The sequence below is a fragment of the Nansenia antarctica genome (assembly GCF_963989245.1).
Source record: "Nansenia antarctica genome assembly, chromosome: 4".
Classification (NCBI taxonomy): domain Eukaryota; kingdom Metazoa; phylum Chordata; class Actinopteri; order Argentiniformes; family Microstomatidae; genus Nansenia; species Nansenia antarctica.
Genome location: NC_137689.1, coordinates 25,619,276 through 25,691,364, shown reverse-complemented (window position 1 = coordinate 25,691,364; position 72,089 = coordinate 25,619,276). Strand labels below are relative to the sequence as shown.

Here is a 72,089-nt window from a genome sequence, read left to right as displayed (position 1 = left end):
AATATTTCTCATGTACTGTATATAGCTACACGTAAATGTCTATTTTTGTTACTGATGCTGGTCTTTGACTTTGACATGATCTTTTTGGCACTCGCTCACAAAATAAATCAGATTCTATCATGAAAGAGACACCAGTAAATGCAAATGTTCTTTGCTACTGTATCGGCCTATGGTCTGTGATCAGCATGGCTTTGGAAAATCAAAAACATAGTCATACGTAGTTACCCCCTACTTCAATTAAGTCAGAATGTAATTACACAGTTCAAAATGATCAACCCCAGGCCCAATGATTGGATTTCACTAGATAGTGGATACTATTATTTGGGGATTCACGTGAGGAGACACAAAGGAAATTAGAGAGTTAGAGAATTCAAAAAATGGGTTAAAGGCAAAGGCAAGGTCTTTTTACTTTGGTTGTCCTTTTTTGGGATCCCAAATATCTCTTTTTTTTTTATTGGAAATGTTTCTCAGAAAGTGTATAACAATGCATGTGCTTCCTGTAAGAAAGGTGTGATCCTGCTGGCCCGTCAGATCTCATCTGGGAACAATATCTCCATTTCATACAGTATCTTCATACAGTAGTTTCTGTATTGCAGGGGGAGCATTGGAACTGAGCTCTAGTAGAACAGTGATTTACACAGTTGAGAAAAAACACTACAGGCTGGTTTCCCATACACGGACTAAACCTTGTTCTGGATGAACTAACGTGATCAATAGAAAACCTCCATTGAAGATTCATTTTAGTCTAGGATTAGTCTTTTTAATCTGTGTCCCGGAAACCAGCCCTTACATGTCAGGTGGTAAAATCCATCTTTGGATATGCCAAAAATCTTTGAAACTTTGCAGGTACCATAGGCCGGCCTACAGTTGTTTGAGGATACAGTACGTATCTGATATTGACCACACATAGCATTGCTTATGTCGGAGTATGCTTCAATCACCTCTAATGCAGCATGGCATGATAGAGTAGTCACACAAGTTTAACATGATCATTTTATATGATGTGATATTTCTACCGATCAAATACATTCAGCTTAAGTGCCTTTTTGAAAGGGCACAACAGTTTCACTCACATGAAGCTTAAACCAGAAAACATCTGACCCACACAAATCGATTTTTCTCATCACCAGGGCCCAGTTGTTCAAAACGTTTAATCTGGATCAGAATGATCCTGATTCTTTTTTGCTATCCAGGATCAGATCTATCGGGCTGATTTTGAGTTATATAGGGGAACGTTTTGAACAACTGGGCCCAGGTCACTAGTGTCACTTTTATCGTGTGATATTTCGATTTTGGTTTGCCATTTTGTTTCATTATTTAGTTCCCTACATAGATATCTGGATACCAGGACACAGTGCAGGAGTTCTGTAGTAGTTCTGACACATTTTTCCAGTATTAGAAGGCTTGGGATCAAAATAATTATGTGCAATTGAATGTTTGTACAGCACCTGTGTTGAGTCCACTTTCATAAACGTGTTTGTGATTCCGTTTCTTGATCTGCCAAAAAATGACAGATGACAACAACAACACATTACCGTATACTTCCAGACAGCCAAGTTGCTAGGTTGTTCTGATATACTAATGCTTGACAACAGACTGTAACAAACAATACAGAGTTATTCTGTATAATTATTCTGTTATCACAGTAGCCAGATGGATTGAGGACAAATCTTGATGTACTTGTTACATTATTATGCTATTGATGTCAGCTGTTACACAGGTGAGCTTTTTCACTGTTGAGTTTTCACAATGTTAAAGGTCGACTCAGCAAAATGACATGATTAACATCCAACTGACATCTTACCGTTTTCCTGTGTTTGATTCTTGGCTGAGCAAATGACAACAGGTGTCCGAATCACCCCTTTCTCACAATTGGTTGTCAACTGATTGGATTCTGTCGGTTATGAAGACTATCATAGATTGAAGGCTCTAGCTGGAGTGGGACTAGAAAATATTTTTATTTATTTATTTATTGAAGCATATAAGGCAACTTAAACTTAATTTGTATTCCTTGCACCTTTTGAAGTTTATCCCTTGGCTGGTGAACATGTTTTGCAGATTCCATAGCTGTCCCAGGCATACCAAGGCTGCACCTGGGAAGGTTTAAATACAATGCGCTGCTTGGCCAGTGTACTTGTCACTTTGCGTGAATCCTATCTTGCATATTGCATTATTTGTTGTAATGCTATGCTGTATTGTGCTGATAGTAAGTCATGTATATTTTATGTTTTTTATAACAAGGTACAAATACAGTTTGCCTTAGTCTGTATGAAATAATCTGTCTCAGTTGTCATTTTTCCTTTTCTGGGCTTGAGTAATGTCAGTATTGATTGCATACAATGTTTATACAATGCATACATGCCTATTGTTGAGTCAGATAGGACAACTGCTTGAAATGGGCTACTTCTATCATCAACAAGAGCTCTATTCCATCAGAACACAAGTCTGCAAAACAACAAATGAACCACGGTTCAAAACCACGGGCCAAAATTATCAGTTTCTCTGATTTTACTATCTATAGGCATAGTTACGTCCATATATATTTGGACTCAAAATGTTAACCAAAACACATACAAGTTACAGTTACAGAATAAGGGCTTGAAGAGCAGCCTCTCAGCTTTAATTTAAGGGTATTCACATACAAATTGGAGGGTTTAGGAATTACAGCTCTATGTAGTCCCCTTTTTTTCAAGGGACCACAAGTAATTGGACAATTGACTCAAAAGCTGTTTCATGGACAGGTGTGAGCTATTCCTTTGTTTTTTCTTTATCAATTAAGCAGGTACAAGGTCTGAGTTGATTCCAAGTCTGCGTTTGTATTTGGAAGCTGTTGTTGTGAACACACAACATGCTCTCAAAGGAGCTCTCAAAGCAAGTGAAACAGACTGCAAATGCTATGCTGCAAAAACAAAGCAAATCCATCAGAGAGATAGCGGGAACATTAGGAGTGGCCAGATCCACAGAAGACAACTGTGGTGGATGATCTCAGGGTTAGGGTTTACATGGTAAAGAAAAACCCTTCACAACATCCAGCCCAGTGAAGAACAGTCTACAGGAGGTAGGCACAATCCTCTGAGTTGGGGAACATTGTCACAGCAGAAGTTTTCTTCCAACCTCGTATGTGGCTTGATTCCTGCGTCCTTCACAGAGGGCAAATCTGCCTGATTCCAGTCTTGAATCACCCCCAGATCATCACCGATCCTCCAACAAATTCACAGTGGGTGCGAGACACTGGCTTGTAGGCCTCTCCAGGTCTCCATCTAACCATTAGACGACCAGGTGTTGGGCAATGCTGAAGAATCTACTCATCAGAGAAGAACTGGAGACCTTACTCCAATCCTCTACGGTTCAATCCTTATGGTCTTTTGCAAACCTCAGCCTGGCTCTTCTTTGCTTCTCATTGATGAAGGGCTTTTTTCTAGCTTTGCAAGACTTCAGCCCTGCCACTAGGAGCCTGTTTTGAACCATCCTTGCCATGCACTTCACCTCAGCTGCCATTTGCTATTCTTTTTGTAGGTCACTTGATCATGGTCACCTGATGTCATCCTACACACACCCAGCCATCACCTTGTCTTGAGATGTCTTAAGATGTCTTAATTAACCAAAATAAGACATTTTGTCTGTCAAGATGTCTTAAGTCGTCTTAAGACCTAACCTGAAGACATGCACTCATGCACTCACTTAAGACATGGAGCATAAGAGCCATATTTTCTGTGTCTTGAAGACACAGAACATCTTGAGATGTCTTAAGACAGTCAGGCGATCTTGTTCCAATTGGAATAATTCAAGTATAATAATGAATTATCCTATTATATATTTTACATTATGAATTAGTTAATAATAATTCAATTGGTGTGTCCCAGGACAAAAAATGCATGTCATGTGGATAAAAGGTATTAACTGTGAAGTTTAAGTGTTTTCAACACGATGAGCATAAACAACGAGTGACATCTCTGGGAAGTTGATAAAACATTTAATACAGTACAATTAAATAGAAAAGTACAAAATAGTTTAATACAAGTAAATACAGTGTATTAAATATGAAAACAAGTAAATAGTATAATACATATTAATTAAATAAATAAATATATATCAAATATATTATATTATTAAATATATTAAATTATTATATACAATTTCATTTTTATCTTTTTAAATATGTAACAAATCATTAAATATTAAAACAAGTAAATAGTATAATAAATATTAATTAAATAAATAGAATAAATATATAACAAATATATTATATTATTAAATATATTAAATTATTACGGTATATACAATTTCATTTTTATAAAATATGGGAGGGAACGGGAGGGAACTGAACGAGTCATGCCACAGCATGACAGCCGTTTATGTAACAAATAATAAAAAAACTGTACAAAAATCTAAGTAAAATCATAAATCATTGTCTTTAACAGCGTTAACTGCTGCGGTCTGTGCATCTTTATCACTTTGCACTGCCTTGTGCCACGCCAACAGAAAAACGTCTGTCATGCTGTGGCACGACTCATTCAGTTCCCTCCCGTTCCCTCCCACATGCTTGAAAGCAAGCTTGGTGGCTCTCTGAACCAAATTTTTCACTTCAGCCTCTGTGGAGGTTGGCAGGATCTTCCTCTCGGCCCGTTTCTTGAGAGCATTGAACATGCTGTATCTGCAATCGAAAAAATACAGATATTAATGACTTGAATGTTTCCTCAAAGTGGTGTGAAACGGTGTGCAATGGGCTTTGAAGTAGATTTTCTCTTGTTTGGTGAGACTATAGTGCGGAGGCTACTCTGCCCTCGCAGTTAAAAGACGGCTTCACCCATTTTCAACCAGCTTTCTATCATTACATTTTAGGTTTTAAATGGGTAATAATAATAATGTTATACACACTAGCTGTGCTCTGGTCCAATCAGAGTGGCCTGTGGGTGCTCTGCTCTGGTCCAATAAGAGGCATGGGGAGTGGCCTTGGAAAGCATTCTGGGTGTTGTATTTTTTTTTGTATTTTTTCTGCCATTTCTGTAAAAGGGCATTTTGCCACGCTTTTACTCTGATATCTGGTCAGGCTGAGGCATACGATAACATTTCCGATTCCATTTTGTTATCGGTTCTCAACTGGAACTGGTTCTCGATTTCCATCCCTATCCAGGGGTATGGTACTTTTCTTTTGTTCTTGTAAGACTCACACAGTATCTCAGATGCCCCAGATACATTTTTAAAATGTAAATTAAGTAATACAACAAGTGCCATCAACGTGTGTTGGCTCCCCACAAACTTTGTGGGGAACCAAAACACATAAAGTATACCTGTAATTTATGAACCATTTGTTCACTGTCCTCATCTGCACTCCCTCCACAAGCAACTGTCTCTTTTCTTCAATTGAGGGATAGCGTCTCTTCAGGAAAAGAGCTTTGCTCTTTTTAAGAGCCCTCTTCTGGCCCCCTTCACTGCTGGAGCCTAGAAAAAGAAAAAAAACAAGACAGTCTAATAAACGTCATGGCATATCCCAGACAAAGTCAAGAGAAAATGTATTCTAATAGTATTGTTTAATTATTTGTTTTACTTGTCATCCTGCTTGATGTCCCTTGGTGCCGGTGGCATGAGCATGTACATGCCTGGCAAGGACAGCAGGCCCCATCTCTCTCTCCAACTGATGACCCTGTAGTATGAAATACATAAATCTGGAGCACTGTCCCACATGGATCTCCTCATGTACTGGATTTTCTATAACATTTATTCAACAACCTTATTTTACACAACAAACTACATTAACACAGATGGAGTAAACACTACAATAGTAGAAATTGTAGAATTTAGTCCGACACAAAGGACCAGGTTTGCGTTCACAAAATGCTCTTCTCCACCTTTGTATATATTTTTATCACACACCTCTGACGATTCTCCCTCTGCTCTGGCCGAATCTGCTCATGTTTGGAACAAGGAGTCGTCCTCTCCTCTCGTCCTCTCTCCTCTCCTCTCCAGAAACATCTGCTTCTGTATGACACAGTGACAGGTGAGTTTTTAATTATAAGGGTAAGGGAGAAAGCTTAGTTCTGTATGATGCTTCATTTATTACAGCAAAACGATGCCTGTCTAGCTAGTTGTAGATTAGGCTAATTTAGCTAACAAGCTAGTTAGTAAGCTAGCTTGTACTAACCTTGACTGCCGCTGCTGCTCAAATTTCCGTAGCGTCGCGGCATCTTCTCCTCAGACTGTTGTTCTCTTATTCTTAGGGGGGGAGTGTTGTCCGAGCGATCCGAACGAGTCCGACGCATTATATAGGCTACAAATGTTATATTTATCTAGAGCAAAACTATCTCTATGGTGCTGCACCGAAGCTCGGATAATGTATCACAAAAACTAAATAAACAGGAACAGAGTTGCGCGCGAGCTAATCTGAGTAATTCCCGCCTCTCGCTGGTGCGCGACCTATGAGCGAGCCTGCACTGATTATCAACAGCTGTTGACGTCACCAGTTCCCATAACCAACAACTGTTGAGGGTGAGTTATTATTGATATCATTATTATATATATTATTTTTCTTACAGGATTTTGCATCAAAACAGTGTGGTTTGATTAGATATTAATTCATATTAACATATTAACTCATATTAACACCATTTAGCAGAAGTAAGTACATTTTGGTATCATATTTTCTTTAAGATATGGAAAGCAGATGTTGCAAACCGTGCCAACATTCATTGTGGCTATCACACTGGAGAGCAAACAGATGTGCTGGGCCACCCCATGATTGGAGACTGCAACCGCTTTGAACGATACCACCACAGGGTCAAGGACATGGTTAAATGTAACTACACATACAGTATTTAATTTGCAAGGCCATATAGGTGCTTAAAGCTAATTGTTTTATATGAATGTTGTACTTCAGTCATCACTCACAAGAATGGTGTTAGTATGGAGAAGACCATGGTCAAGAGGATTGCAGTCTTTGATTCCATCACCCCATTGTCAGCACCCAATCATGTGGCAGACAATACACCTGTACACGGGCTGCCAGGCTATGCCCCTGTATACAGAGCATCTGGTTCAGTCGCATTAGTGTCGGCCACTGATCTTCGGCAAAGACGAGGGCTTGGTAGGAACATCTACTTCAAAATGTGTTTATTTACTTAAGTAACTGTATTATCTGTATTTATCATGTACAGTATTATTTCCTGCATGTCAGTTATACCAAAGATATCTAGAATGTTGGTACCAAAATATAACTCGTTCCAAAACAGGCTTAAGGCAGCATGGAAACGAGGTGTTGCCAGAGCTGTCAAAACTACAGGTGTCAAAAAATATGCGGCAACCTGATCTAATGGAGAGGATGGAGAATAGAATCCTGACACAGGAACAGGTCTTCCTCGGACCAAAGGTATGGTAGGGTGGGGTTGATCATAAATGTATTAATTATTTCAATACAATATTTAATACAATTAATTATCAAATAAGTCACCATTAACTTCTTGTAAGAGAGCATTCTTTGAATCATATGCATGCTGTTTTATTTCCTAGGTTTGGAAAAGGGGAAAGCCTGTCATCCAAAATATCGACAACCCTCTTGCTGGGCAAGCAGCACAGAGACACACTAAATATCAGAATGCAACATTGTCCCCTGAAACATACAAGTATATTATATCAATGTGTTTCTATGCAGTATCAATAGCATCTAATTTAGATTTTTTTTATTTTAGTTGTTTATCTAAAGAAAATAATATTTTAAAATAATGAATTATCTAAAATAATAAATTAAAAACAATCTAAATGATATGCTATTATCAATAGCATACCCCTTTTATAATTAGCATACTGAATTTCATTCTCAGATTTGATATAAAGAGGCGGTCATCCCAATCAGTGGAGAGGTTGTTTTCGCTCTCTGCTGGTCTGTAGCTTTGTTGTCCCCAATGTCTGCTGCTTGACCGTTCTTATGAACCGCCATCTTTGAGATTTTAAGGATGGAAGCAACCTGACGCTCACTGTATCCATCTACCAGTAAAGCCAGAATTGAACCGTTCTTTTCCTCACTCAAAACGTTTCTTTCCAACTCATTGGCATGGTCAGTAGTTAGGTACGATTAGCACTGTTTTTGCCTTACAGATGGTTCTATTGCAAGAGGATAGTGATGACCACAACACTGGTTTTTATACTTTTCCTTGTTAAATAAGATTCGGTTCAGGTGATCACCTAGTTAGTACCTCGCAAGGTATTCATTCCCTTTCACTTTGTCCACATTTTGTTGTGGTTTAGCCTCAATTTAAAATGGATGAAATTTAAATAATTTGCCATCAATCCACACACAATACCCCAGAATGACAAAGCGAAACCACTTTCTTTGAAAGTTTTTTCGAAACCTCAAACTGACCCTAACCTTAACCCTAAACATAACCAAACCGTTAACCTGGAAATTCTCTATCGGTTTGCTGGTAAGCCAGGTCCCCCTTAGTTTTAATGTGTCCCCTTCCCTCCACTGCATGAACTGTTTTGAGTAAACAGTGCCTTACCTGCATTAAAGGGACTCAGACAATAACAAAGTGTTCTCCCTCCCACTTTTTGGGGGGTAAACAGGTTAGGGACATGTCTGGAGAAATGGAACCACTTTAAATGTCATAGACAGAGCTATAGACCAAACATGAGATCAAAGACTTTTTATTATTTTATTTTTTTTCAGAAACGCAAAATACAATTACACATTCACACCATATTAAAGGGAGTGCAGGGTCTGGATCGCTGCCTAGTTCACACCCTCCATAGCTCCCACACCCAAACCCACCACAGAGTGTATTTTGTGTAAGCAACTAAGTGTTTGTGTGTTCCAACAAAACAAGATAAACCAACCAACTAGACAAAAACAAAACAAACAAGAAACCCACAAACGTCAAGCCCACACGGACAAAGACCCCAACAATCACAGGAACAATTTCAGTCATATCATGGCAATAGATTCTATTAACAAATAAAAATAAAACCCAATTATTTTGCCCTAGAAGCCCTGAACTCTATAAGAGGCTGTCAAATGTTGTTGAAGTCCTCAGGTTTACCTTTGATGTCATAACAGATGTTAACTAATGGTATTTTACTTATTTCCTTTGACCAAAAATATAATATCTGGTTGTTTGATTTCCAGTTTATTTCTATACATTGTATTGCCACTGTTAAGACCATATCAATATATCTTTTCTATTTTCATGAAATGTTTTGAAGCTATAGTCCTCCTCTATACTTAATTATTCTCTTGGAATCATTTATTCTATCTAATTTTATACTGTTTATGTTGGACTTTCACCATGTTCACCTTGCCCCAACACTGCGTTTTGATGTTTGGTCTTGTAATCTGTCTCTAGAGAAGAACACTATTATTACTAGGCTACTATTATATTATTATTATTATTATTATTATTATTATTATTATTATTATTAGTAGTAGTAGTAGTAGTAGTAGTAGTAGTAGTAGTATTATTATAATATACTGTAATACAATAAATACAGTTGAATCACTGACTTCCTCTCAAATATTTAACTTAACTTCAATTTGTGAAAAATAAATACATATATATATATATGCTGTCATGACCGCCACATCAAACAATTATACATATAATATATTATACTACTATAACAATTATATTACTAGTAAGAGAGTTGTATTGCATGTCATTACCAAACAAGCTGTAGTTTGATAATGTTTATAAAGAATACATATACATATTAAATATAACATAGTTATAGGTATATTCTATATAATATAGAGTCAATGGCTATATATCATTAATTCAGTAAAACAATTGATGTACCAATCTCAGATTGCCCCTTTAAGCAGGTAAATCAAGGAGTAAATGGGGGTCAGATTAATAATAAATGCAGGTAAAGATTGTGTGGCAGTTCTCTCTGTAAACGGGGTTCATGAAAAGCCCACGTGCAGAATGAACACTCGGTACTACATTATATCTAGTGAACAACAAACAATGATGATCAGTGATCAACAATACACAACGTGTATGTGTACTTTCAACAAAGTACACTAGATGTATTAACGTTAAATAGCACACTCGCACCGCCAGAGGCGCACTGTTAGCTCTCCCAAGCTCCACCCCTCGACTAGTGAGCCTCTCCTGATCTCTCCCCTCAGATCTGCCTCAGACAGACACACAGAGCCGCTGCAGAGCCAGAGGCCGGAGTCCGTGTTGTCACAGGAGGAACCCCGAGGCACGTCCTTGACTTGAAGACACTCCGGAAAAGGTGGGAATACAACTTTGTAAAGTAATGTTCATGTTTGGTTTTAATGCTTGTCCAAGTAAGCTAACAAGCAATACCGTACATTCATTTTAGACCGAAAATACCCCGATTTTAGTAGCAAGCTAGCCCCAATTGGTCCAGTCGTATTGTTCACATAGTTATCAGTATGAGATTGAGAACTACTATAATGTGAATATTAACAAGTTGGCCTAAGTAGCTAGCTACATTTTCCAGCTAACTAGTTAAATTCCCGTGGTTAACACGAAAGTATGTTCACGTTGTTTAGCTAATTAGATATTTAAGCAACCGTTATGTATTAGCCAGTTAGCTATAGTAGCTGCCAACCACCTTTGAACAGAAATGATTTATTGCTTTTAACGCGCTCTCGTGCTCCACGGTGTCGTTCCTCGAGGGAGGAGGGTTTCATTGATCTGCATGAAGCGCGAGCGCCTTGCACTGTTATTGTTGACGTCATGGGTTGTCAGATACCTGTCTGCCAGATACGCTCACTGACCACTTTATTAGGAACACCTGTACACCTTCTCATTCATGGATGTGGTGTAATGATGGTGTGGAGAATGTTTTCTTTCTGCACACTTTGGGTGATGGGTTCAGTGTTCTTCAGTGGCCTTCCCAGTCACCGAATCTGACTCCAATAGAATTCCTTCTGGGATGGGTGGTAGAACGGGAGATTCACAGCTTGAAAGTGCACCTGCAAAATCTCATTTTCTCTCAATCATGTCATCATGGAGCAAAGGGACACCCTACCCAGTATTAGAATAGTGTTCCTAATAAAGTGTTCTGTGAGTGTATCTTCAGGTTGTGTTTAAGCCACTATTGTGTGTTTAAGCCTTCTAAATGCTAGAAGGAAAATTCATTGTAAAGCCACAGGTGAATTGTTTCCTAGTCTCACCAAGTCAGACTCTCAATTGTTTCCCTACTTTGAAGGACATGAAATAGTCATGAAGTCATGGCTAATGTACAAGCTGTCCTTCCACATTGTCCACTGATGGAGATGCCTGTTGGTGCAGGTTAATCATGGTAGCAGATTAATTCATGATCCTGTCTTCAGAAACTGCTGGCTGCTCAAAAGCAAATAATCCAGCACTTTGAGGCATCACTCATCCTTGGTTAGTGAATCACACGTTTATGGCAGGTTTCCAAACTAAGGTTTTCCCCACCAGCACATGATTTGGTCGCACCAAGATTGTCACGCAACGGAAAAAGTAATTGTGTGCAAATCATCGTAGAAATTAAGTTGTCATTGCATTCAGTTAGAGAGGCCGGCTAGCAATCGGAAGGTCGCTGGTTTGATCCCCGCCTCAGGAGGGAGCTGCATGTGCCCTTGAGCAAGGCACTTAACCCCTATTGCTCCAGGGACGCCGACTATGGCTGACCCTGTGCCTAGAGCAAAAAACACCAAATTCCATTACACTATCCCCTCTGTTCAGGAGAGCGTGCCCTCTCACTTCACTATACCAAGTCCCTTACTTGCCTCTCCGTTAACCTCACGGGAATCATCCCACTTCTGACACCAATGTAGTGAACAGCGGGGTGGGGTAGCTTGCCCTAAGTGGGTATCGAACTCACAACCTTCCACTTACAAACCAGCTTCGTTAGCGACACCAAGAGTGTTAGCTAACAAGCCTTATACAGGGGTTGTTACAATCATTTTGGAACAGCAGCGATTCTGAATGTGACTTGTCAGGGTAATGAGCAACACTGTTTTGGCTGTAGTCTAGTAGACAGTTGAATGTATAATATATTATGCGTAGGATCAGTCCTATAAGGTTGCTATTAGAACGTAATGACACCGATAGGGCTGAATGGAGAGTTGTGTTATAAAAACATTATGTAGACCAGCCTGCACCTGCTGGGACTTAAATTTTCTTTACACTGCTAGCCAAGATAAAATGGTTACAAAAAGGAGCCCTGCAGTGCATCATAGCCTATATGTATTATGGTAATGTAACAATATGCATGAATCAATATGGTAAAAGAAAGCAAATCATTTTAATGGTGTATATGTGCCATTTTAGCCACCAAAACTATGTATCTAGTTGATAGTGTACTTCTACTGGTAGAAGTAGACTGACAAGTCAACATTTGCCAACAACACCCAACAGAGATGTGTCTAACCTCTGAGTGACCTCCTCTGAGTCATGTCCTCCACAGTCACGGTCAGAGGTGGGAAACACTGACCAGTCCTGTTACTGTTACTGTTACCGTCAGTGACAGCACGCTGAAATATTAATGCTTTTCATGGCTCTGCTTCCTGCTGTGGAGATGGGTCTTATTACCAACCCAATAATATGCTGATTATCAATGGGTTCCACACACACACACACACTGTAAAGGATTCAGGCACAGCGGGAGGTCGGAACTCAGTCACACACACACACACACACACACACACACACACACACACACACACACACACACACACACACACACACACACACACACACCCCACCGGAAGGCTTCAGCGTTATTTTCATGCTGGTAGCGATGAAGACGTTGAACGTTGTCTTCCACGACCACCGGAAGACTTGGGTTTGATTTGCCAAGGAGGATTGGAGAACTTCTTTGTCTTCAGATTTGACGGTTGTGGTCCTCTGTCTGTAGAGCATGGCGCTAACAACGCTTAAGTTGTGGGTTCAATTCTCGCGGGGACCATATGAAAAATGTATGCACTCACTGCATTGTAAGTCGCTTTGGATAAAAGCGTCAGTTAAATGGCATATAATACAGTATATAATACAGCATATAATAATACAGTATATAATACAGCATATAATAATACAGTATATAATACAGCATATAATAATACAGTATATAATACAGCATATAATAATACAGTATATAATACAGCATATAATAATACAGTATATAATACAGCATATAATAATACAGTATATAATACAGTATATAATAATACAGTATATAATACAGCATATAATAATACAGTATATAATACAGCATATAATAATACAGTATATAATACAGCATATAATAATACAGTATATAATACAGTATATAATAATACAGTATATAATACAGCATATAATAATACAGTATATAATACAGCATATAATAATACAGTATATAATACAGTATATAATAATACAGTATATAATACAGCATATAATAATACAGTATATAATACAGCATATAATAATACAGTATATAATACAGCATATAATAATACAGTATATAATACAGTATATAATAATACAGTATATAATACAGCATATAATAATACAGTATATAATACAGCATATAATAATACAGTATATAATACAGCATATAATAATACAGTATATAATACAGCATATAATAATACAGTATATAATACAGCATATAATAATACAGTATATAATACAGCATATAATAATAATACAGTATATAATACAGTATAAAGTCAGATGTTTGTGGAGATAAATCCTGCTTCCTCACACAGTTCCAGTTTCCACAGCCCATTAAAAAGTAGTAAATGCCGAAGCCTATCCAACTCTGATATTGAGCAGTTTTTAATAGTGATTGATTACTGGTACGACCAGTTACTGGTCCGCTTTAGTGAGAGATTGGAGAGAAAAGAGAGGGTAGGCGCACATTGAAGTCTGTGCTCCTGCTGGCCCCTAAAGTTACATTCCTCTTGTCATTGCTGTGAACAACAACATGTGATGTCATCTTTTCCATGCCAGCCAGCTCTCTGCCGAGTCTCCAAGCCAGTGCGATGAGTCAACGGACAGAGCGCCGCGGAATCCACGTGGACCAGTCGGAGTTGCTGTGCACCAAGGGCTGCGGTTACTATGGCAACGCAGCCTGGCAGGGCCTATGCTCCAAGTGCTGGAGGGAGGAGTACCAGCGCGCCCGGCAGAAGCAGATCCAGGAAGACTGGGCCTTGGCTGAGAAGTAAGGACGACTGACTTCTGTTACCTAGCTTGTTTCATGTGTAAACGCTGTGTAGTAGACTATCCGTTGGGTCACAATGTGTCACACATAATAGATTTGATTTAAAAGTGCCTTTCTCAAACTCAAGGACACTGTACAGAAAGAAAAAGAAGAGAAGCAGGACAATAAACACAAAAAACACAAAAAACTAAAAACAAGAATAGAGAAACACAAGATAAAATCATATTCAGAAAGGAAAGTGAAGAGCTCCAGCAGCTATGGAGGGTAGTGTTAGTCCAGACCCCTGCCATGGAGGGTAGTGTTAGTCCAGACCCCTGCCATGGAGGGTAGTGTTAGTCCAGACCGCTGCTATGGAGGGTAGTGTTAGTCCAGACCGCTGCTATGGAGGGTAGTGTTAGTCCAGACCGCTGCTATGGAGGGTAGTGTTAGTCCAGTCCCCTGTTATGGAGGGTAGTGTTAGTCCAGACCCCGGCCATGCTGCACCTTCACAACAACGTTCAGCCTTCTGCCCCTAGCATTGGCTAGTTGACGTCGGTGCTCCATACACACATGTACACATGGGACTTTTGTTTGTTCTACAGTTCACACATGGCCTGAAACAAAACAGGAAAACAAGCAGTTTGTCGGTTTGTTTTGAATAATGTTGTTTTATGTAAAGAAAAAAATGAAGAAAAAAATAATTGAAAACAGTGAAATTACTAATTGTTCCTCCAGGGGATCAGTAAGAGAGATCAGAAGAGAACATATTTTGAAATGTAGGCGCTTACGCGAATGTGTCCGATTAGAACGTTCTTGTTTTTTCTTCTGTGAACAGTTCTAATATGTTGTGCTCTACTTCAACACTTCCTGTCCATCTCAGGCTGCAGAGGGAGGAGGAGGCGGCCTACGCCAGCAGCCAGGGGGCCCAGGCCCCCCCCAGCCAGGCCCAGCCCCCCCCGCCCAGCCACGCCTCCCTGGCACCCTTCTCCAAGTTTGAGGAGAAGAAGACCAACGAGAAGACCCGCAAGGTGACCACCGTCAAGAAGTTCTTCAGCCCGTCTTCACGGACGGCCCCCAAGAAAGGTACGGACTAACTGAAACAAACAAACAAGGTTGAGTGCTCCACAGTTTTGTCACAAAATCACGATACTGTGTGTTAAAAGTGCCTCGGTTTAGGGAGGTCAGTTCAAAGTCAAAGTGAGTGTCGTGACGCCCACTTGACAAGGGTCCCCTGGGAGGGCTCTATAGCAGGGTGTCAACATCTTAGACCGTGATTGGGCAGCAAGGTCTTCAGTTCCCTTCAAAGTCCGCTAGAACCTATTACAGCCTGGCATATTTTGCCATGCCCTCTTTGAGCCTTATCAGTCAACCAAGCCTGCCGACAGGTACGACTTTTTTAAAAAGAGGTGCCCTTGTCCCGCCTCCCTCTCTCTTATCTCAGTGTGGAGGTATTTAGTCGACCTTCATAGAAGTGGCCGTTCATTTTGTTGTTTTGTAGCTTGTTTGTCCAGGTCCTTGCTCTCCACTTCCTCTTGTGGTAAAACGCCATTTGTTCACAAACTCAAACCGACCAACCACCTACCATCTCCACTCTCTTTTGTCTTGTTTTAATCTCATCAATCCATTACTTACTGTCAACCTGTCACCGTTGTTTGATCTGTGCATTTATTCATACATTCATTGCCATTCTCCCTCCCCCTACACCCGCTCCGTCTCATCTCCACCCCCCCCCCCCCCATTGTGTCCCTATATGCCGTATTGGCACTGTTTACCCCCCATTGCCTCCATCGCCGTGATCCCATTGCGCCCCCGGTGGCCACTCTGGTCCCTGCCTTTGGTCCGTCTCATCCTCAGCCCCCGCTGAGGGAGAGGAGAAGGTGCCAGGGAGGGACTGGAGAGGGATGTTTACCCCCCCATGGGAAATGGGCTCCCCCACTGAAGGTAACAGCTGCTGTTTAGGAGATTTAAAGCGGGATGCTGTAGTTTCCCTTTTAGCTCCTATAGATTAACCATTAGTGTCACTTTAGAGGCAGAGACTCATCTTAATATTGCCCCGAGGTAGCATTAAAGGGATATTTCAAATGAGGTTAAAAATGTCATGCCCAAATTCCTCAGAAAAGACGCAGTGACTTGATTTAAATGACATAAAGGTGATTCGGGCATGACACTTCAACCATGCTCATTTAGGTACATTGTGGTGAGTGACAGTGTCCACATAAACTGAACCAAAGTGTGGAGTGAAGTCTGAACCAAAATATGTCATTTTGTCATTTGGGTGAACTGTCCCTTTAAAATGTGTGCCAGCCCAGTCTGATTGGCTAAAAGAGCTGTGTGTCAGACTGACTGCCCTGCTCTGGTTTGCTGTGAGTTTGTCTAATCTGTGTTTTGTGAATTGTTGCGCTCTTGCATGGAACATAGACGATGCTGATCTGAGTGTTTTGTTTTTGTGTCCCAGTGTGTGTTTTGTTCTTGTGTGTGGGCGCTTGTGTGAGAGAGTACAAGAACATTCCCTTTTTCATATGTGTGTGTGTATGTGTGTGTGTATGTGTGTGTGTGTGTGTGTGTGTGTGTGTGTACACACATAGTACAAGAACGTTCCCCATTGTCATGTTGCTACTGTATGTTCATTGTTTCACTGTGCCCCCCCCCCCCCCCCCCCCGCTTATGGTCATTCTATGGCAGCCCTGGTGGCCAGACTCAGAGGTGGGTGTGTGTGTGAGTCCCTCATTTTCCTGTAGTGCACGTGGCACATAGACACCACCACAGAACAGACACAAACTGTCCCTGAGTTTTCCCTCATCTTCTATTAATGTCCACTGACCTGAAGGGAATTGACAGGTGAAAAGATTATGGCGGGAAAAATGACGATGCCCTTTCTCCAGTCAGTCTTGATGATAAGTCAAGGAGATGAAGGGGAAATAAAGTGATTTCTAGACTACTGGGACATATAGGACTACAGCCAACTGTTTCCCATGTTTTGGTAGCAGCAAACCCGAGTCTACCACTTCTTAATACCACTGTACCATCCCACAGTTCTGTGAATTAAAATGGCTGTGTTTTTCCTAGTATTGATGCAAATACTTCATAATGAGACTAACCCTAAGGTTGTTCTTGTTGTTGTTAAATACAACAACAAAAAGGTGTTAGATGATGCAGGGAATGTTGTACTTATGGAATGTTGTACATAGTGGTGCAACATCAACACTGTGTGTTTTCTTACAACTCACAGTAAAAGTAGGTCAAAAGAATAAACTTCTTTGAACCTGTGTTGCAATATTTCTCCATTGATTTAAGCAGTTTTTTAGAAATCGCTTAGCAGCAGTGTCAGTTAGTATGTTAGACCTGTCGTTGACTTTTCACAGTTTATTGAGGTGGTTCACCTCTAAAGTGAGTCAGAGTGAGAACACTATGAAGGAAGAGGTAGCCAGTGAAAGGGTAACTAGTAACAGTGTGTGTGGCGCTGCCCTCCGTGTGTCCCACCCAGAGAGCCAGGAGGGCAGGACTCCCAGCCCGTCCATCAGCCGCCAGTCCAGCATCGAGACGGACCGCGTCTCGCGAGACTTCGTCGACTTCCTGAAGAACCTCCAGAAGCCGGGCCGCGAGGTCCACAAGCAGAGCCGGGCTTTCATCGACAGCATGGGCAACAAAAAGGTCGGCCCGTTTTCAAAACACCAAACTGCTGTTTACTTATTTCAATTCCTGAACTGTTTGTGGAAGTTTTAGCTTCTTCTAATGGCAATGTAACATATCAGCAGAGATATTACAATCCTCTTGCCAACTGTAAAAGAGCTGACTTTATAATTATATCTAACTACTCACTTTATAATTATATATAACTACTCACTTTATAATTCACTATCTGGAAGTCATGTTTTTCATGTGCTTTGTTTGTGTAGCAAATGTTATTGATGGAACAGTGCTTTTAGAAAAAATGCCCTGTAGGCTAGATAGATCCATGGTTTGGTTGTAGAGAAACAACAGTGTGTATGTGTGCATGTGTGTATGTGTGCATGTGTGAATGGAATGGCGTTTTATCTTGAACATGGCCATCTGGTCCAGACACTGACTCACAAACACCTGTGACTGTTTGACCTCCTGCCCCCTCAGGACCTGGGTGCAGACGAGCTGTCAGAGTGTGTCCAGGACTTCTACCAGAACATGTCAGACCGCCTCATGACTCATTTCAAAGGTGGGTTCAAACCAGATAGCCAAACATGTCGATGTTTGAACACCTATCAGATCATGTGGTCCTGAAGTATATTGTTGATGGTGGTGACTTGTGTCCTTAGTATACATGTTCTGCTAGTGTCATCGCTTGAAGACTTGACCATTTCTTCTGTAAGAAGTTTAATTTCAAATATGTACTGTCAACATTGAAGTGGACCACCTGCAGTGGGGCCTACACAGTTCAATAGGAGGCAACAAGAGGACAAAAGGAATGACGTTGATGAGCATATTGAATTGCTCTAAATCCTCTCAAAAACCAACAACACCTTACCTCACGTCACAGCTCTTATCTTAAGGCCCTCTTTAACTGATCACATGTTTATCAGAGTGACAGCTCTGTGGAAGAAGCTGTTCTGTAGCCTGCTGGTACAGGACCTGAGGATCCTGTACTTCCTGAGTCTCCTAGATGGGAGGGGATCAAAGGTGTTACATAATGATGTAGCATAGAATGCCTCAACTAAATCACACTTTAGTTGGCCTTCTCGCGCTCATTCTAGCGCTTTTTTTTCCTTCTTCTTCTTCAGGCTCCTCAGACCGCGTAGAGCGAGTGATGGACCAGGTGGAGAAGTACATCATGACTCGTCTGTATAAGAGCGTCTTCTGCCCCGAGACCACAGACGACGAGAAGAAAGACTTGGCCACTCAGAACAGGATACGGTGAGTCAGACCACATCCCCCGTCTGGTCATAAATGTTATCTTTGTGTGTGAGGATGTTTGTTGAGGACCATCGCCTCTACCCACTCTGAAAGTCCGTAATAATGTCATAACATGCAGAAAGTAAACATAACTGTGGACACTCTGAGCAGTAACCAACTGTAAATGAAATTGAAATGTCATTAAATATAATGTAATAATTGTATGTAAATGTATTCTCCCAAAGGTTGCCAATAATAACTACTCGTTTACTTTCATTTACTGTTAATTAGTTATCACTCTGACTCTCTTTAGCAAGCACTGGTAACACTGCTGCCCATCTCCAAAAATAAGCAGCCTCTCCAGTTCTGTTTACGTTTTGCGTTCGTAGCGTATTAGTGTCTGAGTCACTGTGGGTGTTTGTGGCTGTGTGTTTACTGTCTGTTTCACTGTGTATGTCGGTCTAGGTTGTTTAAATGTCACTGTGGGTGTTCCACTGGCTGTTTGTTACAGTGGGTGTCTGTGATGTCACAGTGGGGTTGATTATGTTGGCTGTTCGGGTGCGTTTGTTAGCTGATATCCGTTGTTAGTTACCAAGTTATAGTCACAGTTGAAGAATGATGTGTTTCATCTCATGTTTTAATCAGCAATCTGGGAAACGATCGCTTCTTCAAAGAACACAAAACTGAACTGACATGTCTATCTCTGTCTAGCTGACGCCACATAAGAACCCTAGAAACAGAACCAGAACTAGATTAGATGGAGGGGTACCGTTAGCTCCTCTACTGCCGCTAGGCTGCTTGAGCTAAACAACTACAACAAGTTGTACCTATACTATGCTACAGTAGGGTGTTTGTGAGGTCACAGTGGGTGTTTATGAGGTCACAGTGGTGTCACAGTGGATGTTTGTGAGGTCACAGTGGGTGTTTGTGAGGTCACAGTGGATGTTTGTGAGGTCACAATGGGGTCACAGTGGGTGTTTGTGAGGTCACAGTGGGTGTAAGTGACTGTAATGAAGGTGTGTGTGTGTGTGCGTGCGTGTGCGTGTGGCACAGGGCCTTACACTGGGTGACCATTGAGATGCTGATGGTTCCTGTGGATGAGGAGATCCCGGAGGTGTCAGACAACGTTGTCAAAGCCATAACAGGTGAGACCTCCACTCTGTCACCCCTAACCCTAACCCCAGGTTAACCCCTAACCCCAGGTTAACCCCTAACCCCAGGTTAACCCCTAACCCTAACCCCAGGTTAACCCCTAACCCCAGGTTCACCCTTAACCCCAGGTTCACCCCTAACCCCAGGTCAACCCCTAACCCTAACCCCAGGTTCACCCTTAACCCCAGGTCAACCCCTAACCCCAGGCCATTAGGACTTATGTCATCAAAGTCATAAAGCATTTTTAACCAAACTACCGTATTTTCCGGACTATAAGTCGCACCCGAGTATAAGTCGCAGCAGGCCAAAAATGGGTCACGAAGAGGAAAAAACCACATATAAGTCGCACTGGACTATAAGTCGCATGGCTCAAGGGAACGGGCTTGGCGGAATCAGCGGGGAAAGAATACCCTGTTGAGCTTGACTCTAGTCTGGCACTGTGAAGAGACATGAGAGGATTTGTAAGCCCAGGAAGGACATAATTCACGTAAAAAATTATTTTGGAAGGTTAAGGAATACTTGTATTATCGAGTGTAAAGTCCGCTAGCTAGCGCGGGGCTAACAACATGGCGTCGCGGAGGAAAAATGAAACTTTGAACAGCCTCTAAAAGGTAATAAATGACTTTAATATCGCGAATAAAGTTCATAATAGCGTGTATAACGTTGATAATATAGTGCTTAATGTCCACATTGTCGAGTGTAACGACTATTTATCATGTATGAGGCCATGGAAAAAGATAGCTTGGTGAAAAACGGAAGTAGGTAGGATGCTACTAACAATGCAACATTGAACAGCCTCTAAAAGGTAATAAATGACTTTAATATCGTGTATAACGTTCATAATAGGATTTGTAAGCCCAGTAAGGACATAATTCACGTTAAAACTTTTTCTGAAAGGTTAAGGAATTCTTGTATTATCGAGTGTAAAGTCCGCTAGCTAGCGCGTTGCTAGCGGAGATTAGCAACATGGCGTCGCGAGAGAAAAATGAAACTTTGAACAGCCTCTAAAAGGTAATAAATGACTTTAACATCGTGTGTAACGTTCATAATAGCGTGTATAACGTTGATAATATAGTGCTTAATGTCCACATTGTCGAGTGTAACGACCATTTATCGTGTATGAGGCCATGACAAAGATAGCTTGGTGATAAACGGAAGTAGTGGGGATGACTTTGCAGTCTACAAACAATGCAACTTTGAACAGCCTCTAAAAGGTAATAAATGACTTTAATATCGTTTCTAACGTCCATAACATTGTGTATAAGGTCCATAACATAATGTTTAATGTCCACATTGTCGTGTTTAATGTCCACATTGTCGAGTATAATGGCCATTCTATCGCGTATGAAGCGCTACCGGAAGTAGCAAAATGCTACTCGCGGGTACAACATTGCAACGTTAAACAGCCTCTGGAAGGAATAAATGACTTTAATATAGTTTCTAACGTCCATAACATTGTGTATAAGGTCCATAACATCATGTTTAATGTCCACATTGTCGTGTTTAATGTCTATATTGTCGAGTATAATGGCTATTCTATCGCGTATGAGGCGCTAGCGGAAGTTACTCCTTGGTTCATGTCAGTCAGAGATTACCGTATGTCAGTTCATGTCAGTCAGAGATTATGAATTATTGATATATAAGTCGCACCTGACTATAAGTCGCAGGACCAGCCAAAGTATGAAAAAAACCGCGACTTATAGTCCGGAAAATACGGTACAACTAAGCTAAACTAGCTAACTGACTTAAACATCTGTAAACACGGTCATTAAACACTTTTGTCAAATACTGTTTCGTTGCGCGCCGCACGCTAACGTTCGGAAAACCCTATTTGCGTGTGACCGTTACAGACGTCATCGAGATGGACTCCAAGCGGGTGCCCCGCGAGAAGCTGGCGTGCATCACACGCTGCAGCAAGCACATCTTCAGCGCCATCAAGACCACCCAGGGGGAGCCGGCCTCGGCCGACGACTTCCTTCCCACCCTCATCTACATCGTGCTGAAGGCCAACCCCCCCCGCCTGCAGTCCAACATCCAGTACATCACACGCTTCTGCAACCCCAGCAGGCTGATGACCGGGGAGGATGGATACTACTTCACTAACCTGGTGGGTGGGTGGGTGGGTGGGTGGGTGGGTGGGTGGGTGTGTGTGTGTGTGTGTGAGGGGGGTGTGTGTGTGTGTGTGTGTGGGGGGGGGGTGTGTGGGGGTGTGTGTGTGGGGGGGGGGTGTGTGTGTCTGTGTCTGTGTCTGTGTCTGTGTAGGAGCTGGTCCAACTCCTAATGGACCTATCGCTAAGCCACGCCCCCTTTGAAAACTCGGACAAACAAACAACGCTTCACTGACAGTGACTGACTGACCGACCGTGACTGAATGACATTCAATGACTCACAATGACGGGAGTTGGCAAATTTCTGTTTTCTGTTTCGGGGCTTGGCTTAGAGATAGGTCCATTGATCAACCACGCACTGGAGGAACCCTGGAACACATGAATGTTATTCTGGAATACATGGATGTTATTCTGGAACACATGGATGTTATTCTGTCAATTTATAAAACTACAGCTGCAAATCAAATGTCCTCCTCCTGGCTGGAAACTTCATCTGTGAAATTATTATTTTTTTCTTCCTCTTTCAGATGTATGTATATTACCCCCTGATGTCATCATTTCTTAGTCTTTTTAACTAATTGACATGTTCACATACGTAGACACTGGTGCTGGTGATGAATGAATGAGGTTAAAAAGTCACGGCTCGCCCTCTTAACCTGTTGGTGTAGCGCTTGGATCAGTGAGGCTTGAACTGCATAACAGAGAGCTTGTTAGCTGTAACTGTTGCAAAAAGCAGATCAAAAAGCACGTCCATACAGATCTTGGTCCTAATTCTGGTCGTGCAGTTTGAACAAATCCGTCCTAATACAAAATATAGTTTAGATTAACCTTTAGATGACTGTTGAGTGAGCGTCGAGCTCCCACCGCTTTGCACTCAGGTTTGCCCTCTCTCTCTCCTCCTCCCCCTCCCTACAGTGCTGTGCTGTGGCCTTCATCGAGAAGCTGGACGCCCAGTCTCTCAACCTTGACCCGGAGGACTTTGAGCGCTACATGTCCGGCGAGGCCTCCCCTCGTCGCCCTGAGGCGGACGGCGGATGGCCCCAGGCGGACCCCTCCTCCCTCGGCCCCCCCGCCGCCTCCGGCAGCCCCGCAGTGGCCCTGGTCTACCAGAACCTGGACCTGCTCTCTGGCCTGGAGAGCCGGCAGGAGCGGGTCCTGGAGGGGGCTCGGAGCCTGCAGAGCGACCTAATCACCTGGCAGGAGAGCGTGGAGCGGGAGGTGCAGCAGATCCTGGAGAAGTACCCTCTGGAGATCCGCCCGGCCGCCCCCTCGGCCATGGACTCAGACAACGTGGAGAACGACGGGTTGCCGCCGCCCCTGCTGCCCCAGGTGTTTGCTGGGTAGGACCTCCCAGAACCCCTAGAAGCCCCCCCCCCCCCCCCCCACACACACACACACACACATCTGGACTGTCATTTGGTCTGTTTTATGATGAGATTCAGGAAGTGGCACTTGTTGGCTTCAAGTTCTCACACACACTTAGACTTTGTTCGTTCCAATGTCTTGGCTCCCAGCTCCTTCTCCTTGTTTTGAGCTACTGGCTGTGTTGACAGAGGAGCCATGACTAGACGGTGCTTATGCCTCTGTGTCCAGTGTCTCTCAGATCTGTTAACACCAAAGGGAGAGGGTCCAGGGACTGGGTCAAGGGTAACGGCCCCCTACACTCCTAGAAGACAAGGCCTTTTCAGGTCTAATGACCTCACACTAAGGCCCTGCGCTCCTCACCCTCAACATCCCCACTGCTCCAACCAGCCTCTACTGTACATTGCAGATCGCACTCCTTGATACTACAAACTACTAAATAGTAGTTAATAGTATTTTTTTTAATAATTTTGGGATTTGGGGAAACGCTGGCTTGTGCACCCTGCAGTATGAACTGTACGGAGTCCTGTGGTCTTCTGCATGTGCTTTGCTCCTAGTCGGCGTGACTCACCAGCAAGGGAACAGGCTTCTGCTCACTCATTGTACCCCAAACCAAAGGTCTCAAGCTAGCTCGCGGTAAGATTTGTCCCTGTGTTTGTTTAGTCCTTGTTTTGTCCTTTTTACAAATTGGGAAAAACACATAAGCTAACTAAAACTGCTTTTCAACTGGGATTTGTAATGCTGAAATTGATTTTTTTAAAGCTTCCACTAAGTTTCAGTATGTCTGTAGGGCATAGTAATGCACAAAGCTGCTTCCTATCAGTAGAGAAATGCCATGACTGGACATTACTGTGTTTATAATGGTTGAAACATGGTACTGGTGTGGCAAACTTAAGTATGACAATAGGGGAAATTGCTCTTATTTAACAATGTATGAAAAGGGAATGTCTTTACCCAAGCAGACATTGGGTCAGACTAGGGTCTAATGTTATTTTAATGTTATTTATGAATAACAACTCTCTACTGTTGGGTTTTAGAAGAGCCGTATTCCAGAACACTAAAACGAACACTGACTTTGAGCTGTCTAGCTGACACTGTAACTGTTGTTGTTGTTGTTATTGTTGTTGGTACACCTTCCAGAGTCAACGGGTGCTGGGTTGTTGTGCATAGTGCACACACCCACTAATGAATGACTGTAGATAAGTATCTGACTTAAATGTCATTAGCCTCATGTTAATAGACTGAAACACAAAGATGTTGTGTTTGATGGTGCACACAATGAATCACATTTCTGATGGTCCTAGAATAGCCATCTAGTCAGTAGAGAGATTACTTATTCTTCTACACTTCCTCCTTATTTGTTGTAAACATTTCCATTTTAAACTTTTACAGTTTGCAACAGGTGTTGCATGTTCTTCCTACAGAGTTCATGTCGGTACAATTTGTGAAACCTAAGACTTGACCCAAGTCACTGTGTAATGAACAGATGATCTGTACTGGTCCTGTATTGTATGTTATGAATCATGGTTGTTATCAGGAATGGTTTTAATACTGGGTTAGGATGCTGAAACATCACTCACTCCTGTTTGTCACCCAAATATATAGTCGTAAAAGGTACTCTACTTAAAACACTGTAACCAACAGTGAAGGCTAGCAACTCTCAAAATAAGAGCCGTGTAAACAAGTATGTGTGTATTATTTATGACCACTTTTAAAACGGAAGGGTTTAACACGTCGCTATTTATTATGTAAATGTATGTAACTTATAATAATACCATTGTTTTACATTATCTATTGATTGTGTATGAAATTCCATTCAATTAATAAAACCCTCAGAATCCAAATGCATCAAGAGATTGATTTTTATCTTGGTTTTTATATCCCCTTTCACAAACCCAAGGACGCTTATTGTAGCTTCCATTTTCAGTAATGATGTTTACTTGTTATGATGTTGCTTGTTTCACTAAAATGTATAGGTAATCTTTTCTGAAGTTAAAGCGAGGTACATGTGTGATGTTGACTAGTTTCACATAAGGATACAACTTCCATTGCTTTAATAACATCGTGGGACAACATCAGAGTAAATGAACAGAACAGGTATGTGCTGTAAATTACTTACTGCTGCCACCATGTGGTGGCAGTATTGTAACTGCACCAGTAGTATCTTGTTTGATGGGACCGTCACCGGACACATTGAGGTTTTCTTGTTTTCGATTACATACATTTCCAATAAATATCCAATAAAATTCTTTAAAATATATGAGCAGTTTATTTCCATGGTTGTCGGTTTCAATAAAATTGTCAGAGAAATTACAACTATTCAATTTCTGTGGTCTATAAAGAACCTCCCTGTTTACAGAAACATCTAAAAATGGTATCAATAGCTCTACCGTGAGTTATTCAATAACTCGACCATGCTTGATAATGTAGGTGTATCACTAGGTGAGCGAGTGGAGATGGGGAGGAAGTCATAATCGTACCATTCAGTCCAACAGCGACCAACAGCACTGGCACACAAACGACTCATGGTGGTTTGAGAGGAAGACCGGCTGCTCATCATGATGTCAGAGGACCCTCCTTCAAATGGGATGAGGTGTCTCTGTGGGGCTAGCCTGAATGGAAGACTTCAATTTCCTGAGGTTCACTGGGGACGTTAAAAATGGCTCATTACATTAGTCCACACATCCAGAGAAGGCAACTCTATTTCTCTCCAGGCATTCTGGATTTAGTATGTGGGTCAGTTTCTCCCTCAGGTCCAAATGAGGCAGTTCTTCCTGCTTCAGAGCACAGCGTTTTATATAAAGATTCTCCTCTGTGCACAAAGTATCTGGTTTAATGTTTCCACCTGATTTTGCACCTACATGGAGTTAAGATAGCATAGGAAGATGTCATAAGATGGTATTCATTCATTGCATTGTAATTTTGTGTAACTGATGCATTTTGTCATGTTGAGTAGCCTATACGCCAGTGAGGATTTTGTGTTGTGAACAATTCACATTTACAAATGAATTAATGAATGAATGAATGAATTAATGAATGAATGGACTGTATTGTCATTGCTACAGTACAGGTACCAAACAACGAAATTTAGGAGGGGTGGCTCCCCTGGTGTTAGGAAAGGGTAAAAAAAAACACTTTAAAAAAAATCACAAGAAGGGAAGGAGCTGGTTTACATAAATAAAGGCTATGTACACTATCCACTGTACTATACTGTACAGATAGACGATCTGTATGATCACTGTAACAATGATAAACTATAGTGTCTTGGGATATTACTGTCAACCATTCGTTTTATTTTTAATAATAATAATAATAATAATAATAATAATAATATCTTGGTTTTTATATCCCCTTTCACAAACCCAAGGACGCTTATAGCTTAGAGAGAGATTACATTTATTCTCTCTGAATGCTTGCATTTTCGTGGTGTATCTTGTATGTATGCATCAGTGATGCCAAATTGAATACAAATATCTTATAAATATAATATCTCTTCGGTGATGCAAAGCCAGAAATGGGTGTGTTGGTTGTGCCCCAACCTCCTTATCTGTTCGTCCCGTCTTCCACTCCTCTATTGATCACACTCTGTTGCCAGATTGGGAGGTTTTCTGTATTGCATTACATGTTTAGTAAAGCCCGACACGGCTTATGGTTGCTGAATGCCACTGCATCTTGGTAATAAAGAAGGCTTTATAAACCCACGACCAGTTTGTTATGCAGGGGAAGGACGAACTGAAGACGTGTGGCCTGGTTGACAGTCTTTGGTTATCCGTTTTCTGCCAATAATATATTTAGACAGTCGTTGGACTGGAAATTGTCCATCCGATCTGGCAACCCTGATCACACATTGGTGGAATCACTTTCAAAGAGCTCGCGAGAGAGGAAGGAACGGTCTCCAATGGTGACCTGCAGCGCAGCAACACTAGCCTGCATCATCATGGATGAACAACAAGCCTAGCTAGCTTGACTGCAGCCCTGCCGACGATGCCTAGAACATAACACTAGTCTCGCTAGCAACTTTGCAAATTGATCATTGAATAGTGCTTGGTTTTACGGAACGAATTTGACATTTGCTGTCAAGACATACAGGTCAGTGGCAGGCTTGGTGGATTGCTAGCTAGCTAGCCAGCCAACTGCTAGGTCAACTAATAGAAATAGTAGCTTGTTAGCTGACCAATGCTGTGTCGGTTTGTTAGCCACTAAACGCTTGAATATCCCATGTTGCATAGGTAGACAGTAGCTGTCGTGAATTAACTTGCGCACTTAATTGATGCGGTTGAGACAGACAAATAACCGACCATCTCTCTGGTCTTGATAAGAAGGTATGGTTGGTGGGTAGGTAGGTAGATGGATAGATAGTAACAGGCTTTGCTCCGTCCTCATGCAGCACAGTAGATGCATTAACCTGACACTGTTTTTGTTGTGATGTTGCCATGAATCGGGATCACATCCTGACTTTTTAAATTATTATTTATTTTTAGGATTGGATTGCAATTTCCTCCTATTTCCTAACGCTTCCAGAAAACTGAGGTGCCTGAAATGGATGAACAAAGTGTTGAGGTATGGTTTGATGCACACTGCTTGTTTACATACTACTAGTTTACACACAGTTGCCTCGGATAACGTAGACAAAGCCTGCAGATATCCTATAATGCAGATATATCTTCAAAATATTTTTGCTCCGTTATTATCCGTTATACTGTACTCTTTAAGTGAAAGATGAATCTATCTAGAGACATTGCTTTAACCAGAAAAGCCAAAGCTGACTGATGCAACCACTGTTAATACCACAGGACTCATCACTGGGACTGTTGGCCGTATGCCAGCTGCCTTGCCTGTAGATATCTGTTCCAAATACAGCTCACCTAAAGGCAGTCATTTACATTTGCTCATTAACCAACTGAAACGAGAATTGATCCATGCTTGCTTGTCCATATCTGCCCCCCCTCTGGGCTCAGTCCTCTGGGAGCTATCACAGTGGATACTGTAGTGGGTCAATTACTTTCTGCAATTTAAAAATAAATCAGTCGGAGATGTATTTTTTCGGAGTGTGAGAAAATCTTAAGTGGCACCTACACCTACACTGTTTTTCATAATGGAACCAAAGTACACCACTTTTTCCATTTGAGATGTTGTTTTTCTTGCTTTAGTTGGTCACAGCAGGCTTGCCATTTTGATGCAGTGTTTTGTTCCGGCCTTGTCTTGAGTCAAGTGAAAGAGCCCATTCTTCCTCCCTTCAGAGCATTGCGGAGGTGTTCCGGTGCTTCATCTGCATGGAGAAGCTGCGTGACGCCCGGCTCTGCCCACACTGCTCCAAACTGTGCTGCTTCAGCTGCATACGGGTGAGCCTGGCGTGAAGCGTTAGCATCAGCATAGCTCCTTATCTGAACTCTGCACACACTGTTACATTTACATTTTGGGTATTTAGCACACGCCGCTTTATTCCAAAGCAACTCACAGTCGATACATTTGACTAAGCAAGTAATTGAATCATTGAATCAGTAGCAGGAAGAGTGATCTAGCTCAGTGTTTCTCAACCCTCTCCTCGGGGTGCCCCAGCCGCTCCACATATTTGATCTGTTCCACCACCAGCACACCTGATTCAACTAATCAAGTACAAACTGATTAGTTGAATCAGGTGAGCTGATGGTGGAACAGATCAAATATGTGGTGAGGGTGGGGTGCCCCGAGGAGAGGGTTGAGAAACACTGATCTAGCTCAGGCCAGGCAGTCGTTGTGATGGAAGAAGAAAGAAATATATTTTTCTTTCTTTCTTCTCTTCTTTTCTTCACTGGAGAAACAGTACAAGGGGAAAGCAGGTGTCTCAGGAGACACAGTAGAGGGGGAAGCAGGTGTCTCAGGAGACACAGTAGAGGGGAAAGCAGGTGTCTCAGGAGACACAGTAGAGGGGGAAGCAGGTGTCTCAGGAGACACGGTATAGGGGGAAGCAGGTGTCTCAGGAGACACTGTATAGGGGGAAGCAGGTGTCTCAGGAGACACTGTATAGGGGGAAGCAGGTGTCTCAGGAGACACAGTGCTGGGGGGTAGTAGATGTCTCAGGAGGAGCAGTTAAGGTGTAGCCTAAAGAGATGGAGGTGGCGAGTGACTCTGCAGTTCTGACAGCCGTGGGAAGCTCATTCCACCAGCGGGGCGCCAGTGTAGTGAAGAGACGTGACCGGGCAGAGTGACAGGGCAGCGTGACTGCCGTGTTGGTGTAAAAACTCTTTCTTTATAACTCAATGAGTGAATCAGGCTGAAAATTGAATTGTTACTTGAAATTGAATCCACAAGGCATGTTTCGAAATGTGTCAGGCTAGAAAATAAAGGCAATGAATGGGTGCAGACTTGGACATTTTAAAAATTCTTTGGCAGAGTCAATTAAAAGCGAACTGATTTGTACAGAGTGTTACCTCCGAACGGTCATCAGTAATGCTAACCTCTGACCCCCCCCTCCTCTGTTTACAGCGCTGGTTGACGGAGCAGAGAGCCCAATGCCCACATTGCCGGTAAGCCCCCCCCGTCTTTGAACACAGCCCTCAGTATCCCCTCAGTCTGGGAGTAACACACAGCTTTGATGTCGTTTCCAAAACCACTATTCAAAATTCAGGCTTCTGAGCTGAGAGTAAACCTCAGGAATGGTGTATTGATTCCTCTTAAGTTCACAGTGAGGAGGGATAGAGTGGTGCCAGCGTCTTATCGATTCCTTACCGAGAGAAGAGTCCTGGATGTATAAACTTGGGGATCTGTATCTATTTGTTTGTGTGTGTGTGTGTGTGTGTGTGTTCAGGGCTCCTCTGCAGCTGCGGGAGCTGGTGAACTGCCGCTGGGCTGAGGAGGTGACCCAGCAGCTGGACACGCTGCAGCTCTGCAACCTCTCCAAACACGAGGAGAACGACAAGGACAAGTGAGCCCCCAGCGCGTCCCTCTCCTCTCACCTTCCCTCGCTCCCTCGTGTCCCTCCTCCTCATTCGTCATCCTAATCACCGCGATCTATATCCTCACTTTGTCCCTCTTTCTCTCTCTCCCTTGATCTGTCTACGTTCTCTCTCTCTCTCTCTCTCTCTCTCTCTCTCTGTCTCTCTCTCTCTGTCTCTGTCTCTGTCTCTCTCTGTCTCTGTCTCTGTCTCTGTCTCTGTCTCTCTCTCTCTCTCTCTCTCTCTCTCTCTCTCTCTCTCTCTCTCTCTGACATCCACTCATGTTTAAACCCCAACCTCTACTCCCTAAAAGCTAAATTTAGCCTGTACTTCTATAGGCTATATGGAGCATAAGCAACTCAGAGAACATTGTGTCCTTTTTCCGAGTTGCGAAAATTCCAAAGGCCTAGCTAGCACACTTCTAAAGGCCTGGCTAGCACACTTCTAAAGTCGGCTTCTCGAGTTTGTGTCCAGTATGATGGCTCGCCTGGGACGTTGACAAGTGTGAGTGTTTAGGTGACGTGCTTCCTCCTCCACAGGTGTGACAACCACCATGAGAAGCTGAGTGTGTTCTGCTGGACCTGTAAGAAGTGCATCTGCCACCAGTGTGCTCTGTGGGGGGGCATGGTAAGACCACTACTGTTGGGCAGTGTTCATTTGGGCTATTTTACATTTAGTCTTCGTCTTTAGACAAAGATGCACGTCGACGAAAAACCTGACAAAAGACAAGGTCTTAAAGATTTTTGTTTTTTTTAAGACCTTAAAAGGTCTTAAAAATAGACATGGGTCATTGAAAGTGGTTGAATTCCTAGATAGATAGATATATTAAAAAATGTTTTATTTAGCTCGTCAACTAGTTCTGTCTCAAACTATGCCGTGTTGGGTCCTTGAATTTGAGGGAATTGAGTCTTGAAAGGTGCTTGAATTTGATGTTTCAGAAGGTGTGGGAACCCTGTATATGTATAGTATATCACTGTTGAATGATGTCCCCTGATGTCCATGTACCCCTGGTCCCCCTCCCCTCCAGCACGGCGGCCACACCTTCAAGCCCCTGGCGGAGATCTACGAGCAGCACGTCAACAAGGTGAACGAGGAGGTGGCCAAGCTGCGCCGGCGGCTCCTGGAGCTCATCAGCCTGGTGCAGGAAGTGGTGAGGAAACCTCGCCCCTGTCAATCAACCTTACTGGTCATTTACATTCACATTTTACGCCATTTAGCAGACACCTTTACCCGAAGCGACTTGCAGCAAGTACATTTGTCTACGTAAGTGAATCATCTATCTGTCGGTCATTGCAAGAAAAAGTAATCTACACACGGGCCAGCTAGAGGAAGGAAGAATTACCCAAAATATATATATACAATTACCGTATGTACAATTATGTACAGTAGAGAAACTGTCCAGGGGGAGAGGGTTCAGGAGGGGGGTCATTGTGATTGTGTATCAGCTGTATGTTCAAGCCACGGCCCTGTAGGGACTTTGTTTTAGGTTGGCAGTTACTATACGATAGGTGTGCTGTTCATAGCTAAGCCTGTCTTCATATGAATCATCTGACTCCCAAGTCATTGAACACTGTGAAGAATTGTTGAGTTTGTGTCGATTGATTATTTCAAGAATGGGGTGACATTAGAATGAATTCAATGAGGCTTTAGTAATACTAGAGAGAGAGAGAGAATCTGTTACTGTACTCTTACAACAGCTGGGACCTCAGACCAGAACACAGAGTAATAACCTGTCCTCTACATTCAGTTTACACACCTGATTTCCAACCATAGTCATTTGATATTAAGTGCTGTTTGTAAGGAGAACCAATGACACCTCTGTCCTATCAGTCCAATTCAATCTAAGGGCTTAGGCAACATCAGCTTAAGTCATCCCAGAGAGATGAGTCATCTGTCCCGGCCGGGGGAGGACGGTGTATAGAGTATAGAAGTATATGTATAGAAGGAGGTGTATAGAGTATAGAAGTATAGAGTATAGAAGTATATGTATAGAAGGACGGTGTATAGAGCTGTTCCAATGCCCTGCTGATGTTATCCACTTTTATCCGAAGCAAGCCTGAGAACAGCTTCACGTCCCCAGCTCACGGTCGATGCAATGCTGATATTGTCCACTAGATGGTGTGTCGGTTTAGGAAATGAGCCAATTTCCCCTTCCCCTAGTGAAGGGATCAGAACGGTCATTCTGCTCTGAATTGCAGACGAAGCTACATTGTTATTCTCAACGTTGTCTGTGAAAGCCTTATGACGTACGTTGTCTGTGAAAGCCTTATGACGTACGTTGTCTGTGAAAGCCTTATGACGTACTGTGTCTGTGAAAGCCTTATGACGTACGATGTCTGTGAATTTTTTATGACGTACGTCATCCGTGAAAGCCTTATGTCGTACGTTGTCTGTGAAAGCCTTATGACGTATGTTGTCTGTGAAAGCCATATGACGTACGTTGTCTGTGAAAGCCTTATGACGTACGTTGTCTGTGAAAGCCTTATGACGTACGATGTCTGTGAAAGCCTTATGACATATGTTGTCTGTGAAAGCCTTATGACGTATGTTGTCTGTGAAAGCCATATGACGTACGTTGTCTGTGAGGCTTTCACAGACAATGTTTCAGGCTTTCACGTCATAAGGCGTTCAAGCCTTGTGACGTCCATTGTCTGTGAAAGCCTTATGACGTATGTTTTCTGTGAAAGCCTTATGACGTACGTTGTCTTTGAAAGCCTTATGACGTACGTTGTGTCGTCCATTCTTCAGGAGAGGAACGTGGAGGCGGTGCGAGGGGCGAAGGACGAGCGGGTGCGTGAGATCCGCAACGCGGTGGAGATGATGATCGCCCGCCTGGATAACCAGCTCAAGAACAAACTCATCACCCTCATGGGTACGCTCCTCACACAGCAGAAGCATTACATTACACATTTTGGGCATTTAGCAGAAAGCGACTTACTTACCCTTAAGACCACCTGGGGTGATGGGGTGATGGGGCCTTTTCAGCCGCAGCCCCGTCCCTCTGGAACGCCCTCCCCAACCACATCAGACAGGCCAACACCCTCCCAACATTTAAACAGGCCCTTAAAACCCACCTCTTCAAGCTCGCCTTCACCAGTTAACCCTCTCCCTCTCCCCTTCCCATGTGTCCCCAGCACTACCTTAATTAGGCCCCTATACTTTCTTTTACTTATTTTTGGTTTCATTTTATTATTACTTTTCAGTTTGTAAAGCGTCTTTGAGTGTCTAGAAAAGCGCTATATAAGTCAAATGTATTATTATTATTATTATTATTATTACTTAAACAAAAGTCATCTATGCTCCGGGCCTGAGGCCATTGGCAGTAAAAAAAACGCTAGAGGAAGAAACCTCTAGGAAGAATGAAGAATTACGTTTTCTCTCTAACCGTTTCCAGCGTGGACTCGTGTCGTTGAAATGCTCTTTTTTTATGTTTTCAACCACAGGCCAGAAGACCTCCCTGACTCAAGAGACTGAGCTGCTGGAGTCTCTCCTCCAGGAGGTGGAACATCAGGTGTGTGGCCACAGAGCAGCACCATGCAGCCATGCTGCCTGTTTAGAATAACCGTCTAAAAAGAGACTGTGACAGAAGGAATAGGGGGGGGGGGGGGGGGGCACACTTCAGAAATGGTTTTAGGATATAAACACAAACACAATGGTGGATGTTTTCCCGTCTACGGACCTGCCTTTAGAGGGTGTGTTTCTTGCAGGACATACTGCGTTGTCCGTTGCTTTGCCGAGGCAGGTGTATAAGCGGAGAGTGTCAAGTGAGTGTTTTTTCAGCGGTGGGTTTCTCTGCCGCAACCGCACCGCACTGCACTCTGGGTAGCGAATGAAATCTGGGGCACACCGAGGCTTCTGTGGGTGGGACTGACTCACCTTTGCTTGACCAGCAAACCCTGTGTAATTTTTCCAAATTGATTCACATTTTGGTTACGGGTTTGGTTGAGGTTAGGGGTTTGTTTTTTAGGGTTAGGGGTTTGGTTATGGTTATGGTTAGGGACAGTTTCATGTTTTAACCTCGTCGGATGCTGGTCAGGAACGGTCCCTTTAGGCTCAGCCCCCCCCACCCCTCCACCACCACCACCTCTATGGGTGCATCACAATGGTCCACTATAAAGACACATTCCTTTTCTCATCTTCATCTGCACTGGTCAGACAGGGTCAGAGCAGCAGGGCGGAGGAGGACAAGGTGCTCTCAGCTCCTGACACTTGAACAGCGGGAGGATGGGAGGTAAGGCGAGGGAGCCGGCTTAGAACGTTGGGATGCACATTGGCCGAGTGGCTTCTCTATGGAACCCTCCAGAAGCTTTGCTGTGAAAAGCAAAGAGGTCTTATGGGGTGAAAGGAGTCATTGGTTGGCCGAAGCTTGAAAATCCTTCCCATTTCACGCATCATGGGTTTCTATACTTGAAGCCCCAGCAGAGACAGAGGTTTAGTGAACATCGTGGGTTTCTGTTCTACTTGTTTGTTTGTTTTTACTTCGTTTATTGTTTTTTTTGGAGAGCATCAATTATGAATACAGCATTTATAAAAAGTAAAAAGGTACATACAGTTTACACTACAGAAAATACTTACAAAATGTAAGGACATACAAACAAAATAAAAAACATAAAAACAAAACATGACAACAAAAAAGAGAAAATAACATACCGACAAAAAATAAATAAAAATAATACAAGTTAAGGGCTTCCAGTTTCTACAGAGTCGGGAAAGGTCAAGGTCTCAGTGTAGGATAGGATAGGGTCCCATATGAGGTGAAATGTATCAATTGAACCTCTTATAGAATTATTATTTTTTTCTAAGTGGAGGAAAGATAGCAAGTCCTTCAACCAGGAGAATGAGCTTGGAGGACTAGAACTCTTCCAGTGTAATAATATGCGTCTGCGTGCAATAAGGGAGGCAAAAGCAACCACACTAGCACACTTTTTGTTAAGACTGTTCACTAAAGCTGGCATCCCAAAAATTGCTATCAAAGGGCATGGTTGTAAATCAATATTGAGAGATCTGGACATAGTGTCAAAAAAGGAAGACCAGTATTATTTTAATAATGGGCAGGAATAAAACATATGTGTATGATCAGCAGAGGAAGAAGAACACCTGTCACAAGTGTCGACCGTGCCTGGGAACGGCTTACTGAGCTTTGCTTTAGTAAAATGACTCCTATGCAAAACTTTGAACTGAATCTGAGATAAGCGAGCACATGAAGATGTAGAGTTCACCATAATAAGTGCCTTTTCCCATAATTCCTCAGTCAACATCAGCCCCAGTTCCTCTTCCCATTTGTTTTTGGTTTTTGTCAGAGGGGAAGTCTGATAATAATAATAAATTGAAAAACACATAGTAAATTAAACAGGGAGAAAAGTACAAAAGAACAGATACACTGGGTGCTCACCTCAAACAATAAACAAATTAATCAATTAGGATCCAGAGAGGAAAGAGTATTTACATAAGAAATTATAGGTTGCCATCTTTTATAGAAATTCGCTATCGAGCCTCTTAATGAATATTTCACCTTTTCTAGTGACAAAAAGGAGATCAAGTCGTTTAGCCAGGTCGTAGCAGAAGGTGGATTTGGGCTTTTCCACTGCAACAGAATACGTCTACGGGCTATGAGTGAGGAAAAGGCAACAACATCAGATTTTTTTGGATGAGACTGGCTGGTATACGGGGTACTCCAAAGATGGCTATCAAAGGGCAGGGTTCTACTGTAACCTTGAGGGCATCGCTTAGTGTCTTAGAGAAACCAGACCAGAAATCTGCTAATTTTGGACAAGAAAAAAACATTTGAGTGTGATCGGCCGGTGACGAGCCACACCTATCACAGGTGTCACCTGTACCCGGAAACAACTTACTGAGCCTGGCTTTTGTAAAATGCATCCTATGTAGGACCTTAAATTGAATCAGGCTTAGACGGGCACATGAAGTTGATGAGTTGACCCTGATTAGGGCCTCCTCCCACCAATCGTCCGTTATCTCGAGTCCAAGTTCCTCTTCCCATTTACCCCTAACCCTTGCAAGAGAGGCCACACGTGACGATGATATAATGTCATATAAAACTGAGATCATACCACGTGCCACAGGGAGAGAGAAGAGAGCACCTCAGAGACAAGAGAGCCACTGGAAGTTGAGGGAAGGATGTGAAATGGGTGCGAGCATAATTACGGGCCTGAAAATATCGGAACAGATGAGAGTGGGGCAAATTATATTTAACACGGAGATCAGTAAAGGTGGCAAATGAGCCCTCTAAATATAAATCATTGAAACAAACCAGGCCTCTGTCCTTCCACAAATTGAAAGCGGTATCTAACTTAGAGGGCAGAAACAAGTGGTTATTACTAATGGGGCTGCATGGGGTCGGGGCAGAAAGTTTGAAATGTTGCCTGAATTGTTTCCAAATTTTCAAGGAAGAGAGTAGAATTGGGTTACTAATGTATTTGGGACAACAGGAACGCAGAGGGGCACAAACCAACGCCGCCAGGGAGAATGGGCGGGAAGAACTGTCTTCCATTATGCACCAATCAAGGTTGGGCGAGTTACACCACGCATTAATTTTCTGAAGATTAGCCGCCCAATAATAACAAAAGGTTAGGCAACGCAAGGTCTCCTTCCCGTTTACTTTTCTGCAGTATTTCTCTACGTGCTCTCGGGTTCTTACCAGCCCAAATAAACTCAGAGATTATCCTGTCCAAGTTTTAAAAAAAAAAATTGGAAGGAATACAGGAAGACACTGGAAAAGAAACAAAAATCTGGGCAGAATGTTCATTTTGATAGAATTGATTCTACCCATCAGGGAAAGAGGAAGAGTTCCAGCGCCCCAAATCAGATTTAATTTCCATAACCAACTTTGCGAGATTATTTTTATGGAGAGAGGCGAGGGAATGAGCAATGTTGATGCCTAAGTAGCGGAAACTGGTGTGGGCCAGTCGGAAGGGAAGGTACCTATTGGAATTAGCTTAGCTGCCTTGTTAACACTTAATCAGCCGTGAGGTGTTAAACAGCACCAGTGAGTACAAAAAAAAATCTACCTTTGCACTCGATCAAATTTCAGGACCCTCCTTTCATGACTTTTCCTAGATATGTGCGTTCTACCACCCAGCATCTTTACATTTTCAAAATCGAGTTAGTATAAAGCGATTTTGCAGTATTTCTGTGTGTGTCTGTGTATTTGCCTTGGGATTCAGCTGCCATCTTTTTCTCCAAGGCTGCAATTCTCTTTTATATCAGCAGAGGTAGCAAGGGGGCACACACTGTGCTCAACCTTCAGGCTTCAGTGCTGAATTAGATACAGTGGATAAGACTGATATTTGTAACATAATGTGTTTATATATAGGCTATATATAGCAATAGTGATACATAAGATATGTATATGTACAGACAGTTATGAAAATGATAAACTGTACAGTATGACTTTTACAATCCCTTCAGATTTGTTGGAGCTGAGGTTTTTTTTTCACCCAAGTTCCATGCAATAGTGATAAGATATTATGATATGTGTAGCCTATGTACAGTTATGAATGATACACTGCACAGTATGTACCTATCAAGCTGTGTGGTATTACATAGGTACCACAGCAAAGTAGTTCATCAACAAATATTATATAACAAACGGATATTTATAATATTGTATATAATGTCTTTTTTGATGATTATGCCTGTACAGCGCTGTCAATTTTCAAATAATGCTATAGGCTATATATATATATATCTACCCTCCCTCCACCCCCACCCAGAGAGCTTTGGACTGTCTGGATATGAACACTTGATCTCTGCACTTTATATTTATATTAATTATGACTCTTGCACTTTGATGTTGGTTTGCACTGTCTTGTCCTGTCTTGCACCTATCCTGCTGTAAACCGTGCTCCATTGTTCCAAACCAAATTCCTAACATGTTTACATGTCATGGCAATAAAAGTCTAAAAGTCAGTTGTGATATGAAGTAGCCAACAATTCTCATGTCGACCATGATAATAATAGGCTACAACAGGGTTGTACATAGATATACGCAGATTCATATTTGGATAGTTGATTTTGGCACCATTGTATAGTAGCCAATTGCAGAGAGTATACATTATTTTGTTTGTTTACTGCACATTATAAATGAAATGAAAATAGCTGTTGTGAAAAGTGAAAATATAGTGTGTTCATGTTGCAGTGAAATCTATTTACATAGATATATCAGATGTGATATTTCTACTACAAACGAACACAGAGAGACAGATAATTCAAGTAACATTTTTATTTACTTGCAATGTTCACGTCAATTCTTCCAAGTAAAAAGTATGGTAATTAATATGAACACCAATATATATTTAAAAAAAGTAGAAAGTGAATAGGAGGTCGCCGGAGCGCTCAGCGTGGGCGCTGTCAGGTAGACAGGGCAGGAGAGGCATCAGGCCTGGCCATGGGACAGTCAGCATCCCCAGCACACCGTTGCTGGCTTGGTGCATGTGCCACAGACAAATCGTCCACATGACTGGTTACAAAGTTCTGAGTTACATACACTTGATGTTGATGGGGGAGGGTTGAATGGCTCGATCGTTTCCGATCAATGAACAATAAGATCAGGTTTCTCCCACGGTGTGTTTCTCTTGCGTGATATAGTGAAGACAGACAAGTGTGCTGTCCTCACTGTGTTCATGTTGTGCAGTGAACAAACAATTGTTGGGAGAATAAACTGTCTCTTGCCGTGAAATGTGTACATCAAATAAAATGATGTCGGCGATGATTATGCCTGTAATCATCAACGATATAACGAACGGATATTTCTGAGTGGGGCAGTCCCAGATATAGTGAAGACAGACAGGAAAGTAAGGAGAAGAAGGGAGAGAGTATTGCCAATTGATAATAAGATATTGATCATGTAGGAATAAGTGTGTTCATATGCAAACATATTCAATGGAATGTAATTAGTAGGCAATTGTTTATCACAGATGAATCCTGACAATTGATGGTTGATGCATGGGGGAGGGTCATCTTATTCTCAAGGATCTCTTTCTGATCGTTTCCGATCACCAGACTGCATGGAAGATCATAGGGGTGAAAGACCACTCATCCCTGCAGTCTATTTTTGAACAGGCTACTCTCAGACAGGCTAATAGAATTATCATGAATCCCTCCCATGTCCTACATGCAGAGTATGAACTGCTGCCCTCTGGGAGGAGGTTCAGAGTCCCCCGCGCTAGACTAAATAGATTTAAAAATTCTTTTATTCCCGTTTCTGTTAAACTTTTAAACTGCACCAGATGAATATTGAACATATCTTGCTTATCGTTTTATTTCCACTCTTGTTTTAATCAAGGCTGCCTTCTGTTTGTGTGTTAACATTCTGTATTGTCTGTTGTTCTTTGTTGGCTGCTGTGGGGTGTAAGCCCAATACAAATTTCCCAGTGATGGGACAATAAAGTGACTTTTGACTTTTGACTTGACCACACAAAGGATGCCAATTCCTCCAACAAGCCCTTCAAACAATCCCCCACCAGAAAGGTTGTACTCAGTTGTACTCAACTCTCTCAACCACGGCAGTTTCAACCACGGCAGTTTCTCGCGCCTGTCCCGTTGCAGAGTGTATTCATTATTGTGTTTGTTTGAATCCTCACTGTGTTCATGTTGTGCAGTGAACAAACAATTGTTGGGAGAATAAACTGTCTCTTGCCGTGAAATGTGTACATCAAATAAAATGATGTCGGCGATGATTATGCCTGTAATCATCAACGATATAACGAACAGATATTTCTGAGTGGGTTGAATTGATAATAAGATATTGATAATGTATTTCGCTGTCGACCAAAATCGTTTGAAATTACGTGCTTGTGCATTGAATGACACTATGTACAGCGCTGTCAATTTTCAAATAATGCAATAGGCTATATATGAATGTTCAGTTGTGATATGAAGTAGCCAACAATTCTCATGTCGACCATGATAATAATAGGCTACAACAAGGTTGTACATAGATATACGCAGATTCATATTTGGATAGTTGATTTTGGCAGCATAGTAGCCAATTGCAGAGAAACTAAAGCACTTGGTTATAAACATACTAGGCTCTGTTTCTAACAAGTAGGCACAAACAAAATCACTGTATGGGACGACTCGTTTCTAAGTTACAGGGTTGATGGCTCTCAATCAACCCCCAGGGTTGATGGCTCCCATCAACCCCCAGGGAGGGTTGATGGCTCTCAATCGTTTCCGATCATTGAACAAAGACATCGGGTTTCCCCCGCTCCACCAAGTCCCAAGGTGTGTTTCTGTAACCATTGTCTCCTCCTTGTTGCATAAAACAAATCAAGACTCGCTCCTCTTAGGAGACCACTATTTATAAATAATAATCCACAGATAGGCACAGTCACAGTGCTACATGAAAATATCTAGCCACACACCACATATCATAGCTCCGCCCTATATGTATTTATCATCATATTTCTCAATATAAAACGGAGGTACGATATATGGCAGATATGTATGGTATATTATGGCAGTTTCTGGCGCCTGTCCCGTTCTGTTGTTCAAAGAATATAATATAAAACGCATCACATGTTTGTCATTGTGTGAAAATGTTTCTGTAGCGAAGAACCTTGGTTCAATCTGGAGCTGATCAACTCCGGACGGCAATAACACGTTGTGGGTGCAATTGTGCAAGAATAACACTATTTACAGCGCTGTCTTTTATTGCTATATGTATTACTGTTATATATAAATGTGAACATTACAGATACCTGGTCAACACAGCTTGGGATTCCAAGGAAATTACTTGGAACTATGTGTGAAAGGGACAACATTGTAATATATATTACAGTTATTTTTTAATAATGCTAATCAACTTTCATTCGTTAGTAATGAAAACTCCTGCAGTCTCGATCAATCTCCTAGATGAATCTCCTCTCCACTCCGCTCTGCGCTGCGGGCAGTGGGGGACGGTGTGTTTCTGTTGCGTGTCCACGCTTCTTGCGTGACATCGCCATCTAGCGATTTTTGTGGGTCAGTACACCCTCCCCCATTGTGAATAGTGGTCGTGTGATTCCACACCTCGTCGCGCTTTAGTAGGTAAAAAAACGGCGCGCCCCTAGTGTTAATGGGGAAACACTCACTTTTGCTTATATTTAATTTGTAGCCCGAAAATGACCCAAAGGTTGTCAATATTTGTAAAATGTTGTCAATACAATTCCTCGGGTTTGTGATATAGAGCAAGAGGTCATCGGCGTAAAGAGACACGCGATGCTCTATACCCGCTCTGTAAATGCCAGTGAAGTGTGGGGACTCTGGGGAGGATTTGAGAGCAATGGAGAGCGGTTCCAACGCAAGGGCAAAAATCAGGGGTGAGATTGGGCAACCTTGACGGGTGCCTCTCGATAGGTGGAAGTAGTCAGACCTTTGAGAGTTAGTTGTCACACAGGCAGTAGGGGCAGAGTATAAAAGTTGTAGCCAGGAAATACATTTAGACCCAAAACCAAATTTCCCCAATGCAGAAAACAAATATGCCCACTCAACCCGGTCGAAGGCCTTCTCCGCGTCTAGCGATATGACCATTTCAGCAACTTGAGAGGAGCCAGGAGAAAGCACAATATTTAAAAGTCTCCTAATGTTAGACGACAATTATCGTCCTCTGACAAACCCTGTTTGATCTTCCGAAATTATGTCTGGCAAGCAAGGATCTAGACGGGAAGCCAAGACCTTGGCTAGTAGCTTAGTTTCTGAATCAAGCAAACTTATTGGTCTCCACTCTCCAGCTGCCGCACTCTTCAGGGTTTTTGCCTTTCTTGAGTATAAGCTAAATTGAAGCTTGATTTAAGGTTGGGGGGAGAAATCCTTGTTCTAGTGAGTCATTAAACATATTTAATAATAAAGGGGCGAGAACATTTCTTATAAAAATCAATCGGGAATCCGTTTGGGCCTGGCGCTTTGTTATTCTGCATTGAATTAAGACAAGTGATTATCTCCTCTAACTGCAAAGGACTATCTAAATTATTCTTGTTATTCGCATCTATGGTAGGGATATCCAAGCTGTCTAAAAAAGTATTCATTCAAAAGTATTTTGCTCTGCTGGGGGTTCAGATTTATAGAGATTAGAGTAGAAGGAAGGAGAAGACTGAATTTATTTAAGTTGGGTCAGTAGTAAGAGAGTGAGAAGAGTCATACACTTGGGATATGATGCGAGAGGCTGATTGGCGTTTGAGTTGGAGAGGCGGCTGGCTTTATCACCATATTCATAGTATGACCCTTTGGTCCTTCTTAGAAGGTGTTCTGCTTTGTCCGTAGATAGCAAGTCAAATTCAGATTGTAATTGAGCCCTTTTGGCATACAAGTCTGGACTGGGAGAGTTGGAGTATTCTCTATCTATGCTGAGAATTGAATCAATCAGCTCTTGCTGTTTTTGTTTATTTTTATTGGCCAAATGTGTGCTGTATGAGATAATCTCTCCCCGTATCACAGCTTTTAAAGTTTCCCATAACAAAGAGGGAGAAGTTGATTCTGTTTTATTGATCTCAAGGAAGACACTAAATCTCTTTGAAATAAAGTCACAGAACTCCTCATTAGCTAGTAGCCCTGTATTGAACCTCCATTGTCTATTAGTAATAGGCGAGAGAACTAAGTCTAAAATATGTGGGGCGTGATCGGAAATTACAATAGCGGAATATTCAGTGGATTTCACAGCAGGTAGAAGAGCTTTGTCTATAAAAAAATAATCAATGCGAGAGTAAACTTGATGTACCTTAGAAAAAAATGAGAAATATTTTGCGGTCGGATGGAGGAAGCGCCACGGATCTATGCGACCTGACTGACTTGTAATGGAAGACAGTGCCCTCGACATGGCAGAGGGCGTCAGTGTTTTTGGGTGTGAGCGGTCAAGCTTGGGGTCTATCACTAAATTCAGGTCCCCCCCTAAGATAAGACGATGAGTATCTAGGTTCGGGATATTAGAAAAAAGGGAGGTCATAAAATGTGGGTTGTCCCAGTTAGAGGCATAAACACTCACCAATACAACTGAGGTTTGATACAAAATACCACTAACTATAACATAGCGCCCTCCAGGGTCAGATACAATTTGTGTAGGGGAGAATTGAATACGTTTGTTTATCAAAATAGCAGCACCCCTGGATTTGCTATTTAGAGCTGAATGAAATATTTGCCCAATCCATGGTTTACGCATTCTGTTATGATCACCCATACACAGATGGGTCTCTTGAAGGAAAGCAATGTCAGTGTTAAGACCCTTAAGGTGTGAACTCTCTGGAACGCTTTACTGGACCCCCTAGCCCACGGACATTCCAACTCACCATTCTAATAGAAGAGCCATCTATTCCCCTCTGAGATATACTTAGATTAGCCATTAATCAGGTATAAAAAATATTGATGACAAGAATAACAAAATAAATAATAATAACATAAAAAGTAGAAGTGAGCAACCCAGACACATCTAAAAGATATTAAGAACATATGAAAAACCTCCCAGTATTTAACAATAAACAACACATTCCCCCAGAAACAAAAACAGAGAATAATCAACATAATCCCCAAAAAACACAAACATACATTTTGACAAAGATACAACTTGAAACCAAATAGAGAAACGTTCCCTAAACTTGTCATACACGAACAGGACGAGTTGCAGGGTTGGATTATACACAACCGATTTACCATGTAGTCGGTATTGCCCCCTGGTGGAGTGTACGCCAAATGAACAATAGTAACAGTTAACTAGAAAACCTGCGAGAATAGCAGACAGAGTTAAAGTAGGCTAGAGCAGGCGATCTCTCATAATGTTTAAACTTAAACTTAAAAATGTAAATTAAGACCAGCAAAGAAAAAGAAAATAAATGCTCCTAAGAGAGTATAAAGTCAAATGAATGAAACGGTGGCCAAGTCCAGCAGTGAAACAGAAAATAAAGACTCCTAAGAGTAGGTCAATGTCAAATGATCACCGTAACACATACCGTCTCTAGTTGTTCATGACTTGTGGATGCATTCTTGGTAAAACTGCTCTGCTTGCTCCGGAGAATCAAAAAAGTGGTCCACGCCGTTGAAGGTGATGCGCAGCCGGGCAGGGTACATCACGCCGAACCGTATGCCTTTGCTGTGTAGAGCGAGGACTTCACTGCGTTGAAGGCGGCTCTCCTCTTGGCCACAGACGCGCTAAAGTCCTCGTAAATGCTATGACCCTGGTAGACCATGTAGCGGTGTTCTTTTGCCCAGTGCAGCACTCTCTCCTTCTCAATGTAGCGATGAACAGGACGAGATCCCTGTCGGGGTTTGGGTCCGAGGCTGCGATGAGCGCGGTCGAGTTCAGGGCCATCCTCCGGTAGGGTATCCCCGACCACCTCCCTGAATAACCCCGACATGAATAGTCGCGGGTCCTTGCCTTCAAGCCCCTTGGGGAGACCAACTATTCTCAGGTTCTGGCACTTTGAGCGAGAGACCAGGTCCTCCACTGCAGCTCGGAGTGTAGTGCGCTCCTCCGCCATCGATGCCATCTTGGACCGCAGCTCCATCACTTCTTGTTCCAGGCCTGTGATGGCGTCCGAGTGGGAAGATAGGGCCGTTTCCATCTCCGTTATTGTGGAGGAGTGTATTCATAGCTTTCAGTCACATGGTTTCTTCCCTAGCAACCACCAACCTGACGGGCAAAAAGTATCATAGCAACATCGCTCAACATGGCTGCCTACTATTTAGACCACCTCACTCATGAAGAACTATCAAGATACACGACGGTGATAGGAGTGGAGGATTGACACCATTCAAATAGTGTTGGATTCCCTGTCTTCTACTCTATCCGGACACGTTGGAATTATTTTCCTAACCCCCGGAGAATCAAAGTTATTGACCTGCAAAGGGTGCCTCCTTGACCGGCTTTTCCCGTGAATAACACCGGTTATGGAGGTGGTACAAACATAAGACTATTATTGCTAAATTCACCATCAGTATACGGTCATTTTGAGCCCTTAACCACCGCGCTGACACCCCGAGAAGATATACTTTTAATATGAAACTCGTTCAACCGGGCGTTCACCGGCTGCTGGACGAAACTCCCAACTCCCGCTGTCAGCGAGGCGAGGGAATATTTATATCCGGGAATTCGCTCCTTGCTGTGTCCACGGTGATAGGAGTGGAGGATCGACTCCATTCAAATAGTGTTTGATTCCCTGTCTTCTACTCTATCCGGACACGTTGGAATTATTTTCCTAACCCCCGGAGAATCAAAGTTATTGACCTGCAAAGGGTGCCTCCTTGACCGGCTTTTCCCGTGAATAACACCGGTTATGGAGGTGGTACAAACATAAGACTATTATTGCTAAATTCACCATCAGTATACGGTCATTTTGAGCCCTTAACCACCGCGCTGACACCCCGAGAAGATATACTTTTAATATGAAACTCGATCAACCGGGCGTTCACCGGCTGCTGGACGAAACTCCCAACTCCCGCTGTCAGCGAGGTGAGGGAATATTTATATCCGGGAATTCGCTCCTTGCTGTGTCCACGGTGATAGGAGTGGAGGATCGACTCCATTCAAATAGTGTTGGATTCCCTGTCTTCTACTCTATCCGGACACGTTGGAATTATTTTCCTAACCCACGGGAAATCAAAGTTATTAACCCGCAAAAAGTGGGTTTTGCCCGTGGGTTTTGCCCGCAAAAAGTGCCTTTTGCCCGTCAGGTGGGCGTTTCCACTATGCTGTGACGTCACATGAAAGCTATGAATAGCCACGGTGGAGACCACGGAGTCCAGGGAAGACTGAATTGGGGCGAGGGCTGCGTTCAAAGAGGCGGTGAGTTCAGCAGTCATGCTTCTCCTGGATTTTTCCAGTTCGATTACCAGCAGCTCCAGCGTAAGAGGCGTGGGCTCGGACGCCATATTGTTAGCGTTAGCTATGCCTTCGCCGGAGAAAAGTGTCTTCTGCACGGTCTTTTTAATAATTTTGCAGGTTCAATGCTGACTTAGTTAAGACAGGCTTACACTAAATATAGACTTAGGGGATAGGCGTAATAAACAAAATATTTTGAAAATGTGCGGGAGGCAAACACCATGCGTCCATCCACTACATCGTTCAACCGGAAGTCTGGAATGAAAGATTTGACCAATCCAAGCCTTCCGTAATCGAGTGTGATCATTTACCCGTAAATGGGTTTCCTGGAGAAATGCAATGTCCGTTTGTAAAGTTTTGAGATGAGAGAGAACTCTAGATCTCTTAATTGGACCATTCACCCCCCTCACATTCCAACTAACAAATCTCACCGGCTGCCCTCCCACGGCACCAGGGTTTACAGTTGGGTTAGCCATTAAATACTAGCAGGAGAGCAACTGAGTGAACTGTAAAATAACCCTTTTAGAAATAAGATGACCTGACAGGGGATCAAAACTGGAGCCACATTTTTAAAATAAAATACAAAAACAGTACAAGAAAATAAAAATACATATAAAATATAATAACTGTATGTTTGTTACCAACATAAATATATTAAAAACAAAACAAAATGTAGGCCTAAGCTCGCCGTTACGAGTAGCGGGAACACTTCGTTTAACATCCGATTGGTTTGCAGAGGAGCGTGTTCCAAATATGATTAAACAATACGCCACAATAAACTGGTGATACATCCTAATATATACATACCACATGAACAGCAATCACTACTAAATATCATCAGTATTAATTATTATTAGTAACAATAAACAGAGAGCCAACTTAATGGTGGTATTTTGACTAACATCTAACCAGGCAAACATAGGGATTTCCCCCCAAAATATAACAGTAAACAGTAGAGAGGACAGTAAACTCACGTCGGTGTCCTTTAAGTTCCAAGCACATCCAAAAACATCCAACGACAGCACGGCAAAAAATAAGTTATTGGTCCCTCAAAAAGGAAAAATAGGGTGTCCTCACGTTGAAACACATGTCTATGTCAAATCAAAAGAGAATGAGGTGTAGCAGTCTCTGTACAATATGTCCAAATAAGTGCAGCAGACTTTGTAGAATATAGTCCCATCAAAAAAAAAGAATGGAGAGCTAGAGAGGGACGAACATAAAAATAAAAGTTCGGATTCGGGTGTGCCTTGCTTAGTCAACAAGAATGTTCATATGACGCGAGGTATCTTAGTTCCAAAAATAGGAACATATAGCAAGCCCTTCATGTATCAATATGTTGTTGATAAAATGCTACGGCTTGTGCTGGTGAATCCAAAAAGTGGGTAGTGCTATTGAAGGAGACCCGCAGGCGAGCTGGGTATTTGAGACCAAACCGTATCCCTTTCTTGTAGAGAGCGGACTTGATGTTATTGAAAGCGGCTTGTTTCTTCGCAGTGACCGGGCTGAAATCCTCGTAGAATTTGATGGAATGTCCCTGGTAGGAAACATCGCGGTGTTCTCTGGCCCATTGAAAAACCAGCTCCTTTTCCATGTAGCGGTGGAATCTCACTATGACGGGCCGCGGGCGCTCGCCCTGACGAGGCCTGGACCTCAGACTCCGGTGAGCGCGGTCAAGCTCTGGGGGCTCAGGGAACGAATCTGCACCCACCACCTCGCGGAACAGGGCTGACATGAACTGCCTAGCATTTTCACCCTCTATGTCCTCGGGTAAACCCACCACTCTGATGTTCTGCCGTTTGGAGCGGGATATCAGATCCTCCACTTTAGTTTGAAGCGAGTCATTCTCCGCGGTCGCGGAGGTTAGCTTCGCCTGCAGAGTGGACACATCGTTCTCCAACCCTGTGATCCTGTCACTGTGATCGGTGAGGGCAGTTTCCATGTCGCTAATGGTGGAGCTATGCGTAGACACAGTGGAGCGAATGGAATCCAAAGATGCTTTGATTGGAGCTAGAGATGTCATCAGGGAAGCTTCCAGGGATGAGGTAAGCTCTGCTGTCAAACTTTTCCGCACGCACAATGCGACTTTCCTCTACATCACTCAACCGGAAGTTCCTCTGTTCTACTTTTAAGAAAGAGTGGAGTCACAGGTTTAGTGACCATGGCTGGCCTCCTCAGAGACTGGCTAATGATGGTGTCCTGGAGTCAGCTGTCAGTCTCCTGTCAATGTCCTGTCACCATGCAGCTATGTCAATCTTCTAGGACCTTTTCCCCTGGCCCTCTTAATGGTTCATTCATATCCACTTGAATCCCCCTCTCTCTCTCTCTCTCTCTCTCTCTCTCCCCCCCCCTCCTGTTTTCTGTTTTCTTCTACATGGAATCCGTCACCACCCACTCTGGGTTCTCCATGGCTAGTGGAACTGTTTGGGGGATTGTATTGTGGCTAGTCAAATTATGTGACTGATGAGAGTAGAGGGTGTGTCTGAGCCAAGGTATGTCTGTGTGTGTCTGTGTGTGTCTGTGTGTGTCTGTGCGTGTGTGCGTGCGTGTTTCGTCCCCGACAGTTACGCTCCTGCAGCAAAAGCGAGCTGATCTCCAAGAGCCCCGAGATCCTCCTCATGTTCCAGCAAGTTCACCGCAAGCCCATGCAGTCGTTTGTCACGACGCCGGTACCCCCAGACTTCACCAGGTACCTCACCAGTGTCCCGAAACCACGGCAACAACATTCCGTAAATACTGTCATCCAAAACTTCTCCGGGGGAAGCAAGGCTCTCTCTTCAGACCCAGATATGCTTGCGCATCATCTTTTTAGATACGCGTGGATGTTAAATATATAGAGGAGTTAAATATTCAGATTTCAGAATATGGATGATTCATTATGCACACTGAGATATTTTTAGGCTTTTATAATGGTTGTTTTATGACATTGAGCTGTGTAATTATGGCAACAACCCTCCCTCTCCGTCTACAGTGAGCTGGTTCCTGCCTATGACTCAAGCACCTTTGTTCTAGCAAACTTCAGGTAAAGAATTCCTCGACGCTGCATTTTACGCATCCATTTTTGGAAATGCTAGTTTTGGTGTGTGTGTGTGTGTGTGTGTGTGTGTGTGTGCCTGCGTGGGTGGAACAACCACTTCTTCCGCCTGGTCCTACTGGCCAGCGAAGGCTACCTCAACATAGAGACAGACAGACAGGCTACCTCAACATAGAGACAGACACCCTGGTCCTCAGACAAGCTAGTCGAGGGCTGCTACCCGACACTGGAGAGAATGGCCCTTTATGTACTATTTACATGTTTTTGGTTGTGCGTGTGTGTGTGTGTGCGCGCGTGCGTGCATGCCACGTAGAATTGAGGCTGTTTTGAGAGCAAAGGGAGGCCCTCCTGTACCCAAACGTCCCCCCCCCCAAAAAAAAGTACACTAGTGCATACTTACCTGTTCAATGTTCTAGTTAATAAGATGCAATTTTGTAGCAAAAAAAGAATACAAAGGACACAATTAGGTTCAGAGCACTTTATTCTTGCTTTGCCAGGTCCTGATTTAAGTGCTTTCGCTCAAGTGTCTAATTAGCCTGTGACTAATCATGTATTACTGTCAGAATGGGAGGATTCACCACCACGAAGGCACACAGGGACACATCTGTCCATGTTAATGAGCAATTGTTCATTGTTGTTGTGACATTTTACAGAGACGACACAGTTGATGTCGGTTGTTAAATGTTTAAAAAAGAAAAGAGAAAAAAAGAAGAATCAACTCCCGATGCCCCCTGACCGGAGCATAGATGACCTTTTCCTGTTGTGCCTGATGGATAGATGATTCACGCTCTGCTAAATGGCAGAAATGTAAATGTGGATGAGTAGGTTGGTTGTACTTATGTCGTTTTTCTGTCTTGCCTGTGGGTGGTTCCCCGTGTAGCACCCTGAGGCAGAGGGCAGACCCCGTCTACAGCCCCCCTCTGCAGATCTCTGGACTCTGCTGGAGACTCAAGGTCTATCCAGTGAGTAGCTGCCTTCAACATCTGCTTGACATTTTAGTCCTCGTTCATTCTAGACACCTGATTGTAAAGGGCTATAGAAGATTTGATTTCTCTGTCTCTGTCTGTGTGTGTGTGTGTGTGTGTGTGTCTGTGTCTGTGTCTGTGTCTTTCCTTCAGGATGGCAATGGCGTGGTACGTGGTAACTACCTGTCAGTCTTCCTGGAACTCTCTGCAGGACTCCCTGAAACATCAAAGTACGATCCTGCCCTTCAACTTACATGAACTTTATTTATTTTATTTATTTTATTTTTGTTTAATTTGAACAAAGCTTAAGGTGTGTGCGTGTGCGTGCAGGTACGAGTACCGCGTAGAGATGGTTCACCAGGCCTCCAGCGACCCCACTAAGAACATCATCCGGGAGTTTGCCTCGGACTTTGAGGTGGGGGAGTGTTGGGGGTACAACCGTTTCTTCCGCCTAGACCTCCTGGCCAGCGAAGGCTACCTCAACATGCAGACAGACACCCTGGTCCTCAGGTACGCTCTCCCCAACACTGGAGAGAATGGGCCTTTATGTACTATTGACATGTTTTTGGTTGTTTACATGGAGATGCACACATTTTGCAGCTATTAGAAAACAGGATATTGCCATATACAAGTGAGGTCACTTAGTGCAGCAATGCACAACACGACATGTGAAACTCTCAACACATGTACTGTAACAAGCCCTGTGATTATACTGCGGCTATGAAAGGATATGAGATCCATGTCCATCAAATGTAAAATGTAAAAATGACATGCTTCACCTTATCCATTGGTTTCCCTCCCTGGAGGCAGACAACAGATTTCTCATCTTTCTCAGCACGTCCTCTGATTTCTCCCTCCTCTGTCTTTTCTGCAAATGAACCGCATTGGAGTGTGTCCTATTTCCATATCCAGACTTTTTAGTTGAACTCAAATGAGAGGCTATTGTGACGCGCTTTGGAATAAAATATAAGTGCAGACCATTTACCATCAAAGTTGGCGTTTGGAAGTGTTGTCATGGTTCCTGATAAGATGAATGCATTCGACTATAAGACTAGCTCAGGACACATGTTATTGCTCTAGTACCGTGGGTTGAGAGCGTGGTCTGTAAGCGGTGTATTTATTGATATATCGTGTTCTTGGATTTTCACATGACATAACGTGGACTGAGTAGGTACCAGGTGCGCTCGCCTACCTTCTTCCAGAAGTGCCGAGACCAGTACTGGTACATCAGCCAGCTGGAGTCAGCCCAGTCCAGCTACATCCAGCAGATCAACAATCTCAAAGAGGTCAGTGGGTGCTCAGAAAACACACAACAGAGAGGGTGGGGGGGTTCTAGCACAGAGATCACCTTTCATCCTCATATTCTACAGTTGACTTCAGATCTTCTGTGAAGCTTTTGGAAAACTAGCCCCAGTCTATTTGTAAAAGCGTGGGTGTAGTAGAGGTCTAGTGGATAGTGAGTTGGAACTGGTGATCAGAAGGAGTTCAAATCCCACCTGGGAACACCACCACTAGTGTGCCCTTGAGTAATCACTTCAGCCCTAAGTTACTTCAGGGAGACTGTCCCTGTAATCTCTAATTGTATGTCGCTTTGGAGAAAAGTGTCTGCTAAATGGTTCAGATGTAAATGAAAGCGTTTAGCTTAGGTACCTGTTTCTGTACTCAGTCATGCTAGCCTAGTGTATGTCAGAATTAGCCAAGAATGCTTTTATATGACCAATTTAATATTTGTATGTATACAGAAATTGACTTGGTGAGGTTGGTGCATAGGACATACAAAAACAATCATATACTGTATAAGCAAAAACATTATTTAAAAGATAATAGCTTTTAGGGTGGGGGGTTGAAGTGGAAGTCCCAGAGAAGTGGGAGTCCCAGAGTGTTTGTGAGCCCCACTGCCATGGGGGAGAAACTCTCAACACATGTACTGTAACAAGCCCTGTGATTATACTGCGGCTATGAAAGGATATGAGATCCATGTCCATCAAGACTGTTCCAGACTGTTCCAAGTGTCCAAACCGGTGTGGAGCGTCTGGGTTCTCCTTCGTAGTCGATAATGGCTTGACTGTAATGTCCCCCATCATGTGATCTCTGTGGTTAAACTCCTGCCCCCCCCTGTGTGTGTGTGTCTGTGCGCGTGTGCATGTGTTCGTGTGTGTGTGTGTGCGTGTTCTCAGAGGCTGGCCATCGAATTGTTCCGCAGGCAGAAGTCTCGTAGCTCCTCCCCTCCCGACCGGCGCCCCGGCCCCTCGGCCTCGGAGAGAGACTCCCGCCCGGGGAAGACCCCCCCAGTGGAGGACCCCGGCCGGGCCAGCGCCGTCCCAGAGCCCAAGGAAGAAGAAGAGGAGGAGGAGGAGGAGGAGGAGAAGACACAACACGATGACTCCAACGTGAGTCAGATCATCATCATCATCATCATCATCATCATCATCATCATCATCATCATCTCTGTGTGATGGTTACTTTATTGGCTCAGTGCGGTGTAGGCAGATCTGACTCCACCGTTGTAGAAGATATGGGATTGTAATAAAGGGGGGGGCACGTGTGCTCTGTTTGTACTCCCAGAGATCTAATTTAGCCACGTTCCGCCCCCACTGTGCGTCTAGACGGCGCAGGTACAGTCATTATTTTTCCATTTGTGTTGGTCTCCATCCCCGATTTTTAAATGGATGGAATTGCAAAAACAACCCAGCAGCAAGAGTCTATTGCGCGCGGGACTAAATTAGATTTCAGGGCCACAGATAAATCATTCCAAACTTTGCTTCCACTTAAAACGTCACCGGGCCTATTTGTGTGCCGTCCTCAGCGTCTGCTCAGGTGTCTGGGATGAGGCCGGGAAAAAAAACCCGGGCCGTGGACAAACCCACTCCGTCAGCAGACGGGCTCAAACTAGAAGTTTCAGCCTTCAAGTTTTTGTTGTTATGTCACAAGTGTAAGAGAGTAAAATTCTTCAAAGTCTTCCTGACATTGCAGCACAAAGACAATAAGGCAATAGGCATAATTCAAGATAAAAGAAAGCGACAATAGTACAAGACATAAGTGACAAATAAGACAGAATACCATTAGCAGTATGGAGGCAATAGGCATAATTCAAGATACAAAAGTGACAATACTAAAGGACTTAAGTGACAAATAAGACAGGATACAATTCGTAGTATCCAGACAATGAGGCAATAGGCATAATTCAAGATAAAAAAGTGACAATAGTACAGGACATAAGTGACAAATAAGACAGGATACAATTAGCAATAACATGGATAGTTCAAGTAGTAAAGTGTCTGATCTTCAGGTTTCGGTAGGTCGTAGACATGGGGTGTGCTTGGGAAAGGTGTCTGAACGTTGTATAACTGGTGGTTTCATTGGTCTGTCGTAGAGAAGGCACAGCACAGTAAACAAAGACCTGCAACAACAAGCCGTGAATATGAATACAACATTCATAATGCTGACTTTGACTTTCTGTGAGGACGTCGAATGAATGCGGTGGCCATTTGAATGACGTCCGTGGCTTTTTTACACTGCAATGTCATCTCCTACAGCTCAGGTTTGACTCTGCAATGTTAATTTTTAATTAATTTAATTTTGCCATTTAGCAGACGCTTTTAATCCAAAGCGACTTACTATTACGAATTACAGGGACATTCCCCCTGGAGTAACTGAGTAACCTTACTCAAGGGCACACTAGTAGTGGTGTGGTTTCAGGTGGGATTTGAACTCACAACCTTCCGATCACAAGTTCAACTCACTATCCACTAGACCACCACTACCCCAATGTCATCTCCTACAGCTCAGGTGTTACTCTGCAATGTCATCTCCTACAGCTCAGGTTTTACACCTCTAAGGCCTCATGTTTTGTGCAGATTTTTTTTGTTTCGTTTTTTGGTAACAAACGTCTAGACGTCACAACAAGGACAGACATGAAGTAGAAAGTAAGAAAAATAAAGTAATTAAAAGACAAAACACAACATCAAACTAAAAAGACAATTAGCAACATTTTTACACTTTTGATTATTTGCCAGTAATCAAAAGTGTGTGTGCGATGGGGGGAGGGGGGGCATTACCACCATCAACAACCACATAGATGTAAGAATTAATATATAAAATAAATAAATAGTGGCTCAAATAACTAATTAGTAACATTGTCATGGATTCATGTTTTTTGTTGTTGTTGTTTTTTGGGGGGTCAGGAGTTGTCAGACGGGGACCTGGAGGTGGACTGTCTGACGGGGGACGAGGAGGCGACCCCCCTAGACGGCAGCAGCACCTCGGGCAGCTCGACGGCCACCAGCAACACGGAGGAGAACGACATCGACGAGGAGACCATGTGAGTCACCCACCTAGTCATCGTCACAGTTATTTGAGTAATCAGTGCTTCCCTTTGGTTGGTTCTGGTAGTCCCCGGGGGGGGGCGGACACACACACACACACACACACACACACACACACCGTGGTTTCATATGTGTACGAAGAGTTTACAAATCCGACATTTGGGAGTTCTGAGCACTCATAAAACGATACACCTTAGGAAGGGAGGGGGGAAAAGGGTCACCTGCGGTGATGATAGGGAATCACACGGATCGAGCCTTTGCCTTTCACAAGGATACGATTGTCTTCGTTTTGGAGTAAAGCAACGATAAAGAACGTCTACTCCGCCGTCCGTGGAGGAAGACCGTTCTCCCGGTCGTAACGCCCCTCCCCCTCCCCACTCTCCAGGGTGCTTCCTGAAGGGTGATGCCGGGGGTTAGTTTTGAAGTGAGTCGTGAGTCTGTGGGAGGGCTAGCGGCTGGAGTTTCAGTATCTTGTGTTTCTCTCTCTCTCACTCTCTCTCTCTCTCCCACCCCCTCACTGTGAGCTCACACCCAGATGAGCCAGCAGTGAGTCATCACTGAGCCTGCCTGCCTGGGGTACAAATCACCCCTGACATGCATACAACCTCCCCTACCCCTACCCATCTCCCCTAACCCTGCCACCCCCCCTCCCCCCCTGGACATGCATACAACCTCCCCTACCCCTACCCATCTCCCCTAACCCTGCCACCCCCCCTCCCCCCCTGGACATGCATACAACCTCCCCTACCCCTAACCATCTCCCCTAACCCTGCCACCCCCCCTCCCCCCCTGGACACGCATACAATCTCCCCTAACCCTGCCACCCCCACTCCCCCCCTGGACATGCATACAACCTCCCCTACCCCTACCCATCTCCCCTAACCCTGCCACCCCCACTCCCCCCCTGGACATGCATACAACCTCCCCAACCCCTACCCCTCTCCCCTAACCCTGCCACCCCCACTCCCCCCCTGGACATGCATACAACCTCCCCTACCCCTACCCATCTCCCATAACCCTACCACCCCCCCTCCCCGTTCATTAACTCTGTGTTCTATGTGCCCATGTTATCTGTTGCTTGTTGATTCTGTGTTTTTCCATTTCTCCCATATTGTCATCTCCCATATTGAGCCTCGGAAAAGCGCTATATAAATGTAATAAATTATTATTACACTGAGGTAGCAGTAGATGGTAGAAGTAGTATTAGAATAAAGTGCCTGTGTGTGTGAGATGTGCTTCAGGGTAAGTTGTCCGTGTGCGTGGAGTGTGTTTAAGGGTTAATAGTCACTAGTCCTTAGTAGGTTTGTTCATAAGCCTGATTGTTTGGAGTCGTAGCTGAAGAAGTAACTGTTGTTTAGCCTCTGGGTCTTGGCGCCATGGTTACGGTATTCAATTCAATCATTCCCCTTTGAAGTTGTTGTCTTAGTTTCAATACAGTTTTGATTGGCCATCAACAGTTTGACACCCACACAATTTTCCTGGCTGAGCACAACAATAATTACCTCTGAATTAAATAGAATTGTAAATACACACATACCACACACACACACAATAGAGAGGCATACAGTGACAAACATACACCCAGAAATACACACAGTCTCCAGTCCCAAGCCGGACCAGAAACACTTAAATCCATGATAGTACTCTGGTTTGCTTTCAACAATGCTTCACCTCCCCCGTTCAACAGACGCTCCTAGGTGCTCTGCTGTTTCCCCGTCTATAAATATGCTCAGCCGTTGCAGTGAGTGAGAAGGGCTCTTCTGGAGCGGTGACTCACCCAGCGCTGGAGGCTGTGTTACAACAGTACAGGGCGCCGTGTTCCCCCCCGTTTTCATCCCTGTTCTCCCAGTGGGGTACGCAAAGGGATGCGCGTACTGTAACTAGTACACATGCATACCTCCATATACAGATAGACACAGGAGCATACCTCCATATACAGATAGACACAGGGGCATACACGTGTTGACACATACTGGCACGTACAAACATGAAGGCACACACACACACACACACACGACACATATAGGCTACAGGTTTGTACCCATATCCAGGTTCATACAGTACACGTTTAACCCTAACTCACGTTTAACCCCCCTCCCCCCCAGAACATCATCCCTCACCATAAACCTATTTACTTTACTCTACGGGAGAGCAGTACAGTGTCCATTTCATCAGTAGAGGAAACACTTTCCATCTAATCACCCTAAAAAGCTTTCTGGGAAAGGAGGGCCAGTTGTGTGTGATTTAGGGACCCCAGGATGGGAACACTTCCATATGGAAGACTTGGCTGAGGCCCATTTACTGGGGGGGGGGGGGGGGGGATTGGTTTGACTATAAATCTCTTGTCCAACCAATCCAAACATCTTCTGGTTTTGATATGGCTTGGTCATCTGGTGTTGTTGTTGTTCAGTAACATGCTGGTCATATGGGTGCGACTCCCCCGTGAGTACCAAGCTAAAAAGTAGCTCATAGGGCTATTGAGCTGCGTTACTTCACCAAACGTTTTGCACCTGACTTAAACCAGTGGTTCTCAACTGGTCTGGCTTTGGGACCCACATTTTCCCACAGTCATTCAGTCGCGACCCACTTTTATAGAATGAATAAATCAAAACATCGGCTAGTAAACACTTACACAATGTCATCATGACCCTTTTTTTTATTTTTTACATAGAGCACATTACTGTAGCAATAGCAAACTGATCGTTAGTGATGACTAAACTGATGAGTACCGTATTTTCCGGACTATAAGTCGCACCCGAGTATAAGTCGCAGCAGGCCAAAAATGGGTCACGAAGGGGAAAAAACCACATATAAGTCGCACTGGACTATAAGTCGCATGGTTCAAGGGAACGGGCTTGGCGGAATCAGCGGGGAAAGAAGACCCTGTTGAGCTTGACTCTAGTCTGGCACTGTGAAGAGACATGAGAGGATTTGTAAGCCCAGGAAGGACATAATTCACATTAAAACTTCTTCTGAAAGGTTAGAAATACTTAAATTATCGAGTGTAAAGCCAGGGCTAGCTAGCGCGTTGCTACAAAATGGCGTCGCGGGAGCAAGCAAACAGGATGGAACAGCCTCTGAAAGGTAATAAATGACTTTAATATCGTGTATAACGTTCATAATAGCGTGTATAACGTTCATAATATAGTGCTTAATGTCCACATTGTCGAGTGTAACGACTATTTATCGTGTATAAGGCCATGACAAAGATAGCTTGGTGAAAAACGGAAGTAGTTAGGATGAAGGGCGGCCTACAAACAATGCAACATTGAACAGCCTCTGAAAGGTAATAAATGACTTTAATATCGTGTATAACGTTCATAATATCGTGTATAAGGTCCATAATATCATGTTCAATGTCCACATTGTCGTGTTTAATGTCCACATTGTCGAGTATAATGGCTATTCTATCGCGTATGTGGCGCTAGCGGAAGTAGCAAAATAGCCTCGCGGGGGTAATTTAGCAACATAGAACAGTCTCTGGAAGGAATAAATGACTTTAATATCGTTTATAACGTCCATAACATTGTGTATAAGGTCCATAACATCATGTTTAATGTCCACATTGTCGTGTTTAATGTCCACATTGTCAAGTATAATGGCTATTCTATCGTGTATGAGGCGCTAGCGGAAGTTACTCCTTGGTTCATGTCAGTCAGAGATTACCGTATGTCAGTTCATGTCAGTCAGAGATTATGAATTATTGATATATAAGTCGCACCTGACTATAAGTCGCAGGACCAGCCAAAGTATGAAAAAAACCGCGACTTATAGTCCGGAAAATACGGTATGCATTACAGTTTAGCAACATTACAACTGCGTGCTGTTGATCTCAGTGAATATGAATAACATGAACATCATAACGGCATGTTTACACACACAATATGATAATCTCTCTGGATTATTTAGCTGCTGCGCGAATGACAGGTGACAGGCTAAATTCATGTTGCCATGGCAACGGCTAGCCTGCTGCACATCTTTCACGCACATCTGTTAAAATAAAAGTCTGACATCAAAAAAAAAAATTGTTGCACATTTCATACAACAGGGGCAATTCAACGTGCTTTACAAAGCCAAACACTACAACTAATATGGCTTCTTTAGTGTTCCATTTTCGTTTTCTTTTTTAACCACACACTCCGCGACCCCTTCAGAACGAGTCAACGACCCACTGTTGGCAGTTGAGAAACAGACTTAAACCACAGTGATGGAGAGAGCACATGAGTTGACCAGCCTTTCATTGAATTCAAGAAAAAAAACCCAAACTGTATTATTTATTTTATTATTTTCATGTGCGACCCAATCACTGCAATGATGACCATGACGCTGACCGTGAGCCGCAGCGTTCACAGCTGTGTTGGGTGTTTCTGTGTGTGTGGTTCCTCAGGTCACAGCTGTGTTGGGTGTGTCTGTGTCTGTGTGTCTGTGTGTCTGTGTGTGTGTGTGTGTGTGTGTGTGTGTGTGTGTGTGGTTCCTCAGGTCACAGCTGTGTTGGGTGTGTCTGTGTGTGTGTGTGTGGTTCCTCAGGTCACAGCTGTGTTGGGTGTGTCTGTGTCTGTGTGTCTGTGTGTGTGTGTGTGTGTGTGGTTCCTCAGGTCACAGCTGTGTTGGGTGTGTCTGTGTCTGTGTGTCTGTGTGTGTGTGTGTGTGTGTGTGGTTCCTCAGGTCACAGCTGTGTTGGGTGTGTCTGTGTGTCTGTGTGTGTGTGTGTGTGTGTGTGTGTGGTTCCTCAGGTCATAGCTGTGTTGGGTGTTTCTGTGTCTGTGTGTGTGTGTGTGTGTGTGTGTGTGTGTGTGTGTGTGTGTGTGTGTGTGTGTGTGTGTGGTTCCTCAGGTCACAGCTGTGTTGGGTGTCTGTGTGTGTGTGTGTGTGTGTGTGTGTGTTTGTGTGTGTGTGTGTGTGTGTGTGTGTGTGGTTCCTCAGGTCACAGCTGTGTTGGGTGTTTCTGTGTGTGTGGTTCCTCAGGTCGGGGGAGAATGACGTGGAGTTCAGCGGGAACCTGGAGATGGAGGAGGGAGAACTGCCTGACGATGTGGCCGGTGCAGCAGGTAACACACCTTAACTGTTTCTGACCCTCTCCTCTCATTCACTCCCTCTTCTCCCTCTCTCCCTATGATGTATGTATCTGTCTGTCAGATACAGACAGACAGAGATAGACAGATACAGACATCATAGGGAGAGAGGGAGAAGAGAGAGTCATTATGGCTAGTAAACACTTACACAATGTCATCATGACGTTTTTTTTACATCCAGTGTTTCCTCCAGGAATTTTTACAATGGTGGCGGGTGGCCGTGACCACGCGCGATTTTTTCGCGTGCACGCGCATGAAACGCGCACGCGCGCTCAAAACAACGTTTTTTTTTTTTTTTTTTTTTTTTCTAATCACAGCCAAAACTAGAGGATGGCCAAAATAAATAAATAATGAATATACAGAATATAAACTTGTGACTGACAGTCACATACACACACAAAGATCATCAGCTATAATATAATACGAAGTAGGCCTACATGAGCACAAAAGCGGCTAACGTTACTGATTAACTGTTTACTGTAGTGCAGAGAGATGGTAGTCGTAGGCGGCGTATCAAATGACAAAGCTAAACGTTTAATGAAGGACATGAACGATTGTCAACAACACACTCAAGCATGCCTGGATATTTGTAAGAACTCTCGCGAGATTTATCAGACTAAACCTGGATTTTCCCTTTAGCGATGTTGATGGAATACCCCCCGGATGTCACTACGGTGGCCTGTACACAATAACAATAATACCACAGTTCACATTTAGACCAATCAGGAGCCCTTGTGTCACGTCGTCAACTGAATGTCATTAATCTGATTTTGGATCAGCGGTTAGAGAGAGATGGGCGTGGATTTAGGTGCACTTTTAGTCAACATCCATTATAGCGCTGATCTAGGATCAGATATATTTTAATCAGCTAAAAAAAAAAAAATTTTTTTTTTTTTTTTTGGGAGAACTTTTTTTTTTTTTGGGAAATCTGAATGGTGGCGGAGGAAATTCCATCGTGGCGGCCCGCCACGATGAAATGCATGTAGAGGAAACACTGCTGTATCTGTCTGTGTCATTGGGCTTAAAAAGGATGACTCATCGCCATGTGGTTGTCTCCAGCACCGATGTGGAATGTTTTAAGCTTTTTGCATGTATTAAGACGTGTGAAAATAAATGTGTTTGCAGCTTGCTAGCAGAGGTGGATTTAAACACTGCCAAAGGCAAATGTGATGTACTGCCTCACAATACTGCAATTAACATGCATGATGTTATGGAATGTAACTTTCCTTTTAAGTTCCGGTTGATTTGGGCTTGTGCTGTATTTTGATATACTGCACCTTTCTTCTAAAGGTGATCATGTGAAATAACTTTATCCTACCATAGGATAAAAGCATCTGCTAAATGTCTAAAATTTGAAAAATGTTAAGCGGTCATTGTATGCAGACCTTAATGAGTTGTGTCAGCTGCTCTCTCATTACTGAGCCCAAGTCGCCTGACTATCTGGCCAAGCACAGACACATTGTCATTGACCAAGCTGGTGTTTTGAACATTTAAAGAAGCTACTCAGTCGTATACTCATTGTTTATCGTTCTCATTGAGCCCCCCCCCCCCCCCCCCCCCTTTGCTGTAAGGTGTATTCATTGCAGCCTCCCTTATTGTCTCCAATTCCTGTCTTTCTAGATTTTACCACTTCAACCTCCATTGACAAATGACCACTGTGACTCTGACCGTGCCTGTCTCCCTCTCCCCTCTCCGCTTTCAAGTTGGTGTTTTTAAAAGTGCATTTGTCCACTGTGTTTCCTCCTCTGCGTGGTGCTCTCAGGAGGCTCCAGCCACGGCGCCCGCGGCCCGAGGCGTGGCGGGGGCGGTTGTCTCTCCTCTTCCTCTGGCGGCAGCAACAACAGTCTGCTGGAGATCGACCCGGTCATCCTCATCCAGCTGCTGGACCTGAAGGACCGCGGCAGCGTGGAGTCACTGTGGGGGCTGCAGCCCCGCCCCCCCGCCTCCCTGCTGCACAGCCCAGGTACCACAGCCTGGCCTCTCAGCCTGTCTCACACCCTCACCACAGCCTGTCTCACACCCTCACCACAGCCTGTCTCACACCCTCACCACAGCCTGTCTCACACCCTCACCACAGCCTGTCTCACACCCTCACCACAGCCTGTCTCACACCCTCACCACAGCCTGTCTCACACCCTCACCACAGCCTGTCTCACACCCTCATCACAGCCTGTCTCACACCCTCACCACAGCCTGTCTCACACCCTCACCACAGCCTGTCTCACACCCTCACCACAGCCTGTCTCACACCCTCACCACAGCCTGTCTCACACCCTCACCACAGCCTGTCTCACACCCTCACCACAGCCTGTCTCACACCCTCACCACAGCCTGTCTCACACCCTCACCACAGCCTGTCTCACACCCTCACCACAGCCTGTCTCACACCCTCATCACAGCCTGTCTCACACCCTCACCACAGCCTGTCTCACACCCTCACCACAGCCTGTCTCACACCCTCACCACAGCCTGTCTCACACCCTCACCACAGCCTGTCTCACACCCTCACCACAGCCTGTCTCACACCCTCATCACAGCCTGTCTCACACCCTCACCACAGCCTGTCTCACACCCTCACCACAGCCTGTCTCACACCCTCACCACAGCCTGTCTCACACCCTCACCACAGCCTGTCTCACACCCTCACCACAGCCTGTCTCACACCCTCACCACAGCCTGTCTCACACCCTCACCACAGCCTGTCTCACACCCTCACCACAGCCTGTCTCACACCCTCACCACAGCCTGTCTCACACCCTCACCACAGCCTGTCTCACACCCTCATCACAGCCTGTCTCACACCCTCACCACAGCCTGTCTCACACCCTCATCACAGCCTGTCTCACACCCTCACCACAGCCTGTCTCACACCCTCACCACAGCCTGTCTCACACCCTCACCACAGCCTGTCTCACACCCTCACCACAGCCTGTCTCACCCTCACCACAGCCTGTCTCACACCCTCACCACAGCCTGTCTCACACCCTCACCACAGCCTGTCTCACACCCTCACCACAGCCTGTCTCACACCCTCCACTACACTATGACCTGTGTTACTTCCTGTTACTGCCTCAGACACTGAGTTGATGCTAAGCTAATTGATTGTATAGAGACTGGACGACCCCAGGCTAACAGAAACACACCACTGTCCCGTCTCTGTACAGTGGAACCAGGTCCTGTCTGAGGACAGTGGATCCAGGTCCAGCTGACCAGTCCAAGTCCACCTTCCACCTCTCTCTCTCTCTCTCTCTCCTTCCAGTCCAAGTCCACCTTCCACCTCTCTCTCTCTCTCTCTCTCTCTCTCTCCTTCCAGTCCAAGTCCACCTTCCATCTCTCTCTCTCTCTCCTTCCAGTCCAAGTCCACTCGAGGAAGGAGCGGGAGCGTCGGCCCCAGGCGGTGCGCCGGTCCGCCCCGGACTCCGGGGTCCTGATCCGCCTCAAGGCCCAGATGGCGGAGGTGCGCAGCAAGATGTCCGACGTCAAGTGTCAGCTGGAGGCCCGGGGCGTGGGGGAGGCCAGGACAGGGCCCTCGGGGGGGGCCGGGGGGGTGGAGCAGGGGCCCTCCCACCACCACCACCACCACCACCACCACGCAGACTCAGACCTGGGGCCGTGCCGGAAGCCCACGGACCTCAACCTGCTGCGGAAACCCCCGGGCCCTACCAGGCACTGTCGCACCGGTGAGTAAAGGGGTGTGTCCGTGTGTCCGTGTGTGCGTGCATATATTTGACATAAATATTCCATACAACATGAATCATTCAGAATTCCTCCTATAAATAGATTAGATTAGCTGATGTCACTAAATGTCAACGTCATCTAAAAAAGCTGTTGATTCTTATACGTGTCTTGTGTCGTGGCGTGTCTGTGGTTTCAGGGGGGAAGAAGGCGTCCTCTCCTCATCAGGAGGGGGCGGGGGGGGCTGGAGGAGGGCCGGGGGGACTGAGGAGGGGCGTCGGCGACTGTGGGGAGAAGGAGCTGAGCGACCACGGCCTGGCGCCCAGGGACGGCCCCTGTGGACCAGAGGGTGAGAAACGCCGGACCCTAACACCACAGACAGGGAGAACCCTGGGCCTGCAAGCTGTCAAGGCTGGTTAAGATGGGGTTATGGGTTTGGTTAGGGTCAATGTTGGTTAAAATGGGGTTAAGGGTTTGGTTGGGGTCAAGGTTGGTTAAATGGAGTTAGGTAAGGGGAAAGAAATTCAGGAAGGCAGGAAGCAAGTTTTATCCTCCACACCTTCTTCCTCAAGTAAATGATGGTCTACAGTGTCAGCACACTATCGACGGCAGACTGCACAAGTATCACCTTCCACAACATCCTCCGGCATAGGATTAATCTTACAGGAAAGATGTAGAGGCAATAATAATAATAATGATGATGTATATTATACTTTATCCATCTAAAATGTGATTATTTTTTTTGTTTTCCTCTATTTAATTACCTCATGAACCAACAAATCCTTTAGATGTGTATTCCTCTTAAACGCTGATGTCATTTGACAAAGGCTCAATCACTTCCTGCGGGTTTTTTAAAACAAGTTTTCAACCCGGAATTCAATTTGAACGAGGCAGAGGAGAAGGTGGTCACAAATGGAACAACGTTCTGTTTTTTACCTGCTCCACCTGGTCTTTGTACCTCTGTTGTATTTGGGCTTTAATAGAGCGGAGAAATGTTCTAGTGTAAAGCCTTGGTCTAAGAGCTATGAAGAGCAGTCCTATTGCCAACTCCACATCCTCAGCCCTCGTACATATTCCATTAGATCATCAGTTGGGATTCTACGATCCCCTTGTAAGTATGTTTAGGATGGTAACTTGTTTTATGTGATAAGGCGTGGGTATCTTTTGGCTTAAAGGACACTCTATTCCCCAGTCCGCATTGCTCCAGGACTCGTATTAACTCGTATTATGCTTACCATCACCAAGTTCTCCCATACTGTTATTTTGGACTAGTATAGTATGTTAATGTCAACGGTAATCAAGTGCTTTAGTTAGCGAGCCAACTTGGTGATGGTAAGTAGCTCGTGCAAACCCGGGAACGCCATTGACATGTCTGAAAAGGCACAACACGGGAATCTTAGGAAAAGGGCTTAGTTCGGCGGTGTGTGTGGTGTTATGTGTTTATAACATTAGTGCTCCACTTCCCAGTATGCACCGGGAGAATTGAGCATGCGCAGCAGTCGCAGATAAACAAATTTTCGTTTTTGTATTACCCTATTAGTATTAGGATATTATTTGATCGGTATCGGCAGATATTGCTCATTGATTATCGGTGATCGGTATCGGTGGCCAAAAAAACGGTATTGGGGCATCCCTACTGATGAGCGCATTGGTCCTCTCCCTCCCTCCCTCTCTCCCTGTGTTCCCCAGGAGCTCTGAAGCCATGCAGCTTGCACAGCTCCCCCCCCTCCCTGGGCAGCTCGGCAGCCTTCTCTGACCAGCCCTGCAGCTCCAAGCAGAAGCAGCAGCAGGAGGAGGAGGAGCAGCTGTACGGAGCCTCCGGGGTGGACCTGTTCATTTTGGGGGGTCTCAGCACCATCTCCACCTCCGCCATGACGCGCAGGACCCACCTGCTGGGGTAAGACCTTCAGAGAGACCCCAGGATGCTCCGACATCTGGTGTTGATCGGTGCTAGGGGGGGTCAATTCATCTGTTGTTGATCGGTGCTAGGGGGGGGGGTCAATTCATCTGGTGTTGATCGGTGCTAGGGGGGGGGGTCAATTCATCTGGTGTTGATCGGTGCTAGGGGGGGGGTCAATTTATCTGGTGTTGAACGGTGCTAGGGGTCATTTTTTATATGACTGGCCAGTTTATGTTTTTTTTATATGACTGGCCAGCCAGGAGTGATTGAAGTGGGGCAATGAGACGCTGTCTGCTGCTGGTAGAAGGATGAGCGACTCCGCCCAACAATCTCAGAGACTAGCGGCTCGATTCAGCCGTACCAATGAAAGTGAAGGGGTTTTTTATTAGTATTTTTTAAACAATTTCCTCTTTTAAAAACATTTTGGGACCCCCTTCTCTTGGCAAAACCTCTGATAGGGCGTTCACACTGGCAAAGAACCAACCAAGTCTGGAACCGGCCGGCGCGTTCAAACCGAAACTCAATTGGTTCGGAGCCTGAAAAGTTGGTTCGTAGCGGGAACCAGAAAATAGTGGTTCTCAAGCGCGAACCAAAACGTAGAACAGTCACGTCGTCAGTGGGTGTGTCATATTCTAGGCTGCAGAGACCAGCAAGAAGGAAGTAGACAAAATGTAATCTAATCTAATCATTAGTGATCAAAAACAATATCAAAAGTTTAATTATTCTCTCTATCTTCCTCACATGCTCAGCAAACACACACGCGCACACACACGCGCGGACATGCGCGGACATGCGCGAACGCGAATTTCGTAAGCCATTTCTATTCCAGTAATGGAGCAGCTGATTAGTAAGAGAACGCGTGTAGAAAGTGTCTTTTGTTTTGTTTCATAGAAAATTGTGTTTATTTCAGATACTGTAGTGGAAGATATTATCCTCTTTTCCAGTGAAGTAGCTGCCATCTAGACATTTTTGTTTATCCCGCCCCTTCATCACCCAGTGTTGATGACGCGGATGGTTCTGGTTACACTGGTGTGAACGCGGGCTCGTTCGCCAGACATCACCAAGGTTCAGAGGTTCCCGAACGCGAACGCGAACCGGCACGGTGTGAAAGCCCTATGAGAGGTTCCAGGACTGGCTCAGAAATACTTGCATTTCGCCTAGAGATTCGCCTGCACCTACGGGACTATTCCACTTGGGCGACTAATCCGTTGGTTCTTGGCAAACTAAATGGAGAATAGGGCAAGTATTCATTAAGATTTGACCCAGGTCTGGTGGATTCCAAGTGTCTCTCTTCCCCCTGGTCTGCCATCCTGCTTCTCTACTGATCTGAGAACACCGGGCAGGTGGAGGAGCTATGGCCTAATGATTGAATGACGCTAACTGGGAACGGGGCTTTTTAAAGGAGGCGAGTTTGGAAAGGAGAGGACGTTGATACTATCGAGGCATTTGTGCAAGTGAGCCGGAGCAGAAAAATATTGACATTAACTTCAACCCCCCCCCTGCCAATATCTGCTCCTAATGAGCGATGTCTGTGGGTGGTCCTAATTATTTTAGAGTTGTGCAATTCACTTCACTGTGCCAACCTCGGCTGGCTGGGGTTTTAAAAGAAGACGGTAAAGTGAAAATCCAGTATTTGGTGGACAGTTCTAATTTTGAACACAGACTCTGTGGTGTCGATGTGACCGTGTTCTCAGTAAATCCACCGACAGACCAAGAACGGGGGGGGGTTAAACGTGTGGCACGTACACCCAGCTACAGTAATGTCTGCAGTAGGACCAGGCCCAGGGAGCTCTCCTCTGTGGAGACGAGGGGACCTGTGTGAGATGACCCTCTCCCCCCCCCCCCCCCCCCCAGGGCCAGCCTCCTGACGGACGGCTCTCTGGACTGTGACCCAGAGGAGACGGGAGAGGCCCGCCAGCCGCTGCCGTCCCTGACAGACGGACCCTCTTCACACCCTGATGAAGGTGAAATCTCTCTCTCTCGTTCTCGTGTGTTGGCGTGAGTCACACATCTCCACTGTTCCTCCAAACCCTGAAAGCATTTTTGCAGGACGTTATTCGAGTGGATTGAGTCACACGGTTGAAGGTCTATTTTCTTGTTTTCTTCTCTCTGTCTGTGTCTCTGTCTCTCTCTTTCTCTCTGTCTTTCTCTCTGTCTCTCTCTCTCACTTACTGTCTCTCACTCTCTCTCTCACTGTCTCACTGTCTCTCACTGTCTCTCACTGTCTCTCACTGTCTCTCTCTGTCTGTCTCTCTGTCTCTCTCTGTCTCTCTCTCTGTCTCTCTGTCTCTCTCTCTCTGTCTGTCTCTGTCTCTCTCTGTCTCTCTCTGTCTCTGTCTCTCTCTCCCTGTCTCTCTCTCTCTCCGTCTCTCTCTGTCTCTCTCTCTCTGTCTCTCTGTCTGTCTCTCTCTGTCTCTGTCTCTCTCTCCCTGTCTCTCTCTCTCTCCGTCTCTCTCTGTCTCTCTCTCTCTGTCTCTCTGTCTGTCTCTCTCTGTCTCTGTCTCTCTCTCCCTGTCTCTGTCTCTCTCTGTCTCTGTCTCTCTCTCCCTGTCTCTCTCTCTCTCCGTCTCTCTCTCTGTCTCTGTGGTGTTGTGTTTCCCTGCCTGTCAGGCCCGCTGGTTCAGAAGCAGCCTCTGCACCTGCTGCCAGGGATGAGCAGCGACAGTGAGATCGACTGTGACACGGAGAACGAGGACGAGGTGGTGACCCTGCAGGCCGGAGACTGCCGATACGACACCCGGGCCATGCCCTGCTCTGGTGACCTCTTATTACACACACACACACACACACACACACACACACACACACACACACACTACGACACCCGGGCCATGCCCTGCGCTGGTGACTTCTTATTACACACACACACACACACACCCAAAACTGGCATTTTCTTTCTTATCTCAGTATAATTACTAGCGGTACTCAAATGTCTCATTTCTCTCACAGTTGAAGAAGTGGTTGATTGCTAAGCTCCGGGGTTTCTCTCTCTCTCTCCTCACAGGGGACCAGTTAATCTCTGAGGACCTGAGCTTCACCACAGGAGAGACCACAGAGAGGTGACTCCTCTCCCACAGCCAGCGGGACCACTGAAACAGCAATATGGCGGCTGTAGAGCGTAGAACCCACCCCTGCACTCGTGTAGACACCTGCATGCAGTCATTCTAGTCACTGGCGACCTCACATGCTACAGAAATGCCACGCATCTACAAATATATATTTGGTCTCTTTAATATGCTCTCATACATCTTTTGTATAGAAATGTAGATTTGACAAAGATGATAACTATGATAACTATTATTCGCGACTGCGAGGCGTCACTACCTTCGGCCAGGCTGTTCTCATGGAAACTAACCTGCATCCAGTTATGACTTGTGTGCGTTGGCTTTGGCATTTTCAGTTGAGAAATGAGCTTTTGCTTTTCTGGCTCCACCGCAGAAAAATGCCTCCCTGCCTTTTGAATTCAATTAGGTGCTATTGATGTGTCTGTGTGGATGAGGAAGAGCACTGGAGCCTTCTGTACAATAGGTGCTGTGTCATGCACACTCTCTGTTCTGGTAAATATCCCAACACCTTCCAGCCCAAGCAGCTAAACCTTTTAGACCCCTGTCACAGAAGCTCTTCCTGTGTAAGGAACCACCTGCTTAGTAAATCCAGGGGAAAGCAAGATTGAAATGTATGAAAGCTAAACAAGAGTCATCCCGTTCAGTGTGAGAGTGAGTTTCTAACTTTTCAAGAGCAGGGCTTGGGCCATTCTAGTCTGTTGGCTACTGAATTTCCATTTTCTGTTACATGTTTTATGCTTTAGATGTAGATTTTGGCCACATTTCTCCCTCTGTACCTATATCATTTTGTCAATCTCTTGTTATGCTGCTGTAGACATTCAAACGCATTTCAACAGTAGGTCATGTTTGGTGGCCTGTTTGAGTACCTGCCCTTCCAGATCATTTCAGACCAGTATGAATTGATTCCTCATCTTTTTCATCACGGCTCATTAAGGCATATAGACTATTTATCCATAGATGCTGATTTTTCCTTCCATCCATTGCAGTGTTTTTGACCTAGACAAGCATAGCAAAATAAGACCTGTGTAGGTTTGGCGTGAATCTCCAAGGGCATTTAAAAGAGTTCATCCATCTCGCACTTCTGCTAATCTTTGAAAAAAATGGGCGAATCATTGTTTGTTTCAGTGTTCATCTTTGTGGACTTCCCTCGTACCGTCTCACTGTCTTAAAAACTGTCAATGTCACATTCCGTCTTCTTCGGGGGTAGGTGATTGAATATTAATATGTCTGTCACTTCTTTTAGTGTAGAGAATAAGTGCTTGGTAAATTGCACCAAAACTCTCAAAACGGATGGTACACGGACGGTCATTTGGGCCGATTTCTTCTGAGTGTCCCCTTATGCCCATCAGAGGGCGCCATTTCTGCCTTGAAACGTCTCGGGGACCATCGACCATCTCATGAATCTCTTGAACTTTGAGGTCCAATAAGAGCCATCTTCTGACCGCGGTAGCGTCAACTGAGCAGGACATATAGTTGTCCTAAAGGACCATGAACACTAAAGAAGGTTAGGAGATTACGAACGCATTGAGTTAGAACATTATTTGAACAACGCCTTGAAATTAGCAGGCGACAAATGGGTCTGTGAATATTCCTGTCCCATGAAGAAGGTTGTGTGTAATGACTGATAAGAAAATGTCATTAACGTCTGAATAGTTTACACTGTAAATATTATTTCGCCAGCTGTAAAATGGTTGATAGGTGTACGACTCCACAGGATGGACACCAATAGGCAGGTAGATAAACCATCTTATTTTGCCCTTGAAATGATATGTGTATATAGCCTGAATTCAACCTAATAAGGTCTTAATGTAACTGCATATAACTCGTGTTCAGTATGTCTGTTCACAATGCACATTTCTGTTTGTTTGTTGTTGTTTTTTGTGTGTGTGTGTGTCTGTCTGTCTTTTATTGTCACTTCTATTTCACAGCATTAGGGTTTCTTTTGTATTCTCCCAGAATGCAGTGAGCTTATGTTGGATATGTACATTTCTTTGAGTAAGTAATAGAGTATGACATGAACAAATAAAGGATTTTATGGTTTATTGAAAACTGAACATGTATGTATGTGTCTTTTGTGATATAGGAAAAACCTGTCCCTGAATTGCTCGATTGGTCGAAAATTGATACGCCTCTTAGCTTCAACATTATTTAATAACAAAATCAGCATGAGGGCTTCCTTATTGTGGTGAGGATGGCATTGGAGAGGGGGGGGGGGGGGGGGGGAGGGGTGTGGAGAGAAGGTGCTGAGGAAGGTATTGGAGAGGGAGGGGGGTGGGTGGGGGGAGTGGTGGAGAGTGAGTGTGAGGAGGCTATTGGAAGTGGTGTAGGAGAGGGGGTATTGGAGAAGAGAGTGAGGAGGGGCAGTGTGGAGTGTCTGGTCTGCCATGGTGGATGGGGGGACCGGGACACACTGCCAGGTTGGCACGATGAGAGTGATGGAGCTCAGCAGAGATTATGTGGGTGAGTGAGTGCTGGCGCTGCCGCTGTCCTGCTAGCATCCGCTCCCCGACTCTCCCCGCCCTCCTCCCGGGCCTGGAGTGTGCCAGGGAGGCGGGGTTTCATTGAGAAGGGTAGAAGAAGAGGACGTTGCACATTAGTCTGCAGCCCAGAAATCCCCATAGGAATTGGCATGGTTCAACGCCACCAGGACACACTAGGACACTAGAACACTAGAGCAGACTCTCAGGTCCGCTACCAAAATGAGACCTTCCTACCCCGCCCTATGATTAGATTAGATTAGATTAGATTCAACCTTATTGTCATTGCAGAGCACAGACAACGAAATGCAGTTTAGCATCTAACCAGAAGTGCATAGTGATTTTAAATAGTGATATAAAACATGATAGTAATAGTGATAGTTACAGTATGTCAAGTATATAAAGGTATGTACAGGAGAGGATAGTAGTAAGCTATGTACAGTTAAGGTAGCTATGTACAGTATGGTCTATACAGATGTATAAATAGAGGCTATATCAAAAAGAGGTATGTGCAAAAATATGGTATGAGCAAAGGTATTTGTAAACAGATCTATCCTATTCTCCCTGGATACAGGTATAAGCAAGCAAGACGGTGACCATTCCACTAGCCTAGACCAGTGGTTCTCAAACCTCTCCTCGGAGACCCCCAACCACTCCACATATTTGATCTGTTCCACCACCAGCACACCTGATTCAACTAATCAAGTACAAATCATAATTGCTTTGTACTTGATTAGTTGAATCAGGTGTGCTGGTGAAGATAATTGTCATATCTTTAAGAACATTGGGTCCACAGATTGGATAAAGCCAGTAATTAATGACTATACATCCCTAGATTATCTTTTGATGTGATGGACCTTGTTGGACCTTGTTGTTGGTAGTTTAATACCTTATTGCCTCTTAGGCAAGGCAAGGCAAGGCAAGTTTATTTGTATAGCACATTTCATACAACAGGGGCAATTCAAAGTGCTTTACATGCATTATTTAAAAATACAGCAAGAGGAGCATAAGAAAATAAAAATTACAATGAATAAAATCAAATATAAGAAGTAAATAGATAAAACATTTAAAAAGACAATAGTTAATGGAAAAAAGACATTGATAGAAGTGTTTGTGTTTAATCATAACTGGTGCAAAACATGAAGGTTTTTAGCTTAGATTTAAATATTTTAAGGGTTTGGGCCTGTTTGATTTCTTCAGGGAGTTTGTTCCAGGAGCATGCGGCAGCGTGACTGAAAGCTGCTGCACCGTGTTTTGTTT

The 72,089-nt window shown here is 44.1% G+C and overlaps 2 protein-coding genes across 2 annotated transcripts; both read left to right on the top strand.

Moving 5' to 3' along the window:
• Window positions 1-13,960: 13,960 nt before the first annotated feature.
• On the top strand, window positions 13,961-23,613 carry rabgef1 (RAB guanine nucleotide exchange factor (GEF) 1; the record flags this gene model as incomplete). The annotated part of the gene is made up of 10 exons (XM_080528687.1): window positions 13,961-14,139; window positions 14,999-15,201; window positions 15,973-16,059; window positions 16,801-16,821; window positions 17,603-17,769; window positions 18,226-18,307; window positions 18,870-19,002; window positions 20,035-20,126; window positions 21,984-22,240; window positions 23,157-23,613. 10 exons carry the CDS (start codon window positions 13,961-13,963, stop codon window positions 23,583-23,585), a joined length of 1,650 nt encoding a protein of 549 aa, XP_080384813.1. The 3' UTR covers window positions 23,586-23,613.
• Window positions 23,614-28,127: 4,514 nt separating this feature from the next.
• trim37 (tripartite motif containing 37) lies at window positions 28,128-70,299 on the top strand. Its single transcript, XM_080529289.1, has 24 exons — window positions 28,128-28,163; window positions 28,844-28,945; window positions 30,069-30,109; window positions 30,391-30,507; window positions 31,057-31,144; window positions 31,545-31,667; window positions 33,266-33,389; window positions 33,961-34,028; window positions 48,881-49,005; window positions 49,288-49,338; window positions 50,231-50,312; window positions 50,469-50,545; window positions 50,646-50,825; window positions 51,487-51,601; window positions 52,493-52,705; window positions 54,500-54,636; window positions 59,606-59,688; window positions 61,475-61,675; window positions 63,066-63,392; window positions 63,587-63,736; window positions 65,077-65,284; window positions 67,142-67,251; window positions 67,898-68,044; window positions 68,292-70,299. The coding sequence occupies exons 1-24, from the start codon at window positions 28,143-28,145 to the stop codon at window positions 68,348-68,350; spliced, it is 2,949 nt and encodes a 982-aa protein (XP_080385415.1). The 5' UTR covers window positions 28,128-28,142; the 3' UTR covers window positions 68,351-70,299.
• The last annotated feature ends 1,790 nt before the right edge of the window (window positions 70,300-72,089 follow it).

What these genes read in the sequence shown, in the direction of transcription:
- trim37 (XM_080529289.1), top strand. Translation starts at nt 28,143, where the DNA reads ATGGATGAACAAAGTGTTGAG. An exon ending in CTCCCTGCTGCACAGCCCAG is followed by an intron (nt 61,676 to 63,065) that starts GTACCACAGCCT and finishes CTCTCCTTCCAG; the next exon opens with TCCAAGTCCACTCGAGGAAG. An exon ending in CTCTTCACACCCTGATGAAG is followed by an intron (nt 67,252 to 67,897) that starts GTGAAATCTCTC and finishes CCTGCCTGTCAG; the next exon opens with GCCCGCTGGTTCAGAAGCAG.